The following is a 69,692-nucleotide window of genomic DNA, read 5'->3' on the forward strand; positions in this document are numbered from 1 at the left end:
TATTTTTAACAACCTCGAAAATAAACACTTGTCCAGCTTTGGGATTTGTAAAAAATAAAAAAAATAAAAAAAAATAAAAAAAAATAGAAGAAGATAAAAGGTTGTGGTGTGAAGCTGAGGCAGGAGAGATTTTACCGTTGGCTACTTTGGGGGGTTGGTGCGTTTGAATGGCAGGAAAGGGGAGGGAGGGGAAAGGCTTCAAAAGCTGCTTACCAGCAGGTGGCGGCAGCATAACGTTTGAGCAGCCCCACCCCTTCAGCTTCTGGGTTGTGGACTTTCTGGTAATATTGACAGGTGTTTTATTCTGTAGCTCAAGAGAAATTAAAACTGCCAAGTTGTCAGCAAATACGATGTTATTGATCACTGATGAGTGAAATTCAAAGCTGTTGTCTGGAAGGTTTTTTTTGCTCATATTTAAAACAAAAAAACCCAAAAACAAAACAATGGCCTTGGGTCAGCAATGGCCATATCTGACTTCTTGCTTCATACTACTAATGACAGTACGTTTTTTTTAAACTAATTATTATTGTGTTTTGCTTCTTGACCAAATCGAAACAAAAGCTCCAGCAGACACCTGGATGGACATGATAGTCATCAAGGTCCTTTGTGAGTGCTTATCCTCAGTGGTCAGGTCCCTTTTGTGGTGGGAGTCATTCAGAAGATGAATCACATGATGCATTTTTAATTTCCCTGCCATGGCCCTAGTCCAGGACTCGGTGGGTCACATGGAAATGAGCGCTAGACAGGCCAGCGACATCAGCCGACGAGGGCTGCAGCACTTAAGACATGATGTACGACGGTCATTACCAGAGGCAGGTCAGGAGGGAGTCCAGGTCATTCTTGCCACCAAAGAGAAACAGCAGAGGAGGCAAAAAGTGTCTGGCCAGTTTAGAAAATGTCCCATCTCCTCAGACTTTCCCCAGGAATACACACAGGGCCCCTGATGGGTGAATGCTCCCTCAAGACAGCAAGGGATTATTACCCATCCTCACCTCTGCTCTTTGTTCTTGTACAGTATATGGCTGATGCACATGGCATGCTCTCTCTCTCTCTCTCCCTCTCTGAGTTGCATCACAAATAATGGTTTGACATATGTGCTACTTATCAACACGTCTGCAGACAAGTTGGCAAGTCACACATCTATTTTAGTTTTGAGGTCGGCTGATTAGCAGTGCACATACAGGATTGAGCACATGTGTCACTTGCACTCTTTGTGTTGGCACGGTGAAACTCCAGCACAGTAGAAGCTCGGGCTAATTACCAAATGTCTGACGGCCTTTTCTTTTTCCTCCCTTTGATTGAAACTTTGACTTTTGCCTCCCGAGTGGCGTCATGAAATGCTTCTCCTTTTGTGAACGCGCTTCTGGGTGGCGCGCTGTGCGACCAGGCCGCTATGCGGGAGCCTCGGTGTTGTGTATCTGGTGTCACAATATTTTGGGTGTCAGAAAGAGCAAACAGATTTAGAGCAAAGCAAGGTGTGAATATCGCCGCGTGTATCTCTTCTGAGAGATTTCGTAGCTTCCTTATTATAAGGACAGGGTTATTCAAAATAAACAAAGGTGGCTGACAAGTGGAAAGTTAATTGCATTCAAAGCCGTGCTCAAAACTCGCATCTTTAACGCAAAGAGAGGACAGCATGTCAAGGAGATTAAGGAGAGAAAAAGGGGAGGAAAAAAATGAAAGGAAATAACCAAAATGAAATAATGTGCTGGACCACCTCTTGAGCGAGTACAAGCGTGGCATCTGTGTCAGATGTTGTTAATTAACGTCAGTATGTTCCTCGCTGGCACTTGGCTTTCTGTCCTTCGTGCAGGGCATTTCCTAGAGTAGAAGTGCTTGTGGGGAACAAATGTATGTGTGTGTGTGTTGAGGTTTGGGCAGGGGGGCTGCAGGGTTAGAAACAGCAGTGGTAGGGGGTGTTAATCCCACTCATTATAATTCTAGTCTGTGGCCTGTCTTGGGAAAGGGACTACAGGGGCCTACTGCTGTATCTTATCAATATGTATTCCTCCTTTTTCACCTCTCCGAGTGGCCCCTGACTGCATGGTGGCTAGGTAGTCTTTCACTGTCTATGTGGATTATGTGTAAATATTTCATTGTTTCTTATACCGTCTCGCTCATTCTTGACCAAAACCAAATTTGTGTACACCCCTTGACTCTTCTGTCTGTGAAATTTGTGTTGTTGTTGTGTCTTTACTAGTATATACTGCCAGTCACCTTAAACAGGATTTAGGCAGGATTCCAGTGATAACAAACACAAAATTCTATATAAATTAATAACCAGTCTTACTATATAGTTACCCTGAAATCGTTTTTTTCCCTCTGCCCTTGAAGTCCAAAGAGCAAACCACAATGCCATAATGAATAAAAGCAGCATATGGCACATTACTAACGTGGGAATTGACCTTTCATACTACATACTGTATGCGTGGAGTGAACACCTGCTTTGACTATACGTGATGCTGAATATGTGTAAGGTAGCTAACAGCAGGCAAAGGAAGCTACATTATTATAAAATAGTCGTACTAACAATAAAATAAAGTAGCGTGTTGGGAGGAAAAAAACACAGCACAAGCCAAAACATGCACTGTTTTGAATAATGTAGACTAAATCCACCAAAAGCTTACCTAATGCCACCAAATGTGCATTTCATAAACTGGATAACAAGAATTGCTCATAGTTTCCCTTCCCAGTGTTGTTTTTTTGGTGTTATTTTTGCAACACAATGAACCCTATGTCAAGTTTTTATACATTTTGTTATGTCTTTGGGGAAATCAAAGACTTTAAAGACAGTAAATTATTTTTAATGCTTGCACAAAAATAATAGGCCATTTCCTAAATGATGTGCCATGCTGGTGCCTGGGATCATCAGGATGCCAGTTTTGCCTCCCTGTTGATCGGCTAATTTGAGAAAGAGCGCACCTGGTGTGTCTTATTGCGTGCACAAGTGCCGAGAAATGGCACTCTATCTACTGGGTTTGGTTATTTCCATGCAGAGCAGAGGTACTGACAATGTTAGCATTAACGGCTCATTAAAATGAAGAAGGATGAAGTCATTGCCACAAGAAAAAAAAAAACAAAAAAAACAACAAAGTTGTTGCACCTTGCTAAATGGGAGACCGAAGTGGAAATGAGGTAAAGAGGAAGTGGAGCTTTCAAAATGGCCACCACATCCTGTAATGACCAGTGTTCAGTTTTTATAAGCCCTCCACCGAGTAGGGTCTCAGATTAATGTAGACGGGAGCGTGACAGCAGTGGTCTGAATGGACTGCTGTAGGGAGCCCACTGGGGCTTGTTTCAGACAGCACACGCCTGATGGTAAAAGTGAAATGGCTGCGACATGCAGATGTTAGAAGCATCTAGAACTGTCCCATATCCAAGAAAAGCTCTAAAACCTTTAAGAGGACTACAGTGGGTGATGTTTATAGCTCTGACTATTGAAGTATATATGCTGTTTATCACTTTCACCTGCCTTGCTTGGAGTGCTGGGATGTCTAGCCAGCCACTGCATCCAGGGGAGCGTTTGGAGCTTATCTTTTCAACAGGTTTTCGCGTTGCTGTGGACAGCAAATCAGGGCAGGCTCAGCCAAGGAGTAGAGCACAGTTTGGGGTGGTGCCACACCTCATCACTAATTTCAGGGTTAGCAGAACGCCCAACAGGAGAACGGCATTGCCATGGCAACGGTTAACAGCTAAAAGCACTGTCTACAGTCTGATAGGGGCCCCAAATAATCAGTCATCATGACAAACAGCCGGTTATAGCAGTCTTTTTCAACACGCAAGGTCTCAGCAACAGCTAAATCTGTGATTTAGCTACAGCATAACTAAATGCATTGGCATTTGCTATACGTGCATTTTAAATCCCCATGTGCTCAAGATGGGATTTTGTAGCAAAATTTGCTATTAATCTCAAATTAATAGCACAAGGACAAGAGCTTTATCCATTTGTCTTTAATATTTATGTTTTTATCAGATGCACTCTGTAATAAAAAAAACCCATTACAAACGCTTCCAAACCAAACCAGGCATATTTACTCACTCCACTCCTGAACTTGATGTTGAAATTATATTTTTTTTCTGCCTGTGTACGAGCGATATAAAAAGCGAATGAAAAGCATGAGAGTAGATGGCAAATCGGAGAGAGGGTGTGATAGTCAGTCAGGGGCAACCACAATATACTTTCCATCAGGATCTAGTCAATTTATCAGGAGAGAGATGTTATTAGCTTCCAGATAGCTTCAGCAAAAGCATGTAGGTATTTTCCTCCCCATCAGTCTCCTTTTATATTTTTAGATGTTCTTTATGTGAGTACAATGGCCTCAATATCAAGCATTTTAAATGATGCTTGAAATACCAGTCACTTGACTTTGATGTCACAGGCAATTAAATCCAACCTTACCCCTTTCCACCGTTAATAACAGCAATCTCGCCCGACCTAGTGCCTAATTAATATGTGCTATTTGTCACTTTGCCTTGACACATGTATATCAAAGTGGGGGTGGGGAGAGAGGCCTGGAGGGGTGAAGAGGTGGCTTCATAGGGGAGAGTGGGAGGTGGCGGGCAGTGGTGAAAGAGTGGTATGGTGAGCTTTCATTAGGTGGCAAGGTACCGCTTCTCTCTCCATCTTCTCGCTGCTAAGTGAGAGGCAGGTGTACCGTCATTTGATTTCATAAGAGGGGAAAAAGGATATTTAGTGTGGGAAAGACGCTTCACAAAATGCGGAGAGGGTAAAAAGGCAGGAGGTGAAGAAAATATTTGGCCACAAAGAAGAAGAAATAATGATAAAAATGAGAGAGCTGTGAATGCAGCCATGATTTATTCCTTCGCTTCTGATGGTGATTATTTTGCATGTAATGACACATTTTCACATGGTGGATGCTTAATTTTGGAATGAAAATCTTCATATTGTTTATTTGTACGTAATTTTGTGCCTTTTAGGATATCATCATCCTTCACTGGAGTTTGACTGTGGCAAAGTGGTGCTTATAATTAGGCATGTGTTTGTTTGTGTATGTGCATGCATGTGTATTGTGCATTGTGCATGTGTACATGCCTTGTCATTGCCAGTTTCCACTATGGCTCGGCGGGTGGTAGGGCAGCACTGCAACGCTGCAATGAAATCAATGATCCATGGTTCTTTAGATGTGACCAACAAACTAAGTTGTCATCTAGCTCTAAAACAAAAGGGTTAATGGGGGGAAAGCGGAAAGGAAAAATAAGAAGCCAGCGCACCGACGCCGCTAAGATTACATCGCGAATGTGCAGGGTATCATGCCAGTGCAGTTCTCAGTGGGGTCAGCAGACAAACACCAAAAATTCACAAATACATCCACACTGTACATCTCTCTCTCCTAGCCCCCCACCCCATCCATCCTCCCCTCACTTTCCGCCTGAAACCCTCTGCCAAATGCTGCCAGACTCTCACATCTGTGCCGAAAATGAATTGTATCCCAGAGCCCTCTGAGTCAAGGATTCACTTGTAAAGAATGCAGTTTTATTGGATGAACAGACTAATGTACCATGCAATGTAGTTGCACTAGCATTTTATGCCACATTGAAAGAGTCAATTAATTTGCATAATTTAAACGAGCATGTACAGCCACTTTGAAGGCATGGCTAGGCAACTTGGCTAGTCACGTCAGCCCTTCCATTTCTGATAAATTAATCATTCTTGCCATACAATTAATTACATTTATGACAATTTGAACCTTTGTCCCACCCACCGGCCTGACAATTTTACAACCAGGCTGCAATATCAGAGCATCCTGATGAAACCTCGGTGATTTAGTGAACACCTTAACAGAGAGCCTATGCCTAGGGCTGAATAAAATTAATATTTTGTTTCCCATCTGGTGGAATCAGCAAAATTAATGAGGGAAGGAGGCCCGTAGCTACGCAGAATCCAGGGATCAATCTGCCTCTCTCCGCTGGTTGCTACTCTTTGCTGGAGGTGTGTGTGTGAAGCCGGGGGCGTGGGGGGAGATATGAGAGGCGGGTGAGACGGAAGGAAGATAGCGCGTTGTGCACTTCCACAGTTTGAGCATTCACCCACAATGCACTATGGTGATCACTACTGTAAATGAGTGATTACAGCAGTGCCAGTCACTCCTCCTTTCAGCCCTGACAGACAGCACAGTTCCTTACCCACCACCACCACCCTACTGATTAATTTCCAGTTGTGGCTGCCCGTCTGTCTGTCTTTGCCTTTGACACTTGTTTACAGCCTCTAATTGAATTGCAGTAGGGCAAATGTCTATGAGCTCGCTGGCGTGGAGCGCTGGCAATAAAGTGACTACGTTCTGTGGCAGAGCGAGACTAGTTTAGAGCGAAAAGCTCAGCATCCGGGCTGCGTGTGGTTCTTGTCGCCATGGGAATGGCTGGGAGTCAGAGGGGTTTTTGATGCTGTCACAACAGAAACAAGGAATTTTCAAACTCCCTTGTTTTGGGATATTTTACATCGCCGATTCCTCTACACTTTAGCAGATCATTTTTAAAAATATGATTTCTTTGTTTTTTAATATTTTCTAAATTGAAGATTTATTTCTGTTTTTTTTTAGAAATTCTTAGAATGTGATTTAAAAGGTTAGTTTTGGCCATTGATCTTGTTTTGGGGATTTTTTGCATTAAAATGCTTTTCAGTCTGTCAAAGCAGATGAGGGACATTTAGGAGTCTAAATGCAATGCAGATTTTTATGGACATATGTTTTGTTGGGGTTTTAATACTGCTGCGACAAGTAGGGAGACTTTATGCACAAATTTAATGCTCGGGATTTGTTACAAATAATGTTTTATAATGTTATTTTTTTTGATTCTGTGGGATTTTGATGCTGCCAAAATGGGAAAACTTGGAAATTGAATGAATGAAAAATGTAAATGGCAGTGCACATTTGCAAAATAACACCACACAAACATTTTTTTTTTTTTTTTAGACACTGGACACGATAGATACAAATCTTTTCAAAAGTTTTTTGTCCTCTTGGAAACGCGTCCAGACAACCCATTAAACACTTTCCCCATTTTTCAAATGTTTTCAGTTCATTGCAGCTGTACACATCCACTGTTACACTCATCTGTAAGAAGAAATAATGAAGACAACACATGTTCATTTCATGTATTCATTCATTGTCGCTGGACTACAATGAACATTTTAGTCATCCATTTACCAGAGATGGCAAAGAAAGAGAGACAGAGAAAGCACTTGTATGACAGAATAGGCACTCCCACAGTGTCATCCAATCTGGGCACCCCATTACCTCCTTCTCTTGCCCTGTGTGTGTCTGTGTGTGTTTATGAATATGTGTGTGTGTGAACCGGCCCCCCCTGTCTGCCTTGCTTGCTCCATGCAGCGTTTTGCCGCCTAGAGAAGGTGCTAGTCGTCTCTTTGAAGTATCACTTCAATTACAGGGTTTAACCCCACAGGTCAGCCCTTGATTATTTACACAAAGCTGGTGTAATTCTGCTGGAAAGACTCGCCTTTGCCATGAATACAAAGCCAGGTTTCACTCTAATGGAGTGAATTTCACATCAACACTCGTCCTGTTTTGACCTGCATCTGATAGGGTTAGTATGTGACAGAAGTCATCTTGTAAAAAGTAGACACACATATGCAAAGTGGGGAAATATGACAGGGATGCTTCAAACCAAGCATCTGATAAAGGTGAGATCTAATATCTTCTTGTACCCATTTGAAATAATTCCTGTTGGGCATTAAATATTTTTTTTCCTGTGTTGTTCTGATGGTTACAAGCAACATGAGGTTATCAAAATGTGCCTCAATGATGTTTTTTTTTCCCCTCTGTCTTTTTGTTTTAGCTACACTGAAAGCTTGGTGGCGTGTTTCATCTGCTTGGCTTGTCTGATAAATTGGGGCCATGTAAAAACTGATCTTGCCAAAAATGGCATTGAATAATAGATTGTTTTGTTGATCAGGTTGCTGTTTACTTACCCTTTTAAATCCCTATTCTGTCTCCTCTCAGCTGGTGGCCTTCAATTGACTTCTTGTTATTTTTTCATGAAGTGAAGAGAGCGCAATACCAAGTGCTGCTATCACTCCTTCTTAAATAATATAAACAAGAGAACAACAAAAAAGGTAAAGTCTAAGTCATCTTCCCTGTTAGTTCATTTCAGCCTAGATGGCCCTCGTTCGCTGGAGCATGATGCGTGCAATGAAAATACGAGGGTCCTCTTCTCTCCGTGTCCCTGTGTGCACCACCCCCATAAAAGTTGCAACTGCCAGCTCAGGTGGAAAAATGTTGCAGAGTAAAAGATGTATTCAATAAATAGAGAGGGACAGCATGGGGCCTGGGGAAAGTGTGCATGAGACGGAGGTTTGGAGAGTGGAATAATGGAAGAGAGGGTAGATGGGGCATGAGTGTACATTAAACAGCGGTGCTTGACGCCTGTGAAAGAAAGCATACCGCTGGGAATATAACTCTTAACTAGTATTGTCTCCTTTCAATTTAAAGGAAGAACAAGTGCTGTCATCTATATAATTCTTTCTTTTCAAAGGTGGTTATCAACATTCATTACTATACATTATATCGCTAATTAGAATATCAGCGTTAAAATGTATGTTATGTGCCCCAGGATATTTAAGCACATCAGTACATATAGCTACAGAGTTGCTCAGGCTTTTTTTATGACCACAATAATGCTTTAAGCAAAATGTAAAAGAAGAAAAAGGGGGGAAAAATGTATCAGCACAGAATGAAATGTAGCTCATCAGACACAACAACCTTTTTGGGTATTTTATCTTTAGCGAATATACAGAATATATAAATACACTATGTTTATATGCTGTGTGTGTGTGCGTTTTTGCATATAACTGAGGTCATTAATACACACATAAAACATTTAAGGGCTAGGGACCGGGGGCAGTTTTGTAAAACATTAGAAAAGCTGGTGGAACATCTCAAAAGTAATTTTGTTAATTGGCAACAGGGGTTTAAAATTGGGTATAAAAATTCCAGCGAGTATGAGTATCTTACATGTAAGGGTAGAGGGGGTGGGGGTTCCATCGCAAAGAAAAAGACTTTGTTAACAAATAGTTCAGCTATTTAAGACGTTTCTAAAATGTAAAATCGAAAACAATTTGGGGATCTTATCACCTGTGGAACATGAAGACAAATTCTTGTAGCATTGCTGAAAGCCAATGTGTAATGGCCATGGTCCTAGGACCCTCAGTCAGTACTGCAATAAAAACAGACATGATTCGGTAGTGGAAATCACTGCATGGGCTCAGGAACACTTTATAAAACCATTTTCAGTGAACACAGTTCATAACTGCATCAACGAACTGCAAGTTAAAATTCTACCATGTGCGGAAAGTAACCGTATAAAACAAGACCCAGAAACACAACCACCTTCCGGCCCTGAGCTTATTTTAGACTGGCTATGGCAAATTGGAAATCTGCCCTGTGGTGTGACAAGTCAGAATCTGAAACTCTTCGAAAATGACTGGCATCACATCCTCCTCCCCAACCTCTGCTATCATCTTTTTCATGGTTTGACTTCATGTATTCCTATTTCAGAGCTGGGCTTACCTTAAACATAAGTACAAGTGGTTTTGCTGCTTTGATGGCATCACAATTCACAAGAGCAATGACCACTGCATAAGAAAGGGACAATTTGGCTTGCACTCATGATGCCATGGGTTTCTTGCACATCTGATGTGACCTCCATTAAGGTGTATAGAGGTTTGGGATAAGGTCAGAGTAGTAAGATGGTCTAAAACACCCAGAGAGCAATAAAAATTCAGCACAATGTATGTGATGGTAAACATCTGCCCAAAATACTTTAAATATTTGAAACTCTTTGTTAATCAAATTGTGTATTAATATCACTAAAATGTGTGGCACTGTGCTTTGTGTGCCCAGTCTCCATAGTACAAATGCTAACAGCCATCCCTCCTTTAAGGCCTATATCTCCATACACCATACATGTGTGCATTGCTCCAACTGAGTGATTATATACCAGTGTACTCTAATACAGCTGAAATATTGTACAAAATACTATAGGTGTTCACTTTCTAGATCAGGACAGGAGGACTACACTGGCTTGCAGGGATTGTATACCTTCTTACTTTGAACTTTGCTTGTTTACAACTTCACATCACAAAGGGAGGGGTGCTGCCATCTGCTGGGTCTCAAGACGCAGCTAGTGCAGGCTATGTAACATCTTACATTGCAGTTAGCTGACATTGTACTGGAGGTGGGTAATATAACCTTAAAATTTTATAAAGATATTTCACGAAAATTTGCAACAAATTTTATTCCTGACAATAGAAAAAAAGGTGAACAATAATTTATCGCAAATTGCGGCATGCAGAGAGCAGCATTTGTCAGTGCAAACAAAACAAACAGCTGCCATCACTGATTACAGACTCTCGACCTGTACTATGTTATTTTACATTTTTTAGCCGCCACCTGTGGTTTTCACATGTACTGTATTCATATATTCTCCATTTCTTTTAGTCAGGCGAATGTACATCACAGCGCTCCTTGGCTAGCACATTTGTGCTGCACTGCACGGTGCAAACAATACACAAGAATGGGTGTCAGAGGGCAGTGCAGGGCTTGCTGTTTTTAAGTTGTTGTGAAACTATAAGCTCTATAGTTTAAAATTAAACATTTTAATTTGTTACATTTAAAAAAAATGTTGGATGTTGTACTTGTTGCTACTTTAAAAGCCTTTCTTCACCATCATGCATTGCATATTTTGCAAAGTATTGTGATTATTATGAAATCCTCTGGAGCAGCTAAATCCTCAGCAGAGGCCAACCCTCAGCTCTTACCTTCAGACATGTCTGTCTCACTGTTGTGCAGAGATGGGCACTAACGCGTAATCCGATTACTTTTTTCAAGTAATGAGTAATGTAAGGGATTACTATTGCAAAAAAGAAATTACATTACTCTTACTTTTCTGTAAGCACACTGCGATACTGCGTTACTAAACCATCATGATTTTGTTTGAGAGAATGTCTCATGACAATGATGTAAGCACTTGCGACGTCCGTGGCAGCAACAGACGTGTGTAGATCAACAATGGATAATATGGAGTGCGGGAGAGAGTATGACCATGCAGGGTTTAAAGCGTGAACGTACTGACATTACTTTGAGTTTGATTATGTGAAAAATTTAACTTCAAATCTGAGCAAGCACCTAGCAAGCCGCCACGAGAATGTGAAATTCACAGAGATCCCCCGGATCCCCCCACTGACATGACCGCTGTGGCACCGGGCAAACCTCCACCCACCCCACTCCTGCTAAACAGGTGAAAATAGATTTAAGAGCGACAGGACGTAGTGCTTTGATTATATTTATTTTTTTGCTGTGTCTACTTGCATCTACTTGAAAGAGTGAGTGTAAACACAAAACATTATTTTATTTCATATGCTGGAATATGCAGAAAATAAGTTTAAATGTTAAAGAATTTCTTTAAGTCAAAGACTATTGCATATCATTTAAGTTTTCCTTAATGCAACGTGTATAAAATTAAAACTAATAAAACAATTTTTAAAAAGAGACTTTTTCATTTGATTCAATTTTATATGATGCATAAAAAATAGAATTGGGCTGAAAGGTGTATTGCTTTATTACGTATTCAGGTTGTGTATAATGTTTTTAAAAAGTAACTAAGTAACTAAATAACTACTTATTTTTGAAAATAAGTAATCAGTAAAGTAATGGGATTATTTTTTGGTAGACGTAATCAGTAAATAGTTACTAATTACTTTTTTAAGGTAACTTGACCAACACTGCTGTTGTGTATGCTAAGGAGCATAAACACGTGGTGTTGCTCTATCATTGATGCATTGTGGCGATCTTGGCTCAAGAGTTGGGAGTTCGCCTTGTAATCGGAAGTTTGCCGGTTCGAGCCCCGGCTTGGACAGTCTCAGTCGTTGTGTCCTTGGGCAAGACACTTCACCCGTTGCCTACTGGTGGTGGTCAGAGGGCCCGGTGGCGCCAGTGTCCGGCAGCCTCGCCTCTGTCAGTGCGCCCCAGGGTGGCTGTGGCTACAATGTATCTTACCATCACCAGTGTGGGTGGATGACTGGATGTGTAAAGCGCTTTGGGCTCCTTAGGGTATAGTAAAGCCATTTACCATTCACCTGATGATGTGACACATTTATATGATGTAAAAATTTAAAGAAGGATTACAATATGATATGAGAATGTCCTACTTTTTTTTTTAATTAGCTAATTAACGAGTATTTCTGGCACTAGCTAGAGACGACAACATTTAATTATCTAATTTACTAGGTATTACATTGTGGCTTATTAGGAAAAGACTAGCTGATAAACTGGCCTGCCTGCATACCAGACCTATCAGTGGGTGAAAATATTTGGTGCACCGTGAAACAAAACAGAACCAACAACCCTTGAAAAAAATTAAATGAACATGATTGGACAAGGGTGATGCCAAAGAATGGTTGCTTGAGTTAAGATTTATAAAGCTGTAGGGACATATGAGACAAAGAAGGCTGAAAACCACTGATATAAATACATACAGTGTGCGGCTTTAAGAAGACAATGGCTTCCTTGATGGCACTTGAACCCATAAGAGAGCATCTGCCTGCCTTCATGTTTCACAATGAGGCTCATTACAAAGAATATTTGGGTCTTCATGAAAGATTTTCGTTGATGTCAATCCATCAAGCTGATACATACCTGTCAAAAAAAGAACAGAAATGTGCCATTGTAGTCATGTGTTTGTCACAAGATTCGACGCTGCGCGGCTGGTGATGGAGCTGTGATGGGGCTATGAGTGACAGCCGGTCGCTTGATTGTCAGCTCAGCCCTCCCATGACCTCCAATGAGTCTGTTTGTAAGGCACACATACAGTTACATGGTGTCCTACCAGTGAAGGATTTCACACAAAGCACAAATGATTCAGCTGCTATGCAGAGACGGCAGTGTGACTGCAACTACTAGAAAATGACAATCATTATATTCTTTTATCCAAGTTTCTGATGTACACACTGAGAAACTCAAGCAGTGTCATTGAATTTAATTTTAATGTGGTTTGATTGACTAAAATAGCATAAAGAGCAGTTTTAGAAATGCCTGCTCTTGTGCAAACTATTATCCCCGCAACAATCGCAACAGTAGATGGACACAAATTTTCTCCAACCTCTCTTAATTTGAAAAATATAAACATCTGGCTCTCCGTGCTTTAAAAAAACAAGAAAGAAAAAGCAAACCAGTTGGTATGCTTCAGAGCTGAAACCCCACAATGCCCTGATAGCTTGTCTTTGTGCCACAGAAGCACATTCATTACCTCCTTCTGTCTATTTTAGACAAGGCATCAATTTGAAGATGTGAGGTGTCACGGTGTGGAAAATGTTGCATTTTCCTTGTCAGCCAAGCCTATGTTTCTCTTTCTATGGCCCGGATAAAAGGAGTGGCCTCGGCATGCATCTCTGCCATCTTTCCATTCCCCACGGAGATATTTGAGTGCGAGATGATTCTCCCTCCATGCTGTGTACACACAGAGAAAAGAGAATTGGTGCAGATGCATACTTAGGACGAATAGCAAGTTTTTCCTCACCAATACAACCAGAGCAAAAGTATTCAATTTTCGACATCTGCTTCACTTCAATAATTCAATGCATTTGAATGTTTTATAAGTAAACTATGTAATCTTTAGAAGGAAGGAAGTGGTGTTGTACTGGAAGCTGCCTTCGCTGTTGTCTTTCATAAACAAGGATGGCATAACGTATGCTTTAACCCTTCTTGGCTTGATGATTTAGCTTGACATGCTCTGTGTTCTTTAGATTTGACTGATTTGGGCTTTGATGAAACTGAATCATGACAATTTCTCGCTGCATTATAGCTGTTGTCATTCCAGCCTGAAGACAACAGCCTAATAGGATCAAAAATGAGGCAACAATGAATTCAGCCATACAGCCTTGCTTTATTAACATGCCTTTATCTCTGATATCATCAAAAGGCTATCATCAACTAAAAGTTAACAGCATAAACCCTGAGCTCCTCTATCTCCTGAATGCGACGCACGATCATTTGCTGTTTTTTTTTCTGCCCCCTTGACTGATTATCATTACCTTTTCTTGCAAATACCATGCTCATTACGTTAGTGTACAGCCAAAACATTAGTAGAGGGAGCCTATCTCTCTCCCATGAAGGGAGAGGAGAGGAAGAGCTATGGAGGCAGATTTTCCCCTAGCCTCAGCAGCCAGCCCTGGCGCACTTGGCTATTAACCACAATGAACATGGGCTTTGTTATTAACATCTGTTCATCAGGGATCGGGCCCAGGCCTAATCACCCCTCACACCTTCTGTTTCTGCACAAGAAGAGAGGCAATCAAGGGCATCATTTGGCAGCTGGCTGGAACTACTAATGCTTTTCTCCTGCTCTGCTCTGCCTCCCCCCTCTCTCCTTTCATTGCCTTTTCTCTTTTCACCGCCATCATTTTTTCCTCTCTTTTCTGCCCTTATCCTCAAAAATGTCTCTTTCCCCTCTTATGGGATTATGTTATTTGAGAAGAACACACACATACAGACAGACAGACGAGAAACACATAGAGAAAAAACATGGACACACTCGCACACACATCAACAGACAGAGGCAGAGAGTGAACCTTTGATAGCAGTGAGATGGTAGATTTACTGATGGCCGTAACAGTCCGGCGCCATGGGTGGTTCACATGAACTCAACCTCATCTCAGCCTCTACGGTCCGCTCCTCCCACTGTATCGCGGGCAGATGTTCACAGGTTCATATAAGCCCCTGAAACAACATTCAGACTGGGTGTGAGAGAAAAGACAGTCACAGGAAAAGACAGAAAGCCATGAGAACCAACACTGGCAAGAAAGTAAGAGATAATAGCAAGACTGACAGATTACCAGCGGGAGATACTATATTTCAAAAAGAAAAAAAAATCACTACTACAGATTCGCTCACAGTGCAGAAATAGTTCTTCTGAAGGTTATGTTGGTGCTAAAATATGTGACACTCATATCCATCTAGAGATGTGAGCTATTATTTTGCGGTTTTTCATTCTTTTCATTTTTTTGGAAGTCTCTGGCGCTCGATGCATGTTTGTCTGTGTCAGTTCTGTTGTGACCATATGATATGTGTTTTTCTGCTGCGATTTATGCCAGAAATTTCAGCATTTGTTGTCATCGGATTAATCCCTTTGTCAGCCCTGGCCTCTTGAACACATTGTGTCTCCTTCTGTTACCCACAGGAAGGAAGGACTGGGGCATCTGTGTTTGGGTTGGCTATGTCTAAATCAGCACTCCTTGTCCTATCGTGGTAAAGACATAGACACACACACACATGCACGCACACACGCACACAAACATATACCCCCTTCCCTCTCTCTCTTTTCCAGTCTCTGAATGTCTGTTTCTAGCCGAGAACAACATGTCCTCTTCTGTCTCAGTAGTGGGGCTTCTCGACACAAAGCCCTTTTCATGTGTGGATGCGGGTCTGTGATGGCTGTCACATTTTGGCTAAGTTCTCTGGGGCTGTCAGCTTGATATTATGTTTACCAGGATGCTGCTGTCACTCAGAAAAAGTTGCTATTACTGACAGTGCTATTACTTCCTTGCAGTATTTCTTGACTGTTAAAGGGTTCAGTGTACCCAGTGCACTGAGATGGGTATGATCAATGGCTCATACCCATGAGCCATGGATCATGCACAGTTAGATAGTTAGATACTATCTTTAAATTAGTTTAATTGAGTAAAGCTAAACCAATATATATTGTTAGTTTAAAATCAGGCCAGTATAAACTGTCAAGCTTAACATTCAAACCCCTTTTAAAAGTTCTGTATCATAACTAAATATCCAACTAACTGCTTGTGCACTTGCGGCTTAGCTCTATATCAGTGGGAAGGTCACTGGATCGATCCCTGACTCCTTCAGTCTGCATGCAAAGTGTCCTTGGGCAAGGTACTGAACTCAGAGTTGCCCCTGATTCATCCATTGGACTGTGTGTGTGTGTATGTGTATACATGTTTAGACATCATGTGAGGACAGAAAATTGGCATGCTACTATAGTTGTAGGGACCAACAGTCACAGTCACGGGGACAAAATGCCCGTCCCCCACGAGTTTGAAGGCTTGTTTTAGACTCAAAATGTAGTTTTAGTGTCAGGGTTATGGTTAGGTTCAGGCTGATGGTTAGAATTAGGTATTCATTTTTGATGCTTAGGATTACGGTAAGCGGATGGTTGGAAGACGGAGACTTGTAGTAAGAAAGTTCTTTGAGTGCTCTACTGAGTAGAAAGGAGCTATACAAATAGTGGTCCATTTAATTTGTGAATGATTTTATTGTTTATAAACCCTTTATCACCAATATCTATTCTAACGACAGATTTCAAAGTCATTGCCACAGATTCTAAAGTAGACACATATGCAGGTAGATATGCAGGCTACAGTGATACAAAGCCTGACTGCTCATCACTGCCTTCGATACCTTTTGAAGAACAGGCTCTGGCTGCTGGGCTGGAGTCAGCATGCACTCACTGAAACGCTCTCCTTTGCTAACTTTGTGTTACCGTGCTGTCTGTGCAGATGCTTGCAAAGAGCTGATGCTGTGTTAGCAGGTGTTTCTGTCCTAGACGCAGCTGAAATCAACGGATTACAATGCAAGTGCAGGGAGAAAACGCAAAAAATGTAATGTGATTACAGTAATGCCTTACATTGGAATGAAACAGATTACACCCTCTACACACTGCAGTACAGTAAGCTAGCAGGAAAAATTAAACTCAGAAACATTATTTTAAACCAACTCAACTAAAGTTAACTTAATTAGCTAGCAAGATAAAAGCTGGTATGCTGACTTAGAATAACTAATGAGCAAAATAATCAGATTCATTCAGCATCATTTCACTAACACAGTCATTTTTTAAACGATTTGACAACCAGATGGTATTTTTAAAATGTAAATAGTGAAAGAACTTTTTTATTTTCATTTGGACTGACTTTAACTATTTAAACTCATCTTGTGTCTGTTGCATTGAAAGTCCTACATCTGAAAATGTCAAACCATAAACATTATGAGATTGAAAAGGCGTGGAAACACAACAAACACAAACTTAATTTACTTGTTCCAGCATATGGAGTTACAGTTGCTTCTCCTTCAATGAGAGAGGTCATCATCCAACCATATCCAAAACATAGTGCATCCATATGTCCGTGTGCATGTGGTAGCATGTTAATTCTATAACAGTTTGCCACCGTGTTTAACAGGCCTAATTGACTTCAGATATTTGCACTAGAATCTAAAACAAGTTTTTTACAACATTTAACAAACACGCAAACACGATAACATCTCTTGCACCCCCTGCCATGTGTACCGGTGCTATAGTGTGAGCAGGAATTGTCTAATTAGCCTGTTTGCAGGCTTGGAGCATCACTTTTAATGAGGTATCATTTCCTCAAGGTCATTTCCGTGTTCCCAGGTTGTGTGTACGTCTTTGCGTGCATATGTGAGTGTGTGTTTTTTCTTCCCCTCTGTTTGTTTGCATTCTCTTTTTTAATTGAAAATGTTGACTCAGGTTGTCTCCATCTGTTAAGTGAGGAGCAGCATGACAGCAAATAATTATGACCTTTGCAGCCTGTCTTCTCCCAGAATGCTGTTCTTTCTTCGATAGCACAGCTTATGAGAAAAAAAACAAAACTGTTGTTGCACTTCCTTTATGAATAAATATATTACCTGAGGATACTTACTACTGTGCTGCCATTTAGAGAATTGACTCAGAATGTGTAAAGACTCATTTCTTTTCCTTCCATTGTCATACCACCACATGTTCTTCTGTAATTCTTATTTGCTTCCTCTTTTCAACCTCTTTTTCCATTTCTAGCCACAGGGGTCAACGACAACGCACTCGGTTGACAGTAGTCAACAATAGCTTTTTGGTCATGGCTCACAACGTCCACACTTTGCCTCTAAAGACAAGGGTCGTCAATTTTATTGTTTAAAAGTCATTCTGCCTAACCTCTATGACTCCATTTTCTTTCATTTCTTGACCTAACTACCCGTTCAGTTCTCGTCTCCTTCTCACTCGATGGCTTCAGTGCGTATGTATTCACCACGCAACAGCTCTCTCATTTCCAGTGTTCCCTTCATTTTCGTCTCATTCTTCACGGACACTTCTATTTCTGTAATGGTGCATGGTCAACCATTATGTCTCTATCACACAATTGTCTGTCTGAGACATTTGCCCATATACAGATTGAGCTTTTCACCTTCGTGTCACCTAAGCTTACCTTGTCAGGAGCATTTGTACCTTTCTGAAACCTTGAACCAAGCCAGAGCTTGTAGCGCTAGCACAGCTAGCCAAGCTATGCTGCCACCCACCTAAATACCTGTGATTCAATGGGAGGAAGCGTGCCCACAGTGGAAATGATAATAGTGGAACTGGTCTAGGCCTCTATAACCAGGGGAGTTCTAGTGTCCCTCCTCTGTCAAAGTAAAAACAGTGAGGTGCTAAACACCTTCCATCCCAGCAGTGGCGGGGGGCTCACAATGCCATTAGAAAAAGTGTGGAGAAACACTTGGAGTGTCAATTCCTCAGGCTGGTTACACCGCAAGACTCTGTGTGTCCAGGTATGCTGTAGTCATGCCAGTAGGACAGAGTGATGTGGGGGTGGGGTAGGTGCACTAGGAATTACATATGGCGGCTCAAGAGGGATAGGGGGTACGGGCGGGATGTGAAGGATGTAGTGTGCGACTGTATATGTGGTCTGACGCCTGGAATGCTATTTAACTACTTACTGGCAGGTGTGGTGTCCAAAACATACACACATACACAGTTGTGTGTAATCGCAAAAAGAAAAAGAAAAGTAGACTGGGCCTTGATGGGTTAAATGGCCATGTCCCCCCTGTGTTGAGGGGGAATGTGCTCCTGTGCTGTGAGCGATCACTTCCTCTCTCAGGGGCTCCAGCATGGGGCCAGACTGGTGGCTGTTAGCTGGAGATGGATGACTTCTCATCCTGCCTCTTCCGACAAGTAGAGCGCACAGGCAGAAAAACAACACAGGAAACATGAACATGCAGCCAGGAGTAGCATTTTTATATATACAGTAGACAATGCACAGTGCTGCATGACTTTTGTAGAGGTGGGGGAAACTGTTTAATGGAAAAACAGTATTGCACTGGTTTGCCAAGACTAAGATACAGAATTACCTAAGATAACATATTAGTTTACCTAGATAAATTTAGCTAATAGCCAAATTATTGTGATCCTGAATTTTCAGCTGTGACGGATTTAACAGAAGCTCCTAAAACAACAACTAGACAAAATACACAGTAAAAACACGTATAAGCACATACTGTACATATATTGCACGCTCCATATTCTATTGGAATTTTCTTTAGTAGAATAAAATTGAGAAAACTAGCAAACCATGCTGAAAGTATACTCATTATACCATCTCTTTTACAGATGGAGGTATTAAAGACATGGCTATGAATCTATAAACAGGAGAGCTTCCACCCTCAGAACTTTCATTTCATAGGGGGAGGTTTCAAAATGGACCAGAATGAATGTGAAGGTTTAGTCCAAACATCTTGTAACTCATAAAAAAGGCTTTAAAAAAAGACAGAAAATATTGTGTATTTTTTTTATGTATTTATTTATGTGCTGTCTGTAAGAAGGGGATCATAGATCTTATGTCTGAACAAAATTTCTTTTGCCTCACATCATAAAATGTACTGGTCTATAACAGCGACTTTAAAAGACTGAAAACCCATTTTCCTCGGTTCATGTGTAACCACATGAGCTATCGCACTTACACTTGTAGTCTACATGGTCCAAGAATGGAGGTCACCCTCAAAGCCCAGTACAAAGAGTGGACTGATCCTGTGGTGTTGACTTTAACATAATGTCCTGACTCCCCTCCACAGTGTTCAAATAGTCCTGAACAATGTATCTGAAGTGAAGTTCTCTCAGCAGGTGGAGGTTCAAACGGATCCCAAACCAGAGGCACCTCGGGAGGGATCGTATGGCTGGTGCCGTTAGGCCTGGCCAAAGTTTGACCCGCACTAAAAAACATGCCTGTTCCAGACCATTTCTGCTAACCCCCTACTAAAACAACACCAGGGAAAGTGTGCGCCAGTATAGGTACAGCTTTGGGTGTAAATGATGTGTGTGTGTGTGTATCCATGGTGAAAAGGGGCAGGTGTATATGCAGCTGAAAATACTGACCCAAACATGGGTAAACACACAAATGACAACCTCATGGGTTTTCTTCTTTGAACTCATGTGACATGCGGCTGAATGTGTCAGCCCATGAACATATGATGCATATGTGTGAAGCATTCTTCATGAGGTCAAATGTGAGTATATTTATACAGCACTGCATCAAAGTTCAATACTCCAGTCATCTTTTACGTTGAAGTTCATCATTAAGGGGTTTTATTATAAACACGAAGCAGAGGTGGGACCAAGTCATTGTTTTGCAAGTCTCAAGTAAGTCTCAAGTCTTTATCCTCAAGTCTCAAGTCAAGTCTCAAGTAATGTCAGGCAAGTCAGAGTCGAGTCTCAAGTCACTGGTGTAAAAGTCCGAGTCAAGTCACAAGTCTGAAACTTTGAATTTCAAGTCCTTTCGAGTCTTTAAAAAAAAACAAACGAAAAAATAATGTTGCAGTTATATGCTAAATGTAAATATTAGACCATGTAATTTTAAAATCTGTGTTTTTCTCAACACATGACAAAATAGTGAACTTAGAAAATATACACAAATTGTGAAATTGCACCTCTTTAAAATGCAGCTCAATTAAACTTAGCTCCAAGAATAATTTTCACCGACAGTTCTGAGATACGCTGCATGTTATTCTTGGATGCGGTTGTAGGACCAGCTTTAAAATCGCATGACAAAAATATCATACACATTAAAAAAAACTGTATCACCAACGTAGCCTGGAAAACATTTGCTAGTTAGATGAAGTCAGCTATCTCATCGTAGCATATTTATATGCATATTTATAATCATACGGTTCTTGGAGTGAGTGCACACACTCATGAAGTTTAGTAACTTCCGGTCACTGCAACAAGCCCAGGTACAGTTTACCGACGGATGGGTGCAGGACCTTGAAATGCACCGTGTAGAACGAAAGACCATCGTACGTATCATAAGTTTACCAGTCTCACAAATCGTCTTCATAAATACACATTCGTTAACCGTTTATTAATATAACCTTTGAGCTCAACGGTAATTAATTAGTAGTGGAAATAATTTCTGGTAGCATCACAGAAATGTAGCAGTGACAATAATATTGTATGCTGTAATCGTACTGGGCAATTAGTGATACAAAAAACCTGTTTTATCCTGTGAATAAAAGTATGTGTTTTTGTCAGTGTACCATAATAACAGAAGCGAAACGCAATATTGTGTCAGGATAATTTACTATTTATGCACAATAAATAAAGGAGCATAGCGCGACAATTTCTGTTCAGCGCCAGACTTGCTTGTAACCTATATCACCAATTATGTTAAGAAAAATGACGCATTAACTACAACAGCAGACTGACCTTTGTGTAAATGCTTGGAGCAGACTAACCTGTGAGCTGGAGTGTTCTAGGACGTAATATTTGATCTTTGAATGGCTGCAATCCAGTCGCCTCTTTGTTACTTCGGAAACATGGCTCGAACAATTTCTCTTCCACGACGTAATCCGATAACAACCGATCTCTTTACCCGTCGGCTTCCCGTGGCTGTCATGTGACCGGCTATTGCAGTTAATAATACAACAGCTTCTTGACATTTTTGTGTTTCTTTTTATCGCTGTGTGACTGATTTTAATTGAAAGCCTGCGTGCGCTAGTACCGCTTGCCACGAGTTCCCAGAATCCTTTGCGGTTCTACCCGTGAATGAGGTCACATTTTCAATCTCTATATAATATGCATGTTAAATTTTATATTTGGGGTGAAATATCAAGTCTTTTCAAGTAAACCGGTTCAAGTCCAATTCAAGTCCCAAGTCATTGGTGTAAAAGTCCAAGTCAAGTCACAAGTCTTAGAACATTTTTTCAAGTCAAGTCTAAAGTCATAAAATTAATGACTCGAGTCTGACTCGAGTCCAAGTCATGTGACTCGAGTCCACACCTCTGACACGAAGTTTAAACTTTATTGAGGAAGTTAAACTTCTTGGTTATTTTTCTTTTTCCCAGATGTTCCTAAAGCTAAGAAGGTGCAAGCTTTCTTTTTGGTTAATTAAGGATCCAATTTCTATTCTCACACATCTGTACTTTATTTTTACTTTTAGCTATAATACAAAAAAAAAGTAAAACACTGACAATAGGGATGAGTCAACATCTTAACAGGCGTTGATGGCCACCAACTGATAGGCCCCGCCCTTTGGTCAGTGAGTGATGGGCCAAACTTGACCTTCTCTCTGAACGGCAAGGGGTATGGGGCTGGAGATTGAAAACATCCTCTCAGAATGATGGCTGTTTCAGGGCCTGCAGACATGGGAAACATGTCCTGCCAGTCACACGCACTCTGTGGTGTAAAAAAAGAGCCAAGAGTGGAATGCCAGATATGTCACCCATGCGCCAGACCGACTTTGCAGGCCAAGCTGAGCCAGCGGGATGCCACTGGTCACTAACTTCACCAGACAGACATGGGATGTGTTTACAAATAGAAAAAAGATAAGTATGTCTGTTGCATATTGCACTGCCACGCACTGTAGCTGCAATGAGACTGTGGATTTTTCTCTCATGGATTTCCATCCAATAGTCAGGAGAAAATCTGTTCTATTGACAGAAATGTCTGGTAACTGACAAAAAGACAGAGAAAACATGCATACTATTTAGCCACATGAATTCCGGTCTGCATATTCTATAAGAAACTATGAGAGAAGATATGCAAATGTATCTTATAGCATGTGATTGCTGAATTGTCTCTAAAAAAATGCCTTTTTAGCTTGGGAAAGCTAAATATTACCAAATATCTCTGTGCTCACAAAGGAGGCAAATACGTCTGGTAAATGTATATGCAGACACAAAGTCAAAATTTTAAAAAGTAAAAGAAAAAGTAGTTATTAAACTGTTCCGGATGCATGAATTTCTATTGAGGATCCAGTAGTATGCACTATTCTGTGATTTTAGAAGGTGCATTAAAAAAGGAAAGGGAGAAAGAAAGAGAAAGACAACAGCAAGTGCCTCTGATTGTAAGTGACAAAGAGACCTTTTTGGGGATATGGGGGTGGGTTTATGTGGGCTGGATGTTTGATTTGCCGTTGATTTGTAGAGCCCCCAATTTAAATCAGCAACACAAACTCTAAAAGGCATCTAGAGGTGATTTGCTCCTTCCCCCCCCTCTTTTGGAACCATGAGGCTGGGGCATGAAGTGTCACAAGTGACATTTTTCTTTTGGAGTTATGACTTTATATTTAGGTGTGATAATTTATATCACATTTGAAAAGTGTGCTATGTGGTAAAGTAGTCGATCCACTGCTGATTACAAGCAGTTGTGCGAACAACATCTCAAAAAGTCCTTCCATCTTCTCCTTTCAGTTTTCAAATATGCATCTCAATCGATAAAATAGTGACTGTGCTTAGTAGTGACCTAACAATTAAAGTAACATGTAAAGGTGTGTTACCCAGGATGCCAGTGAGTTATCTCGCCATAAAAACAGGCGGCGCATCGTCAACACAAGAGAATACAAGATGCTTCATACGACTTGGAGACTTGGGTTGACGTTGCCACGTATAAAAGTTGAAGCGAACATCTCTTGATAGTAATGCTTGAGATATGACATGAGAAAATGATGCGCACCCAGGTGGTCAAATGCTCTTTTTGTCTCTCAGCAGAAAACAAGTGCTGCTTTTGTTGCTGTCCATCACTTTGAAGGAGGACCCATGGTGGGTGTTTACGGTTCCTCGCTTCCTCTTGGTACCACATGCTTCCATGCTCCCCTCACCAAACAAGCAGGAGCTTTTGTTGTAGGAGGGGAAGTGGAAACTTGTAAGAGCTTATAATATATGGTGTGAATATATGGGGGGTGAGTAATAAACCATACATCTATTCAACTTAAACTACTCGGTGGCCATATTCCCTCACAGTCTCCACACTTCTCACGAGGACCCCATATCAGCACCCGTTTAAACTACACAATAAAAAAAAAATCACTTCATTGTATGCCAAGTTATATTATATATATACAGTTGTAATCCTATTGGGCACACAGGCTAGAACATATTGTTACCAGTCATTAGGCCCAGATTAATACTTGAATACATATACATAAAACCCAACAGAATGATATTACTCTGACTTGCCATCCATAAATTGTGGAGATATAGTGTCGCCAGATAGAAGGCATATGGCCATGGTAGGACACTGCTCCTTGTAATTGAGCAGCAGAGCAAGCAGTCCATAAAGATGCCAAGACATAGTTAAATATTTATGTAGATGAATGGAGTAATAAATAAATGGTTAAATGAATAATGGCTTGAGTAACGTGATCGCAATAGATAAGTCATGTTTTATTCAGGACCTCTAACCCGTTTAGAGAGAAAAGAAGATGTTATTTTAATGAGTCGTTTGTTTAAATTGCCTCTGAGTGAGGGTGGTATTTCAACAAAGTGAGATGTTCAGTGTTAAGTTTAAATAATCTTAATAAAATGCAGGTATGCTGGGTTATTCTACAAAAGGTGCCTACAGAGATCTGAGGCAGTATTTCATTGTTTTAAATCAAATGCAGTTTCCAAAGTCAATGCAAAATGATTGTGCTGTTAAATCTAAGTTAATCAGTGCTGGAATAATACTTTCGCTCTCATCTGGGTAACAAAACCATATCTTCCCTTTACACACAGATAAAAGTCGGACTGTGCTTTTCTCCTATTGGGGATATTGTATGTCTGTGGACTCCCCACTGAGCTTGACCAGATTGCTGTTCAGGCATGCCCTCTACAGGCAGAATCTGGAACTGAGACCACTATCTTCTGATGTCATCTTTTTAAAAATGAGTATGAACAGACATACTGATATTTAAAAGGAAATATTGGGATATTTTACAACCAAATAAACAACTTTATTCCTGCAATGTAAAAAATATCATTTGTTTTTGCTGAAAATTCACCTTCAGTCAGATAACTGAAAGTGGACAGTGCCGTTGTTTTATCACATCCAGAACCATTGAGATAGTTTCTTGAGTGGACACAAGGGAAAAACTGTCAACAACACTGACACAGATTCCCACTGTGAAGTCAGGACCACATAAGATGTAAAGCTGTCCACAGCATGCCATCAGGATTTCCCTCTTTGTCCTTCAGATTGTTTTTTTTCTCTCTTCTCCCTCTGGATGAAAAACGATCCCATTATACTATTTAATAGCCACAAATGTAGTCGTTCATAACCTACCACTCTTGTTCATTTTCATCCTAAACAGATCCACATTAGTCCAGAGTCACAATAATATTTATGTATGTTTTACGGTATGGTTTTCCATCGTATGTTTATTGATTAATTTATTTCTTTTTGTAGTTATGAGACAGAGACAAATTCAGTAAATGTAATGATTTGTGAATAAAACCTCTGTTACAGAATAATGTCCCAACAATTAAATTAGCTGTTTCGCATGTGGCTTGTGGCCATCTCAAATCTCCCTGGCACCCTTGCGTTCTTTTGACGGCCCACATTTTGAGTCGCCTCTTTGAAACCTGCTACTGTAAATAAAATATTTACACAGAAACCATTAGCAATTAGTTAGTTCAGTGTTACTTAAAAAAAATCCAGGAAACACACAGAAATTAGGCAAAAGAAAGATGAAGAAAGAGCATAAAACCAGCGTGATTTCATGATCTGTCTGCAGAAACTGCGTGATGTTTTGGTTTGTGAAAATAATTTTCAAGGGACATTGTTTTGTGTTCGTGTGGTGTGCGTTCATAAGTGTGTGTATTTGACTGCATATAACCGAGCGTGTGTATTTGTCTAGTCTTTGAAGGCACTGCCTTCCCCTGTGTGTCTTTATTGTGGTGCAGCTGAGGCCCTGCCTGTAGCTCTGTCCAGCAAAGAGAATCAGACACCAGCTGCATTCAACGTCACAAACCTCCACTGGCCTTTGATGTCTGCTCTGCTGCCCAGCCCCTGACCACAGAAACACAGTGCATCCACCAACCATCTTGAGCAAAAAAGACAGAAACACCTCAGTCCTATTTACATGTTTTTATTATCTAACGGGAGAGGAGAAGTTGTTTGATATCCGTGGACAAAAAACAAGCTGTTCGGGTCTGGGCACTCTGGGGTGTCGGACTGATTGACTGCATGGGCAAAGTTCCCAGGGTCTGTCTTTGTGTCCGACTGCTTTTCAAACAGCCTCGGGCATGAGAGAGTTTTGCCTTGGGCAGAAAAATGATAAATTAGAATTACATTTTACCAAATCAGAGTGTCTAGTTTTGGACTATGAAGGTGCAAGAATGAAATGAGATAGGCTTTTATCATGTGGAATCAAAGTACAATCACGTTGACGTGAATGCAGTTGTCCTATGAATATGCAAAAGAAGAAACGGGGCTTCCCGCTGCTGTGTTGATGCAATTGATAGAGCACTATTTGGTTTGTAGTTTACATTTTTGCATATTAGCATTGAGATGCACAACCTAAGACACTAAACAGAGGTATGCTTGATGAGGTGCATTTTGCCTACTGAATGAAATCTGCATGAATAAGAGCAATTATGTGTTTGTACATGTTTTAATTAGTATAAATGCTATCATCTGATTTGCATCTATTAGAATCTATTGTGAAATGCACCTTAGCAAAGAACACATTAGATTCAAAGTTTTAAAGACTGAATTAAAAGTCAGATCAGTATCCTCACACTGCTGTCACTGCAGTATATTTTCTAATTCAAGTGCTCAAACTGGAGCATGCCACCCTCTCCCTTGCCTCTTGCTTCTGTAGTCAGCTACTCAGAGTATATACTCTTCTTTAACACAGTAAGGTGAATACAGAGTTGTCCAGCCTGTGGCTGTGATACTGCCTGTGACAAGTAGAGTCTACGGGGCAAACGGGAACGAGACAATAAATAAAAGGGAAAAATAGGGTAGGGGAGGTGGGGGGAATCAAAGATAACAATGCATTTTTCCTACTGTCTTTCGTGGTTTTACGGCAGAAGCTTTAGACGCAACGTTTGTATCATTGCCTCTCAAAAAATTTCTAAGCAGTGGCATTTCCCTGAAAGGCTAGACAGATGACACGGCACCCGATGTACCCCCGGATAGTGCCTTGTTTCACGATCGTTGTTAGCCTTAAAGCCCCTGCGCAAGCATCTCACAAATACCTAATGGTCTTTATCATAAATATCAGTGCTGCAAAGGTTATAGTTAGATAGATATGTCCCTGCGCTCCATTTAGTTGCATAGTAGACACTTTTGACTGATGCTGCTTTCAAGTAGCTAGAAGCACATTGATAGAGGAGGCTTAGAGCTAAATAACAAGTAGGTTACACTCGGGGTAATCTTAATGCAGGTGAAATATCTGCTCTTGTGTAAAGGTTATCTCAATATAACTTCTACATTGTTTTCTCAAATCTCAGCAACATCCTCTGTTAAACTAATGGAGGACCTTGCCATTTTGGAATAGCGTGACTTCGAGGCAGAACAGTGAACTCAGAAAACAGTCTGCATCAACGTAGAACCTTTACAGAGAATCTGCAGCTTTCTCCTCTGTACTGGGAGCACTGGAGACAGACTATAAAGGCTATTATAGCTTTGACTAATAGTTTACTTGACTGAATTATAATCACATGATAATATCTATTGACCATCATTGATTTGCTATTAGAGGGCTAGTTTAACCTTGATTTATGGTAGCAGACCTGTCGAGTTCAAGGCCATAAAGGGATCATTGACAAGCAACAATAGCCCTTGGTAACATGCCCCTAAGGTCCCCTTCAGCAGCAGATCGATACCTGACCTCTATAACCATTACTTACCAGCAATAGCTTTTCAGCTTTTACTAAAAATGATGTACAGTATCTGTCTGGAGGGAAAGGGGATACATTGTTCTTAACCTTGTGCTAATAGGCTTTTCCTGTGACTGATGTATCAAGGCAAAACAGAAACAAAAATGAAAACCTGCAAAGAACACTATCATATGTCCCCCCCCCCCACACCCATTATAATCAACGCTGGGTATTGCTGACTGTTTAACCTCTATGCATGTGTTATATTATGAATTTATAATCCACACTGCAAACAACAGAATTTATTTTTCTCAGAGGAAGTAGGAGGTGTTGCAAATTGTTGTGCTGAATTGGTGTAAACCTTCTAAACATGTTTTAAATTTCATACTGACATAAAGTAGGATATTTGTTTTTTTAAGTATTACTTTGGGGAAAGAGATAAGGAGATATGTCTAGATATGTCTGAATTCAGGATGTGTTGTTGGAAAATAATGTTTCTAAACCTTTATGGAGTATTTAAGAAATGATTCGGTTGATTCAAGAAAAGCATCAGTTAGTTGATTCTGCTGGTTATCTGTATTGTGTAATATTAAACGTATTCTTCTGCGTCACAGGGGCACAGTAAAACACAACTGAGCAACGCTGCACAAAAACTCTTGATTCCTCTTCACAAAAAAGTGAAAATCACTGCAATGTTGTTTCTGGACAGCGAGAGTGGAAAGAGTCAGGTGAGTGCTACTTATCCGTGGGACCTTTCTGAACCAACTTCAGGATCTGCAGGGTAGTTTTCAGAAGATCTTTTTTACAATGAAGTGTTTCACCCAATCAAATTTTCAGTTCACTAATGTGATGGTATTTTCTTAAGACGAAAGTACATACAAATATATTAAAATCAGGCTTTCTAAACACGTGTGATAGAGTAGGATCAATCAGTTGATGGTCTTAGTCTATATTTAGAACGATACAGACTATTACATGATTTTAGATTGTCCTATAATAACAGCTAAGATTTGTTTACAGTGAGTTTACATTCTTGCCATAATATTCAAGTCAGTAGCGTGCACTTGGTAATAAAAGCAACGGTGGCTCCCCATTAAGAAGGACCTTGGGGGACAGAGTATCTCTCACAGAGTGACCTTTATTATGAACAGAGCCAATGGGTCGTTGGATGTGACACATATGTATTAGGCTGATTAGGAGCACAGCCTTGACTGGGGTCTGCAGGTGTCCAGCAGCACGACACCAGCAGCCTTTCTCTGTCCGAATTAAGAGGAAATAGTGAAGGCATGTGACCTTTTTAGATAGGAAAGAACTTCACTTTACAAGCTATCCCATATGAAGAAAAGCAAATCTATTGTGTAGTGTTTCTTCGTGACAAAGAGCGAAATGTCTGTTTTTCATTATTACACAAAAAAAAAGCCAATGATGCTGCTCATATTGCACTTTATGGTTGATTTGATAAAGGATTTTCTTTTCTACAATATCAATCTTCCAACTTTCCTTAGAGGTTATAGTGCACGATTACATGTCTGTATGCAGCATGTGTCTGTCGGTCAACAGAATCCACTCAGACAGGTGATGTGGGTGAGTAATCCATTATAAGGATACAGAATCCCTTCCTCAGCAGTGCACAGTTTGAGTGCACTCAGCAAGACCTTGATGGGCCCCAGAGCCAGGGCCTGTCAAGCCAGGAGGCAGAGTGATGGAGAGCCCCCACCATGGTGCAGTGGACCCTGGCTTTCACCCACGCACTGCCACTGAGGCTGCACACTCAGGGGCCTACGGTCACTGCAACACAATCCAGATGTAATCTACTGTGTGTGCAGGTATGCACGCGTTGGGCGTACGTGCACATGTTCTTCTCACTAAGAGTATGTGAGAGTGCCAGCAAAGGGTCAATGCAGATTGAGATATTTCCTGCCAGTCTCCTGTCTGTCTGTCTCAAGGGCTTGGGATATTTCCATTATTGAAGGAAAATTCACTCAAATCCCTCAACCTTGTCAGCCAATGACATGCACTCCCAGAGGACATTGGGCTTTAACTCTGAGGGACATTAATGAAAAGGCTACCAGCTCCCTGAGGAAACACCGCACCACAGCACATAGTGCTGCACCAGATAATGGCCAAGAGAGACACTAAAAAGGAGAAGTGTTACTTATATGGAAACTTATAAAAAAAATATTTGTCTTTTTTCTTTAGTTAGTTTTGATCCAGTATATATATAAAAAAAACAAAAAAAAAACAAACCAAAGACGATTTTGTTCACTAGATTTCATGAAAACTACTTTTGACAATGTGTTGGACAGACAGCTGTGAAGACTTTGTTTATGCAGACGGAATCCAGACAGAAAACCAATGCCCCTCCTGTGGTGATCATGGTTATTGTCAAACCATTAATGATTAAACATAGAAGTTTGTTGTAGTTATGTCTTTCTTTCTTTGTGTGTTTCCCTGGCTTTATACACTTACAATTCTGTGCAAGTATGCCTGTGTACATAACTGACATACCTAATATATTTCCTGAATGTTTGGTTATATAGTAAATGACTTTAAATTTGTAATACAGCAACACCATGGTGAGCATAACACAGTTTTTATTATAAATCAAATCTTACAAGAGTTATTAAAGCAAAAGGCCTCAACTTCACTAATTGGTGCAATGATTTAAAAAAAAAAAAAACGCACGTGTGATTTCTTCTCAACCAACTGCAGTGAATAAAGACATTCCATGTTGTTATGAAACTGAATCAATAATGTAGAGCACTGCTGTGTCTTTATTGCCTATCTGGGGAGCTACCGATTCATTAAAAAAAAAGAAAAAAAATACAATATGGGATTTGCTTGCCCAGGGGTTTAGGTTATTGCAATTAGAAAAAAAAACATGCCATCAAAGTCTTCTGTAAATATGTCTGTTAATTTATTGATGCATGCATCTGCAGTAATGACTCATTAAAAAGTGAAAGTATAAAGTTATTGAGAAACGATTCTTAGTTGCTGACACACTGCAAATCGCAGAACTGTCTACATAAAAATATGATAAGAGGTAAAGAAATAACTGCACAGTTGTGTGTGACCGATTATGTGACATACTGGCATAACTTCAAAAAATAGAAAAACATAAACAAATTTTCACCCCAGCACCATGTCATGATATATATTTGTCTGTGTTTTTTGATATGGACTCGAGGGTGTGTGTGTGTGCGCATGTGTGTGTCTCTGTGTGTGAATCCCGCCAGCCTGAAAATCAGTTTGGGCTGTGAAATCCCTGTCAGTGCCCAGGGCTTATGCATTCTGATCTGCTTGGGAAAGCTGCTACACTAATATGTGGCATTAAGCTGGAACGGTCACATTGTCTCACTGTAAACGTTCTATTCATTTTTCATACCTCTTTGTGCAGCAGTCTAGTGTGTGAATACCTGCATGTCTATTGGATTGAAATATAGCAATAAAAAATAAGTTGTGAAAAGAGCCAAAGACATGCTTCTTTTACTAAAATATTGTAAAATAGCTTGGATTAAATCATTGATACCCCTCAGAAGGGGCAATAAATATGGATTGTAGTGACATTTCAAGCAGACTATTGTCTTCAATTAGTACCGCAGGAGGCTTCTATCAAATATATTAGTCATTATCTTATTTAAATGAATAAAAGTACCCATGGTGCTTTGGCATCACTGTGTGCACCACACTGAATGTGGGAGAGTGAAAGAATACGATTGTCTGAGGAGATAAGTAAGAAAATAATTACAAATTATGTTCAAGGTTAAGACTACAAGACCATCTCGAAGGAGCTTGGTGTTCCTGTGACCACAGCTGGTAATATTATTAGATAGGAACGTCTGAATGGTGGGAAAAGAACCAAGAAAACTTCAAAATAGATACAAGCTGACAAATTGACAGTATCCAGTTGCACCATTTGTTGCTTTCCGAATGAAAGTCAGCTCCTTGGAAGACCCAACTTTTGAAAAAGGAAATAAAAGAGGAAGAACTGGGATTTGCTAACATGAATGCTGATAAGAACCAATGCTTATGGGATGATATTTTGGATGAAGTTAATTAGAGCTTTTGGAGAAGTCACATAAGCTCTGTGCTCACAAAACAAAAAAACAAAACAAAAAAAAGAAGCTTTCAAAGAAACACCATGCCCACTGTGAAGCACGGAGGTGGCTTGGTATCATGGCGCTGCTTGCTGCATCTGGCACAGGCTGCTTTGACTCTGTTTGAGGTCCAATGAAATCAAAAGCTAATTAAGGCATTCTGGAGCAAACCATAGTACCCTGACTACACTGGCATTGTCAGGGAGCTCCATCTCAGTCACAGGTCACAGCCACTTCAGGAGCATAATGATCTGAATCATGCATAAACAGTGGAGAAGAAACAAAACATCAGCTCTTTCTGATCTTAATCCAATTGAATACTAATGGAAAGAACTAAAACTTGTTTTCCTTCGACTAAGCTTGTCAAAGGAAAACAAAACTATAAATTCAAAGGTGGTTGTAGAGATTTCCTCAAGGGCGCCTATAATTAAATATCAGGATTATTGTAATATAGTTTTTATACATTGCATTTTCCTTTATGTTTTTAAAATCTTAATAGCAATGCCATTTCAGTTAAATATGGAAGAGAAAATGATAAATGCCAGTTAATTGTGTCAGTTTCAAGTCACATGAGGAAAAAAAACGTGCTCTATAATTTTTTAAGCAGAAGGGAACCAAAGATTTAGCCACATCTTGGTGGTGAATATAAATCATGGTCAAAAATGATTTATATTCATATTGTAAGTTAATATAGAGGCACATAACGAAACCTTAATACACAATGGTGCTTATTAGTTGTTAGGTTTACAATCTCTACTCTATCACGTAAGTAGATGTTCTAGTAATTAGTATCTTAAAAGATTAAAGTAGCTTGAGCGCTGATCTACTTCTTAACTGAAGTTGTTTGAAGGGCTACTTTCCTTGATTTTACTTCACAAGCTGTGTTTTATTTGTCATAAAGTGCTTTGTGATTTTTTACGTCTTTGAAAAACTCTATATAAATAAACTTTACTTACTTTACTTAGTGACTTCCATACTTAAATTTCCCTTGAACTGTTTTCTGTCTGATCACAGGCATTACCAAAATATTGGATTGTGCCTTTAAACCTTTAAGGCTTTATACCCACATATCCACATATTGTAGATTTTGAATGTTTCACTATCAAATATTTGTACAGCTGTATACTGATGGTTGCATAAGTTAACCGGCTACCATCAAAATATCATTAACAGTAATTGAAACTCTCTGTGGATCTCTGCCCTCTAGGTGTTAGGACCGTCAGAGTTGGTTATGCAAAGGAGGACACGATGACAGTCGATGATATGTGTGTTTTTGTGTGTGTATATGTATACGCGAGTGTGTGTGAAAGGTGATTGTTGGTGGTAGCTCGGACAGTTCGCGGCCCAGCGGGGACATTGGCACTCCGGCTGGGTAGGTAATGATATCAGATGCCACGCTCGACAACAACAGGTGCCTTGGCACTGCCACCTTCTAACTCCACGCTGTGTCAATGACATCAACACCAACTCACTGGTTAATTATAGATCACCAATCCCCTGCTCTTCACTGTTCAGCAGTGACAGGAGCATGAGGTTATGGGGAGATGTTCTGTTGAAGCAGGATGACAGGCTTTGCAAAGAACATGACACAACAAGTCGTTTCTTTCTACCATGGGCTGTTTAAAATTAATCTCGCAATGTGCTGCATACACATAAAAATGCACAACTAATGTGGTTGTTTTGACTGATTTTTAAGAGGCTGCAAATGTTATTAACTGATGTCATAGCCTGCTCAGCATTCATGGTTATCCATTAACTGTCACTGGTGACACAAACCCAACTGGGTTGCGAACATGCTACTTTTTTCTTATTAATAACAGGCAATATCATAGGTATTATGAGTACATCTAAAATATACCTAGATCCTAAAGGGTATGTTTCAAGAAACAACTAAATATAAATTATTTTTTTCATTCACTACTTTCTCATCTTTTTTCATGAAGGGCATATGCTTTTTGTTGTCTTGTACCTCATATGCTCAGAAGCCCTTGTGACTAATTCAGTAGAAGTGCTCAGCTCCAGGGTGGAGATTGGGAGCAGATTTAGGTGGAGCATTTGGATGACCATATGGAACTCTTTGTGGCGCCAAGAGACCATGCAGCTTGGAAACCTGATCACCATCTCCCTGGTGACAGCTGGAGCCTTTACACCATCAGAACATTTGTAGACTTCTAATTTGTCATAACCACCTCCTGTGGCAAAGAAATATGCTGCAAAAATTAGGTAAGCAAAGTTTGGAATTTCTGGGACGGAGCAAGATTTCGGGAACAGCGCCAAGGAAGAAACCGGGGAGAGGGTTAAGAGATTTGGGGGGGGTTGCAGCATGTACAGGAGACGTATCTTATGCTTACATAATCCCGCCGTGTTATTAACTGAGTCACTAGAGGTCTTGCTTTAAATTATGAAGATGTTTTCACTGCAGTGCATGCACAGGTTGCTCTCAGTGTCTGCTGTAGGTATGAAAGTAGGTATGAAATGGGGTTTCCTTGTTCCTGCCCAGTCATAATTTCCAGTCACAAGTACACATATGAGTGTGCTTCTGTGTTTGTGCTCGCAGGTCATGCACATGTACCTCATGTATATAGTGGCTGTCAGTCAAGCACAAACTCCCTCTCCCTGAAGTCCCTAAAGAGGGAGAGCTGCTGGTTATTGTAGCTTGTCAGTAAACATATCCCATTAATATTTCATGGAGCTGTACGTGTGTGTGTGTGTGTGTGTGTGTGTGTGTGTGTGTGTGTGTGTGTGTGTGTGTGCGTTGGTAAACATGTATTAGCTGGACATTTCGTCTGAATACACACCACACTAGAAGGACATTTTGAATTAACAGGACAGAGGCGGTGTCCTGCTAATTTTGACTGAAATCTAACAACGTAGAGTGGTTTCTATTGGTCCACTAACCCTAAAAAAACAAAAAAATCAAGATGTCGGTTTAATACATATAAACTTGATTTTGTGTTAAATCTGTGTATCACCAAGAGTGTCCCTGGTGGTAGCGTGTGTAATAGCAGGACCTCATGAATATTCACACATGTGTGAATAATAATGAGGCTTGTGTGTAGTTGTCCCGCCAATTCTTACACAGTCCTTCCAATTCACATGTGGGTTAGATAACTGGTAAATGTTCCAAAATGACCACACCAAATGAACCACTGTATGTTGAACTTAATTGTAATAAAAGCCTGCTTTACCTTGTTGGAAAGAAGACATATGAAGCTTTGCTTTTATATGAAACACTAAGGTTTTGTGTAATTATTCACAGTTATACTAAGTAAATACAGTTACGTACTTACAAAGTGGTATGAAAAAGTATTTGACTGATAAGTTATTTATTTTTTGGTTTGTTCTCTCATTTATCTGTTATCAGATTAGATGAAGAGAACCTGAGTGAATACAAATATAGGTTGTTTTCTATTATCTTATTTTTCAAGGGGAAATGCTTTCCTGGCCCTGTGTAAAGAGGATATTGCAATTCTAAAACAAATGTAAAAAAGAGTGACCTTTATTGGGTACACCTCGAACTGCTCGTTAACTACTCACTAATTGGGCAATCACATAGTGGCAACTCAATGCATTTAGGTGTCATGGTCCTGGGTCTCTCGACCCAGCATTTTGAGTTTGTGGTTATTTTTTATTCACTGTTTTAGGTCCTCTTGCCTTCACGTTTATCTGTGTTCCCTGGGTCTTGTGTTCACCCTTTCCCTTCACTGTGTGTTTTGTATTTATTGCTGTCTGTGTTTTGGTTTTTTGCTGCTCCATGCTTTGTTGTTCTGCTTTCTTAGTGTACAGTTTTGATTATTATTTTCCCATGTTTCGGTTATCATGGTTTGGTGTTCTGTCTCTGTGGCTGTATCCCAATTCAGGGTCTGCAGCCTTAAAATACGCAGCCTTAGCAGTCCACAAGGGCCGCGTACTCAAAGACCGCTAAGGTCGGAAGTGAGAGGCTTGTGAAATGGGACGGTCTAGGCTCCGTCGCACTGCTCAGGTTGCCTAGCAACCATGATACTCACCGCTGGAAACGTTTCTGTTGGATTGTGTGTCCACAGGTGTTTGTACTTTGCGTCACAATAAAATGACGGTAAAAGGCTCCGCCCACTTCCTATCCATGTCTCACCATGCAACGACTTTGTGAATGGACTGGAGAAGTGTAGTGGCAGAGTCCTCCATCAGAAATAAGATATGTGTGTTGACTTTTTATTCTCCCTCAAAAATATTATGCCATGACGTGGCCCAGAGCAGCTCTGCTAACAGGTTATGGGCCCAGCACGCTTCCGCTGCGCAAGTTACCGGCAGGTGTTAAAAGTTTGGCACGATTGAGTGAGTAAGCGTTTTTGTGCATCATGAGCAGACGCACGGCAGAGTCGGGCAGTCGATATTCCCGTTTGCAATTTGATGGAGATGAAAGGAAATATGAGATATGGGAAACGAAGTTCCTTGGTCATCTCAGACTACAAGGTTTGAAAGATGTCATCTTAAAGGCTGAGGGTGATGAAGAAGCCGATGGTGAAGATGATGACAAAAATGCAGAAGCATATGCAGAGTTGATACAATTTCTGGATGACAAAAGTTTATCGTTAGTTATGAGAGATGCAGTTGATGACGGACGGAAGGCCCTAAAAATTTTGAGAGGTCATTATGCAGGAGTGGGCAAGCCAAGGATCATAAGTCTGTACACCGAACTCACTTCTCTCACAAATGAAAAGAATGAAAGTGTGACGGACTATATTATCCGAGCAGAAGCAATTATCACAGCGTTAAAAAATGCGGGTGAGTCACTAACTGATGGACTTCTGATCGCAATGATAATGAAAGGTCTACCAGAGACGTTTAAACCCCTGATTGTGCACGTTACACAGAGTGAAGCAAAAATCACATTTTCAGATTTTAAAGTAAAACTCAGAAGTTATGAAGAAACCGAGCGAATGCGTGTGGCTATAACTAATGACAACGTAATGAGGACAAAAGTGCAATCAGACCAGGATTCTACTTCATGGCGAGCAGATGACCGAAGATCAAAGAATAATGAGATTGTGTGTTTTAAATTTTCGACTAAAGGGACACACTGCAAGAACGTGCCGATCTAGAGTATGGTGCAGTTTTTGCCGGAGTAGTACACACAAAGATGCGACCTGTAGAAGGAAGCTAAGACGGGATGAAGCGAGAGGGGTCGTGGAGAAGGACTACGCGTTCAAGACGGGCTCCAAACCCCAGAGGGTCCCGGACGGCGGCCAAGAGATGCTGAATAACCAGCTATTGGTGGATACGGGAGCGACGTCACATATCTTCACGAAGATCGAGAGTTTTAAGACTTTTGATGACACATTTCAACCCGAGGCTCATTGTGTAGAGTTGGCTGACGGAAGGCGGAGCAGAGGAGCTGCAAAGCGGCGAGGAGATGCTGAGATAAGTATGATCGACAGTAAAGGACGCAGCCACAAGGTAACATTGAAACAAGCACTCTACATTCCATCGTTCCCACAGGACATTTTGTCAGTAAAAGCAGCTACTAGTAACGGAGCCACTGTGGTTTTCAAACACGGGGACAGTTTTCTTAAACATGTTGATGGAACAAAATTCCCTATATATGAACACGAGAGACTGTTCTTTATAAACACTGTGCAAGAGTTTGAAGATAAATGTAATGGATGTTTTGATATGCAAACGTGGCATGAAATCCTAGGACACTGTAATTATGAGGATGTTCAAAATCTGCAAAATGTCGTTGATGGAATGGAAATTAAGGGTAAAATCAACAAAAATATGCAATGTGAAGCCTGTATACAAGGGAAGTTTATTCAAACTAGGAACCGAGAACCGGATGAAAAGGCCAGGGCAGCATTAGAGTTGGTACATACGGATTTGGCTGGTCCGATTACACCAAACTCTAAAGAAGGGTTTAAGTTTGTTTTGTCGTTTGTTGATGATTATTCAGGTGCAACATTTGTATATAATCTGAAACACAAAAGTGATACAACTCAAGCAACTGAAAGATTTATTGCAGATGTGGCGTCATATGGGAAAATCAAGTGCATTCGTTCTGATAATGGAACTGAATTTACAAGCAGTCAGTTCAGAGATTTATTAAGTAGACACGGCATTAGGCAGGAAACTTCGGCGCCATATTCGCCTCATCAAAACCGAACAGCAGAGAGGAACTGGCGTACACTTTTTGACATGGCGAGATGCATGTTAGTTGAGAGCGAATTGCCAAAGTCTTTATGGCCATATGCAGTACAAACCGCGGGAGTGATTAGGAACCGATGTTTTAACAAACGCACAGGTCAGACAGCGTATAAGATGTTAACTGGAAAAAGACCTGATCTTTCTAGAATGAAAAAATTCGGATCATTGTGCTATGCTTATAAACAAAATAGGGGAAAGCTGGATCCAAGATGCGACAAAGGTGTTTTCTTGGGATATGACAAAAATAGTCCAGCATATTTGATCTATTTCCCAAAAACCGGGAAGGTTGAAAAGCACAGATTGATAAAAATACTAAATCCCGCGACAATGGATCAACAAACACAGAGTGATCAGATGTATGAAGATGAGGTTTATGAATCCAGAAAAGATGGTGAACCCAAACAGACGAAGGATGAGGACATTCCAGATGGTAGTGAAAGCAGTCAAACTGAGTCCGAGGTTAAAACTGAGGATAAAGTAGATGCTGGAGCTACACGTTATCCATCCAGAATCAGAAAGAGACCTGATTATTTGAGTGATTATATCACGGATGTGAAAGAGTGTGAAAATGAACAGATGCAAACTAGTGTTGATTATTGCTACAGATTGTTGTGTGAAATACCCACATCATTTAGTGAAGCTATTGTGTCAAGTGAGTCAAAAGAATGGGAAAAAGCGATGAATGAAGAAATTCAATCCCTTAAGGAGAATGACACATTTACTTTAACCACTTTACCAGAGGGTAAGAAAGCAGTGGGGGGTAAATGGGTTTATGCCGTTAAAAAGAACTCAGACGGATCAGACAGATATAAAGCTCGATTTGTGGCTAAAGGTTTTAGTCAAACAAAAGGAGTTGATTATGAGGAGACTTTTTCACCGACTGCTAATTTATCAAGTGTGAGAGTTTTGATGCAGAAAGTGGTTCAGGATGATATGTTGGTTCACCAGATGGATGTAAAAACCGCCTATCTACACGCACCAATAAATGAAGAAATATATATACAACAACCAGAAGGTTTTGAGACAGAATCAAGTGAGACTAATAAACTGGTGTATAGACTAAAGAAATCACTTTATGGGCTGAAGCAATCGGGTCGTAACTGGAACCAAACCTTACATGACTATTTAAGCAGTTGTGGATTTAGACAAAATATTGCTGATCATTGTGTGTATTCAAAAGAAACTGAAAGTGAAAAAGTAATCATCATAGTGTGGGTGGATGATTTACTCATTGCAGCTAACAATGAAAATGTGCTTTCAGGCGTGAAAGAAATGCTCTCTTCTAAATTCCAAATGAAAGATCTGGGGAAACTTAACCATTTTCTAGGAATAGATTTTCTTCAAGAAAAAGAATGTGTCAAAATGTCATAGAAAATATATATTGAGAACATTTTAAAAAGATTTAACATGCAAAACTGTAAGCCAAGGTTAACACCCTGTGAACAGAAATGGACTCATTCTGATAAATTCGAGACATTACCAGATGTGAGGAGATATCGTGAAGCGGTAGGATGTCTTATTTATCTGAGCTATTGTACGCGACCTGATTTAAGCTATGTTGTCAGCAAACTGTCACAACACTTCAATGCGCCAACTGTTGATGATTGGACAGCAGTGAAACATGTTCTGAGGTATCTAAAAGGTAGTCAAGGAAAAGAAAAGGTTTGAAAATGTTGCAGGGATCAAAGGAACAGCACTAGGCTGGTTTAAATCTTACTTGTCCAACAGACTCAAGGTTTGTTTACGTAAATGATAAATCCTCTTCAACCTCTATGGTTACTTGTGGCGTACACCACAGGGTTCTGTACTTGGACTGATCCTTTTTACTATATATATGTTCCCTATTGGTAAAATCATTAGACAGCATGGGATAAATTTCCATAGCTATGCACACCTAAATCCTGATGAACCTAATCAGTTATAAAGATTACGGGCATGCTTGGAAGACATAAAAACCTGGATGTCTTCAAACTTCCTCCTTTTGAATTCCGACAAGACAGAAGTTGTCTTTGGACCAGAAGCTCAGAAAAACAAATTACTTGGTCAGTCCCTTCATCTGGATGGCATTAAATTAGCCTCCAGTAATAAAGCAAAGAACCTCTGTGTTATTTTTTGACAAAGACATGTCATTTAGATCTGACATGAAAGAGGTTTCTAGGGTCTCCTCCTTCCACCTCCGTAATATTGCTAAAATTAGAAACATCCCATCCAGGAGTGATGCTGAAAAACTAGTTGATGCCTTTGTTACTTCAAGGCTGCATTACTATAACTCTTAACTATCAGGAAGTCCACATAATGCAACTAAAAGTCTTCAGCTGATCCAAAATGCTGCAGCCAGGGTTCTGATGAATATCAAAAGAACAGATGACATCTCCTCCCGTGTTTTAAATGCACTTTAGAACAGCACGCAGCAACACTACATATGAGCGAGCGGAGGGAGGCATGGGGTCTTCACAGAGCCCCACTCTCTGCCAGCCGTCAGGGCGGGGGGGCCTGAAGGTGGAATTGGCCATCTGATCGAGGCCTGGGTTGCAGCGGCCCCTGCCACTGCGGAGCCGGGGACGGTCTGCTTGATTTCCACCTCAGGGAGGAGGGCAACATCTGGGTCTGGGTATGAGTTCCCCCTCCGGGGCAAGAATACCTGGACCTGGGATGTAGAGAATGTTTGGGGAGTGTGATTGTGTGTACAGTGTCCATTTATGTCTGTGTCCACGTTGGGTGAGGGCCGAGTGTGTATGAGGGTGGGAAGGTATGTTTGTGTCTGCCGTACACATCACCACAAACAACACCACAAGCAGAGCACAAGTTTTAAGCCAGCGTGGTGTGATTATAGATGCCGTGCAGGTGGGTCCATCTCACATGCAGCGGCATCGCAGAACACGCCCCGCCACATACCCTCTTCCCCCGACTAAGACCGAGGAGCCACCTCCCCCCCCCCCCCCCCCCCCTCCATGAGCAAGCGAGGGAATAGGCCTGGAGCATCAGCGCCCCAGCCCAGCCACGGGGAAGTGACTACCTGGGCGTTCGCCTGTAGATCTAGCGGCGCTGGTGACGAGGTGGTTCCAGGGACCGCCCACGCTTCCAGCGGCACCCCCATCCCGCTAGCGCACCAGCCTGTGGCTCACCTGAGCCGGTCGTTCCCTCGCGCTGTCCAACAATTACAATAATTATACGGTTGCTGTAACAGATTGTAGATACAATGCAGGTGAGTCCATCTCACCTGCAGCAGCATCCCAGACCAGCCACAATAATAAAGATTTTTCTATTTCATTATAAACTTTGTCCTAATTATGTCATGAGTTTTTACTATTTAAAAAGAAAAAGAAAGCATCACAAAAACACTTAAGGTCATGAAAATTAATTGTATTGCTGCAATACTTAAATATCTGTGGTCTAATCTATTTTTATTCACCAATCTCATTGTAGCAATAATATGCCTTTTTGGTCCAAGTTAATTATTTGAATTTTAAAACTCTTTTAGCCAAATAACTTTGAAGTTGTTACTAAAACTCATCATCCCCATTTACTACTTTTGTTTCATTCTTTAAAAATTTAGAAGCATAAATATCAGTCTTTTGGAAAAATTACATTTTATACAGTATTATTAAGTCTACATATTCCAAGTGAGTTATGTCAGAATGCACTAGAGCAATTTAACTCTATTACATCATAGCATTCTATTTGCAAGAATCCCAGTGTTAATCCACTGTTCTTGGCCAATGATATCCACTCCTCAGCACTATGGGGGCGCTAATGTACATCTACGCTGGTTGCCAACCACCATGAACATTTAAAGAGCAGAAGAAGAAGAAGAGGACACTAAAGAGTTCAGGTGCACGACATGAGGATTTAATGAGACAGCTTTTATCTTACTGCTTTCGTGGAAGATCAGGTGAGAACCATACAAATTCCCTTACACATGATGTTTATATAAATATATTCATCCAATAAAGCAAAGTAATATAGGTTATTATATTACGTTCGGATACACCAAAGCATCTAATTTTTGACAGTTTAGCTAGCCAGCATGCTAGTAGCAAAAGTTTGACATTCTGTTGCTGTTGGTTTGATTAATTTTGGTTTTAGCATCACAAAACTTGTGGTTTTAAAACTAGTGAGATCTGTTTTCAGAAAATATTTTACAAATGAAACAAAAACTGTAGGACAAATATGCTTATTGTTCAACCATACTAAATCATTATTTTAATTTATAACTTTAAGAAATATAAAAGGTTAAGGAAATGTGGATATGAAAATTAACTCATTAAGATTTGCAGTAACCTTAGACCAAATAAAATATACGAAACAGAACTTCCACAGGTAGGGCATGCAGCCTCTGACACACAGTGATACAAGATAGGAGGAACTTTTGGGAAACACAGATATTTGGAACCTTTAGGGGAGCTCTCCCCAACATAAATAGATTTTTCGATCTGTTTATTTCTATGTCTACATACATTTTGTAGTATAATGTGTTATTTCTAAAGTCATTAATACCTGATCTTTGCAGGGGATGGCGGCAACAAGGCCACGGAGAGCTAAAATAAATCCCATACAAGATGCTAGGTATTACTGCTCCTTAGGTGAAGACAAGGCAGGATTTGATGTGAGGTATATTGATTCATTTAAAGGTGAGTTGATTCCAAAGAATGCAGTCAGCTTCTCAAAATAGAAATTTTTATGTTTTTTGTAGTTTTTTTGTAGCATACCATGCATGAGAAAATTAATAATCACGAATATAATTATACTTGTTTTATTATTATTATTATTATTATATTTCTATTTTTACCTTGTCTTTCCCCAAGGAATTATGAACATGTTACATGTTCCAAAATAAATAATACAATATAATCAAATAAAAAACATATTTAAAAACAAGAAGGATTTTAATTAAATGGTTTATAGTTTATTGCCCAATTTGTTTTTGATGTGTGTCTTTAGGTCGCGGTGTGTTCAGCTGTCGGTCATTTCAAAAGGGAGATTTTCTTTTTGAGTACAGAGGACAAATCATAACTAAAGAGGAACAAGAAAACCGAATGAAACTTTACCATGATGCACTCAAGGTTTTCATATTTGATTTCAAGTTCAATGGAAAACAGTTATGGTATGTAACTGCTTTGATAAAGGATAAAATACATGAGGTTTACAAATTATAATATTCAAATAATATTTTGAATTGAATATTAAAATGTTATTCAGACGTTCTACAACCTAATATACTTAATGACTTTCTTTACAGAGTGTAATTGTTATTGTATACTTTTTGTTTTAGTGTTGATGCTACCAGAGAGGACGGCTCACTTGGCAGACTTGTAAATGACGATAATGTGAATCCAAACAGTAAAATGACAGTTACCAGAGTGGATGGAAGGCCCCATCTCTGTTTGTTTGCAATCAAAGATATTGGTCCAGGAGAAGAAATCACCTATAACTATGGTGATTCCAACTGGCCATGGAGAAGCAAGGTATAATGTAAATAGTACAGTATAAGTATAAATAGTATTAAATGAATAAAGGCTATACTGAAAAGTATGCATACACACACGGGTCCTGTGTAATACTCAACTGGACAGGTCCAGACATTAGGAGGACTGTATTCATCTTGGCTAGACCCAAAGACTGCCATTCATTATTCATGCTTCTTCCTTAGAAATCCAACATGGTGGCACCTCAGGCTGTGGATGAGATTGCAGCCAGTTCCTCTCCTAACGACGCAACAAAGGTAAATTGGAGTTTCAGTGTCAGATTGTTTTAGTTGTAGACTGAGGTGCTAGTTATTAGGCAGTATTGAGGTATGTGGGTCCTTGGTTATCTTGACCAAGTAAGATGCACGCATTAGGAGGACTGAGATTTGAAACAGGAAGTATAAACAACTGAGTTCTACCTACAAGTGCGCCCACACACACGGGTCCTGTGTATTACTCAACTGGACAGGTCCAGACATTAGGAGGACTGAGTTTAGAAATGAATTCAGATCAATGAGAGTTACTCTGGCAATTGTGCATACACACACGGGTCCTGTGTATTACTCAACTGGACAGGTCCAGACATTAGGAGGACTGTATTCATCTTGGCTAGACCCAAAGACTGCCATTCATTATTCACGCTTCTTCCTTAGAAATCCAACATGGTGCCATCTCAGGCTGTGGATGAGAATGCAGCCAGTTCCTCTCCTAACGACGCAACAAAGGTAAATTGGAGTTTCAGTGTCAGATTGTTTTAGTTGTAGACTGAGGTGCTAGTTATTAGGCAGTATTGAGGTATGTGGGTCCTTGGTTATCTTGACCAAGTAAGATGCACGCATTAGGAGGACTGAGATTTGAAACAGGAAGTATAAACAACTGAGTTCTACCTACAAGTGCGCCCACACACACGGGTCCTGTGTATTACTCAACTGGACAGGTCCAGACATTAGGAGGACTGTATTCATCTTGGCTAGACCCAAAGACTGCCATTCATTATTCACGCTTCTTCCTTAGAAATCCAACATGGTGCCATCTCAGGCTGTGGATGAGAATGCAGCCAGTTCCTCTCCTAACGACGCAACAAAGGTAAATTGGAGTTTCAGTGTCAGATTGTTTTAGTTGTAGACTGAGGTGCTAGTTATTAGGCAGTATTGAGGTATGTGGGTCCTTGGTTATCTTGACCAAGTAAGATGCACGCATTAGGAGGACTGAGATTTGAAACAGGAAGTATAAACAACTGAGTTCTACCTACAAGTGCGCCCACACACACGGGTCCTGTGTATTACTCAACTGGACAGGTCCAGACATTAGGAGGACTGAGTTTAGAAATGAATTCAGATCAATGAGAGTTACTCTGGCAATTGTGCATACACACACGGGTCCTGTGTATTACTCAACTGGACAGGTCCAGACATTAGGAGGACTGTATTCATCTTGGCTAGACCCAAAGACTGCCATTCATTATTCACGCTTCTTCCTTAGAAATCCAACATGGTGCCATCTCAGGCTGTGGATGAGAATGCAGCCAGTTCCTCTCCTAACGACGCAACAAAGGTAAATTGGAGTTTCAGTGTCAGATTGTTTTAGTTGTAGACTGAGGTGCTAGTTATTAGGCAGTATTGAGGTATGTGGGTCCTTGGTTATCTTGACCAAGTAAGATGCACGCATTAGGAGGACTGAGATTTGAAACAGGAAGTATAAACAACTGAGTTCTACCTACAAGTGCGCCCACACACACGGGTCCTGTGTATTACTCAACTGGACAGGTCCAGACATTAGGAGGACTGAGTTTAGAAATGAATTCAGATCAATGAGAGTTACTCTGGCAATTGTGCATACACACACGGGTCCTGTGTATTACTCAACTGGACAGGTCCAGACATTAGGAGGACTGTATTCATCTTGGCTAGACCCAAAGACTGCCATTCATTATTCACGCTTCTTCCTTAGAAATCCAACATGGTGCCATCTCAGGCTGTGGATGAGAATGCAGCCAGTTCCTCTCCTAACGACGCAACAAAGGTAAATTGGAGTTTCAGTGTCAGATTGTTTTAGTTGTAGACTGAGGTGCTAGTTATTAGGCAGTATTGAGGTATGTGGGTCCTTAGTTATCTTGACCAAGTAAGATGCACGCATTAGGAGGACTGAGATTTGAAACAGGAAGTATAAACAACTGAGTTCTACCTACAAGTGCGCCCACACACACGGGTCCTGTGTATTACTCAACTGGACAGGTCCAGACATTAGGAGGACTGAGTTTAGAAATGAATTCAGATCAATGAGAGTTACTCTGGCAATTGTGCATACACACACGGGTCCTGTGTATTACTCAACTGGACAGGTCCAGACATTAGGAGGACTGTATTCATCTTGGCTAGACCCAAAGACTGCCATTCATTATTCACGCTTCTTCCTTAGAAATCCAACATGGTGCCATCTCAGGCTGTGGATGAGAATGCAGCCAGTTCCTCTCCTAACGACGCAACAAAGGTAAATTGGAGTTTCAGTGTCAGATTGTTTTAGTTGTAGACTGAGGTGCTAGTTATTAGGCAGTATTGAGGTATGTGGGTCCTTGGTTATCTTGACCAAGTAAGATGCACGCATTAGGAGGACTGAGATTTGAAACAGGAAGTATAAACAACTGAGTTCTACCTACAAGTGCGCCCACACACACGGGTCCTGTGTATTACTCAACTGGACAGGTCCAGACATTAGGAGGACTGTATTCATCTTGGCTAGACCCAAAGACTGCCATTCATTATTCACGCTTCTTCCTTAGAAATCCAACATGGTGCCATCTCAGGCTGTGGATGAGAATGCAGCCAGTTCCTCTCCTAACGACGCAACAAAGGTAAATTGGAGTTTCAGTGTCAGATTGTTTTAGTTGTAGACTGAGGTGCTAGTTATTAGGCAGTATTGAGGTATGTGGGTCCTTGGTTATCTTGACCAAGTAAGATGCACGCATTAGGAGGACTGAGATTTGAAACAGGAAGTATAAACAACTGAGTTCTACCTACAAGTGCGCCCACACACACGGGTCCTGTGTATTACTCAACTGGACAGGTCCAGACATTAGGAGGACTGAGTTTAGAAATGAATTCAGATCAATGAGAGTTACTCTGGCAATTGTGCATACACACACGGGTCCTGTGTATTACTCAACTGGACAGGTCCAGACATTAGGAGGACTGTATTCATCTTGGCTAGACCCAAAGACTGCCATTCATTATTCACGCTTCTTCCTTAGAAATCCAACATGGTGCCATCTCAGGCTGTGGATGAGAATGCAGCCAGTTCCTCTCCTAACGACGCAACAAAGGTAAATTGGAGTTTCAGTGTCAGATTGTTTTAGTTGTAGACTGAGGTGCTAGTTATTAGGCAGTATTGAGGTATGTGGGTCCTTGGTTATCTTGACCAAGTAAGATGCACGCATTAGGAGGACTGAGATTTGAAACAGGAAGTATAAACAACTGAGTTCTACCTACAAGTGCGCCCACACACACGGGTCCTGTGTATTACTCAACTGGACAGGTCCAGACATTAGGAGGACTGAGTTTAGAAATGAATTCAGATCAATGAGAGTTACTCTGGCAATTGTGCATACACACACGGGTCCTGTGTATTACTCAACTGGACAGGTCCAGACATTAGGAGGACTGTATTCATCTTGGCTAGACCCAAAGACTGCCATTCATTATTCACGCTTCTTCCTTAGAAATCCAACATGGTGGCATCTCAGGCTGTGGATGAGAATGCAGCCAGTTCCTCTCCTAACGACGCAACAAAGGTAAATTGGAGTTTCAGTGTCAGATTGTTTTAGTTGTAGACTGAGGTGCTAGTTATTAGGCAGTATTGAGGTATGTGGGTCCTTGGTTATCTTGACCAAGTAAGATGCACGCATTAGGAGGACTGAGATTTGAAACAAGAAGTATGAAACCCCAACCCTAAATCTGGTTTGCATAAAGACGTAGTTCTCGGCTTGGTTGAAATGAACTCTGATGTAGTTAGATCGCATATTTGAATTTCAGCTGATCAAGGAGCAAGAATGAAGCTTACTATAGGAAGGAGCATGTAAATACAACCGAAACAATCGCTAAACTCTTTCCTGTTAATGCTAAGCACATTTATGTAACATTGTTGTGTAAAGGCCATCCGTTATGTCTTGATGGATTCATGACTTCATGATTTAATTATACTTTTTTACACTCCCAGTCAAAACTTTGGACACATCTTCTCATTTCAGAAAGAACAAATTGTAAGTCTAATCTTTTTTGGGTGTTGTGGGTCCACAATGAATTTTCTTTTCATTGTGGTTTTGTAATATATACCATAATATAAAACCTAGAAGAACAAATTGTTTTGAAAATTGATCTATATACAGCAGGTATTTTTCCCTTTAAATTTTGCATTGCAAAAGTTACAAAAATTGATTTAATAGTTTTAGTAACACTTGAACCTGTTTTTTTTTTTTTTCTTCCGTCCTTAACTCCTTTTTAAAGAGGAACCAAAACAACTATTTGGTTGTGATATTTTACATCACAAAAGTATGAATTTTGTTTTTGATTACACTGTTTTTTTTTTTTTTGTTTTTTTTTACCAAACAGGACTGCGATCATGATCTAGTCCCTGACGAAATGTCAAGTTTAGAAAAATGTTTTGCATGTGGAGGACCTTTTTCGCCTCTGAAATGGAGTGGTGTGAGATGTGAAGGTAATTATTTAATTATGGAAGGTTGGGTACATTAGAATATCTTAAATATGATCCATAAGGAACACTATAAAAACTAATCCATAAGTAAATATGATATATGTTCATAATGAACCTTTTACATCTGCACTTTTTACATATTTACTTACCATGTCATTATTAAAGCTGCTATACCCAATTTGCAAAAACAAGTTAGCTTAACATATTTTTTTTTTCATGTTCATAACAACATTTTAACAAAGCATAGCTATAAATGTTGTTTGGAGATTAAAGAAAAAAAAATGAAGTGGTTCTGTTGCATTTGTCTAAAACCATCAGCCAATAACATGGCTCAGTCCAGAAAAACGATAGAACAGTCTTTCCTGACTCCTTAAATTCTACATTAACATGGCTCCACCACACTATGCACTGGCCTGTTTAGCAGCAAAGCACACCAGGGGGTGTGGCCTATGGATAATATCCAATGGGAGGGGGGAGCCTTCTTGACTGTGTTTATGCTTCCATCTAGCCTGTTTTTTTTAAATTGGGGAAAGCGGCTTTAACTACCTTTCTTTTATTAACTTAATTTTTCTCTGTCTAGTTTGTTACCAGTCCTGGCACAAAAGATGTTATGTTAGCCACAAGGTGAACCTCACTGAACCTCTTCCAGAGGTAAGTGTTTTTGCAGAATTCTTCTCAGTAAAATATGTAAGGTAAACAAAGTCTTACTTTGTGTTTTTGATTGTTATTAGGTCTTTAGTGAAGATAGTTCAAGTGAGGGGGCTTCATCAGAAGAGGAATATGTGCCAGATTCTATAGCTGACTCAGACAGCTCATGGGACAACAAATCAGAGCCTTTAAATATAAGTTGCAAACAAGTACAGAACTCTGAGATCTCCAGCAGTCAATCTGCTTGCAAAACGAAAAGACCTCGCCTAGAAAGTTTTTTAGAGAGAGTAGGACAAAGAATTTCAGAAGATGCCGAATCAATATCTGAAGATGGAATTGGCACAAGACAGCTCGACGTATCAGGGGTTATTGCCACAGCAGAAAAGTCTGATGCTGAAGGCATTGTTGATGACTCTAATACTACGGCTGAAGATTCCTTAAAAACATCCTCCTCACTAAGAAACAAAACATACTGCTACATTTGTGGAAAACTACAGACAAAGTTTACACGTCATTTAAAAACTCATGAGAAATCACATGCAGATGTTGCTCGAGTTTTAAGTCTTCCCAAGAAGTCCAAAGACCGTTTGAAAAAGCTTTCTAAGCTGCGAAACAAAGGAAACCACAGACATAACTCGGAGGTCATCGCAAGTGGGATTGGATCATTAAAAACCAGACGCACATCAAAAAAACCCTACAAAGGAAAAGACTATATTCACTGCATTTATTGCGAGGCATTATATCTTAAAAGAGATCTTTGGAGACATGTTCGTAAATGTTCTTCAAAACCAGTGGAGGCCAATTCAGAGGGGGGACGAAAAAAGGTCTTGTCCCTGGCCTGTATGAGTGAGTCAGCTCTGTGTCAGCAAGTTTCCCCCGGTGTTTGGAAGATATTAGCTGTCATGAAAGATGATGAAATAACTTCTACTGTGCGAAGTGACTTCTCTATTCTTCAGCTTGCTCAATCATTCTTTAACAAACATGGGAAAGATCCCACCAAATTTGACTACATTCGCCAGACACTCCGAGAATGTGGAAGACTTCTGCTCACACTTCGGAAAGAATGCTCAATACACACTTTTGAGGATGCTGTAAGACCTGCAAATTTCAATGTGGTTATCAAAGCTGTTAAGAAGGTGTGTGGGTATGATGAAGAAAAGAACTGCTACTCGACTCCAAGCCTTGCTTTAAAGTTGGGACACTCACTGCAGAAAGTCTGTGATATTATACATTGCAGAGCACTGATGGCAGAAGACAGTGCACTGATAAAGTCAACCCAGAGTTTCAAAACCCTTTATGCTACAAAGTGGTCAGAACTCATCTCCCATACTGCATTAACCACACTAAACGAGCGGCACTTCAACAAGCCTTCCACACTTCCTTTCACAGAAGATGTTCAGCGTCTTCATAGACATCTGGAGAAGACTACAGAACAAGCAGTGAAGGACTTGGAAGAGCATAGTTCACCAAAATCATACAGTGAACTTTGTAAAGCTACCATGGCAAATGTAATACTATTTAACAGGAGAAGAGGGGGAGAAATTTCAAAGATGACACTGAATGGCTTCCAGGAGAGAGACACTAGTACCCTGCACAAGGATGTTGCAATTGGACTGACAAAATTTGAACTTTACCTTTGTCAACACTTCAGTCGTGTAGAATTGAGGGGTAAACGAGGACGCAAGGTTGCAGTGCTACTTTCACCAGACATGGTGAATGCCATAACACGGCTGACAGAGAAAAGACAAGACTGTGGTGTTCTGGCAGAAAACATATTCCTGTTTGCCAGACCTCATTGTCTGACTCCCTACAGAGGACAGGACTGTTTGAGGATTTATGCGACTGAATGTGGGGCTGAAAACCCTGAACACCTACGTTCAACGCAGTTGCGCAAACATGTCGCAACTTTGTCTCAGATCTTAAACCTCAAGAATCACGAGTTAGACCAAGTTGCCAACTTCCTAGGTCATGATATTCGTGTTCATCGCGAATATTATAGACTTCCAGAGGCTACTACCCAGCTTGCCAAAATATCCAAACTACTGATTGCCATGGAGAAAGGGTCTCTCAAAAGCCTTCAAGGCAAAACACTTGAAGAGATTGAAATCGAAGGTAAAGTGGTGTTAAGGTTAAGAATTATACACGTTTCCTGCACTATAACCTTATAATTCATTAAGACAATCTTTTATTTTGTTAGATAACCTACAGTTGACAGATTCAAGTGAAGAAAGTGAGGTCGGAGCGGAGCGTGAGGAGGTCGGAGCGGAGCGTGAGGAGGTCGGAGCGGAGCGTGAGGAGGTCGGAGCGGAGCGTGAGGAGGTCGGAGCGGAGCGTGAGGAGGTCGGAGCGGAGCGTGAGGAGGTCGGAGCGGAGCGTGAGGAGGTCGGAGCGGAGCGTGAGGAGGTCGGAGCGGAGCGTGAGGAGGTCGGAGCGGAGCGTGAGGAGGTCGGAGCGGAGCGTGAGGAGGTCGGAGCGGAGCGTGAGGTCAATGAAGGAAATCTTGTATATCCACAGATTGGTAAGTACAATGTGATTAGTCTCAACTTTGTTCAATTTATGAAATCACATGACTAATAGACTTTATTACAGATTCTATAGATACTAGAATGATGAAGAAAGTTGTCAAGGAACCTCCAGGTATGTGTTTGTCATCATTTATTGAAGCTTTTACCTTTGTAACTACTTCCTAGACACTTTTGCTATCTTTGCTATCTTTATGTAAAAAAAAAAAGATAATTCATTACTATCATTTTTCCAGTGATTGTTACCTTTGTCCAAATGGTAATTTAAAGAAAGTCAAGGATCTTTCTAAAGACCAGCTCAACAGAATAGAAAGGTCAGTTTTGGAGGATGGTCAGGTAGGAAATGCTAGTTTGAACAGGTGATTTTGAGCTGTGATTTAAAGTTCTAGAGAGAATCTAATGAGCAGAGGAAGTTCCAGAGGGTGCAATTAGCAGTGGCAAAGGATTGTACCCTCAGATTTATGATTTTGATGATGGGGGTAAGGAGGTTAGTGTTAGCAGTGTTGTGGGAGAGTGACAGTAAAGACAATCCCTCAGGGTGGCGGGGGCGAGGTTGTTGAAGGCTTAAAAGTTGATTAGGAGTTTGCACTCAATACTATAGTCAGTGTGCAGCCAGTAATGTTCTTTTTAGGATGTGGTGATATAGTCTCTAGAGTGAGTGCAGTAGAGTAAGGGGGCAGCAGAGTTCTTAATAGATTGCAGTTCTTGGAGGTGAGTTTGGGGAAAGCAAAGATGCTGGGATTCTTTTTGAGGGTGGAGAGAATGGATAGGATTAGGAAGAACAATATCATTGGGACTGCACATGTTGGAAAAAATGTCTACATTGTTCTACATTGGCCAGGTTGAGGTTGTGTTGGGCATGTGCAAACAAGGGACAGTGAGGAAGGTTTGTTGAAGGATGTTAGAAAGGAAGCTGCCCTGCAGGAGACAGAAGGAGATGAGATTAATCAAGAGAGATGAAAATAGTTGGTGTGTGGAGGGCTGATCTACTACTCTTTATTTACCTGGTTTGCGCTTCTGAAGTATTCCCTCTACGCTCTCATCCTCTTTCTACAGTAAATCAGTGGTGAGTGGAAAGTTGACCAGTCACCGGAGTAGTGATGGGTCGTTCGCGAACGAAATGGCTCTTAGAGCTGGTTCTTTGAAGTGAACGATGCGAGCTGGCTCCTTATTGGGAGCCGTGGATTATTTTTTTTTACTTTCTCTTGCCCTCTCTCTCACTTTTTTCGCTGCACATCAGCCTTGTGTTTGCGCTGAGTAGAGACGGGAGGGGCGCAAACAGAGCCTTGCGTTTGCACCCCTCCCGCCTCTGAGCAGAGGGAGGAGCTAGGGGCGGTAGTTACACTCGCAACAGCAGTAGCACACGAAAAGAGCAGCAGGGAGAGAGAGAGAGAAAGAGAGCCGGGAGCAACAACAAGAGACAATGTCGTCACATTAGAAAGGTGGAGTAAAGAAAATGAGTGACACCAAGAAAAGAAGCAAAATCTAGAACCATTTAAATTTTACTGACAATACATAGGCAGAGTGTAGAGTCTGCAAGAAAAGGATATCATATAGAGCCGGTGCACGGGCACCTGAAAACTGTCCACTCATCAGTGCGATGGGAAGATAAAACACAGTGAATTAAGTGTGATATAAGTGAAGCTGCCAGTGTGTCTACCCACTGAGCTGAGCACTGGGCACTTGGTATTTTTAAATTTAAAGTTTAAATTTTAAAAGTTAAATTGTAAATGGTAGGTTTTTGTATTTTATAATTTATTTTTTAAATTTTATGTGGAGTGAATAAATAAAAGCAGATTTATATAATGAACATATATACATAGAAAACACGTTTTTAAACATTAGTAATTCATTTTGTGCATAATTTTATATTGTTGTTAATAATAAATGAATGAAAGCAACAAAATAACCTGAAGAGCCGGTTCGGGAGCCGAAAGAGCCGGCTCTTTTTAGTGAGCCGAGCCGAGAGAGCCGGATCTCTAAAAAGAGCCGGAAATCCCATCACTACACCGGAGTCTTGTTTGGAGAAAAATTCAGCCTTGTATCTTTTAATATCAGCTGTAATAGCTCTAGCCATATTCCACATTCACATGTGTCACCTTAAACTAAAAGTCATAGTTGCGACTCTGGATTTATCTTAGAAACCATATTCAAGATTTCAAGGTCCATTAGTTGCTTGACCACATTCAGGAGCATTTGACATTACATTATAAGAGATTTAATACAACAAATATATGCTTACTGTTTTGTTTTGTTTTTCAGCACAAAGTAAAAATGGAGCGGGTAAGGTCATTGAACCCAACAGAATACTAAACAAGGAGATGAAGCCAAGCAGTAAGAAGAAAACAAATAAACAATCTGGTAAATGGTGACATGCATACAAAAGTCACTTAAGCACAAATGTAAACTTCATGCATTTTTGAACCCAGTTATCCACACCACCCAAGCCAGTATGGTGACTATGCTCATCTTTCTGCCAGGGACCGTACCATAATTCTACAACTTGGTTAGACAATTATATTAACCTACTTGGTAAGGTAAAACATAAATCACATTCAATGTGGAACAATACCTTGTATTAAGTAATGGGATAAATGTTTAAATTACTTTCCCTATGCCTGTTTTAATCTGTAATACATTTAAATACTTATCATTTTCAAAACAGCAATGCACCAAAACAATTAATAAACAAAGCAATGAGAACATATTATGATTTGGGTTTTTAATTTTGAGGATTCCTCAACCATTGGGCTTCTACATTATCTCCATACTCTGAACATCATCTTATTCCCATAGGCAGAATCTGGATAATATTGGAAAATTTGGGCTGGTTTGGCTAATTGTGGGCTGTAACCTGAACGTCTTGAAGAAAATTATGTTCACTGAAAAAACCTGAAGGCCCACCTCATGGTCAGGCAGGGTCCACCCTTGTTTTTAAATAAACATTTGAGTCAGACAGTTATATATGAAATGTTTGAGTATATGTTATACATTTCAAATTATTACAATATCATGCTATACATGTTTTTTGTTGTATAACGGTGTGTGGAATAAAATGCTCTCCATCCATAGTGATTTGCCATAGCTATTTATTGGAATTCTGACTTAATGTGGGCTACCTTTCAGAATTTTACATTTAAATAAATGTATTCATCCATTGTAATAAGTATTTAAACAGTCAGCATTACAGGATTTATACCAAAGAAACACTGTTACAACAAATTCACCTTAAAGGGGACATATTATGCAAAACCCACTTTTTTTTTGTTGCTTTTGTATGTATATTTGGTTATGAATTGCCTCCCGACTCCTTAAGTGTAGGTTTTCAACAACTAAAAAAGGAGCTCTTTTAGGTCCCAGGTAGTGTATTTTGCACAATCCAGCATAATCACAGCCTCAGCACCTGTCCTCGTGGACAATGCAAAGGCCGTCTTTGGGCTGTGTAGACTAAACACTAACTGTTCTTAGCAGGGCTGTAAAACTAGTGTGTGCAGAACTCAATTCTTCGGCTTATTTGAAGGAAGCCGATTATCGCCATTATATTTTTGCATCCTACAACCATGTCAACTCACACAATTGAGCATAATACGTCCCCTTTAATTTAAAAATTGTTTAAAAAGTAGTTTGTTTACATTTATTTTTTTCTGCTTCTAGCTTCTCTGGAAAATGCAAGGAGGGTCAAAAAGCATCCTTGGTCTCCCACGGAGGTTGCTGCGATAATGAAGTATTTTGGCGAACATATCAAAAAAGGAAAACTGGCCACTATTATCGAATGCCAGCAATGCAAAACTGCAGAAGATCCTGCTCTGGCTGGTCGTTCTATTCAAAACATCAGAGATTTTGTGAGGAATCGGGGCGTGTCGTTGAAGAAAAAAGAAAATCCTATGTAGAGGAGTCTACATAACTCCAAAGTACTTCTTGGAGGAGTTACAAAAGATATTTTGTATGTTTTGGTTTCTCATTTATTTATTTTAGAATTTTACTATTAGAAGATTGGTAAATTCATTTTGTTGACACTGTTTTAGTGCATCTGATCTAAGAGGACATATAATTTTATATTGCCAGTTATTTTCATTTCTGTTAACAAAACAATCCTGTTTTTGTAAAATGCACTCAATTTGTTCCTTTTATTCACCTGTTGCCCTTTTAATACACACAAAATACATGTTTGTGTATGTGTATGGCCTTTGTCCTGTTAATAAAGTTAGCCCTGACAATTACTGTTCATGTCAGGGGGAGGAGCCAAGTTACCTAATTAGTGTTGTCCTCTTATTACACCATGTTGTCAGGTTCTTATATTTTGAGTTCTGGTGTGTTTTTCACAATTTTGAAGTGAGATTTGTGTTGTACAACTCAAATGGGATTTTTAAAGATGCACTTCATCTATCTAGCACAAGCGGAAAGGGGGGTCCGTTTAGTGTTGCAAAAATCTTGTTTGAAAAAATTGTCCTTCCAATTCACCTTTACCAGTATGTGTGTGTGTGTGTGTGTGTGTGTGTGTGTGTGTGTGTGTTATTCTTTTTTCAGCTTTCTCTCAGTGTACCTTGTTGTTTCTCCCCATTTGTCTGAATGAACCGTGTACCTTATGCTCATCAACCAGAAAATCCTCCCCCTCCGTCCATTCTCCATCTCCAGTGTGTAAAGTGTTTTCTGCCTGAAGGCACAATTCTCTTGTCATTGTTGTACACTCAGGGCCTTGTTGTAGTGTGATGTAATTGTTTTGCTCCGAGACCCTACACATTGCAAACTGAAAACAAAGAATAGTTTCATGATCTGTGCTGCTTTGAACCTTTTAAACTCACAGTTTGAGCGCTTGAACCATTATTGTTTAGCTAACAAATTAATGACTCTTTAACAAAGCCTCACACTAACAGAACAGTAATTGCCTGCATACAACTCCCATATCTGCGGTCAAATTGGTGTTGTGGGCCTGTAACGCCGGCATGAAACCGAGACTCAAACTCTAATTGCACTTAGAAGAGCTCTGGGAAAGGCTTGTAGGCTAGCATTTTCTAGTGGGAAATAGCCTGAGTGTTTTTTTCATTGCACAGTAGTAATGCTCTCTAATGCTGATGGTTGACTCTCGGCAGGCAGTCTCACAATTCTCAGGTGGGTCTTTCTAAAGCACTAGCTGAATTAAGTGGATATGGCTGCGAGATTTTTAAAGTGCGTCACAGCGTACAGACTGCTGGTCTACCGTGACATTAGTTGGTTGTTAAGTGTTCTTTAGCGGATTACAGCAGGCTTTGGCATGTTTCTGACAAAGCAAAATGGGGCTATCAAATCCATTTGGCCTGATTGTGGACAGAGAGGTGATAGAGTCTGTTTCTGTTAATTTGGTTCAAGCTGGCACCTCTGGGAGAACAGCAGACAGAGGACTGTCCAAGAGAGCATTAGGGATGGTTTTAAAAACAATAGATGGGAATCCAGGCATTAGAAAACATAAAATGGAATATATGTTGTTGGGTTTGATGCACAATTAAAGGAACTGCTGCACACATAAAGCCCTAAGGCTTGCTACTGTATATCTGAATGGTACAGTTTGTCAAGAAGAGAAAGCTGTATGTGTGACAGTGACCACTGCAAAAGGCAAGCTGTTTCAAAGCTTGAAATAAAACATTCTTGTTTATGGTTAAATTTGCTCCATGTGATGAAACACCTCAGACACCAGCTGGGTAATTCTTTATTTATCCTGAATGAATACAGTTAAGCAGTTGTCTTAGTGAGTAAATTCCTGCAAAAATAATAAAAAATAAATACATAAATAGTTCAGTGTTAGCAGCCAGGTACAAAAGTCGGGGTGAGCATGAAAGAATAAAGGGTAAGAAAAGGAATGGCTTTAGAAATGCTCGCCTTCAGCAGAAAGCTATCTGGACTGTAAGTTAGATGTAGTTTGGAGAGTGAGAGAGAAATACAGAGAGAGCGAGGGTGAGAGGGAGCTAGAGAGAGGGGGCTATGGATTTTAATCCGTCAGTCGATAAAGGTCAGTGCTCGAAAGGGCTTTATTCCTCAGCTCCACATCAAAGTGTAAATCCGCTGATTGCAGGCCCTGAATGGGGAGACAACAAGGCTCCATTTGTGGTCCGTTTCTATGGCTCAGTGTGTGTAAGACCCCGCGTGCGCAGACCCATAATACGGGGGGTTTCTATCAGGGGCCCCCTAGATCAATGGGCTGCATGACCTTTGTATTGTGCTGCCAGTTTGGCCCGTGATGTCATGCCATCTATCCGGTGCTCCACTTAAAGGGGTGAAAGAAAAGCAAGGCAAAGTCCCACACCTTCCTCCCACTGAGCCACAGAAAAGACAGCATGAAAGGCATCATCTGCAAATGTATCCACCTGAAACAGGATTTATTCCCTTCAAAACACACCTTTACAGATTAGGGTGCTTTCTGAGAAGGTGCGTAGGCGTTCAGAATGACATGTCTGCTGGTTAAATTCTGACTGTTACAATGACAGTTGTAGGTTATTGCTCAGTCACTGTTTGAATGCATGTTTGCGCATGCTAACAAAAGTCTTGTTGGCTGATTCAGATAGCCCCGTCTCTTCTGGAGTGGTGTTCAGCATTGATCTATGGTAACTGAAATTAAACATGGTGCAGCAGAGATTCTGGGCCAAGAGAAAAGAGAAGCCCTCTCATTGTTCCCAAGTGAAAGGTCCTCTTTATAGTGAGGAGAGACGATGGCAGCTGGTAGGTTCTTCCCTCTATAGAAGATAGAGCACTTCCACAGAGTTGTGGAGTGCATTTGAATGGAAATCTAAAGAGGTAGGCGTGAACCATTTGTTTTGCTATGTTTGTGTTTGCTGTCAACATGTCTGTCTGTGTTGTGGGGCGGCCCCTTTTTACTGAACACAGTGGCTAACCCTCCACCCCTGCCCCAACTCCAAGGCACACACAAACATGACCTAGACATAATCACAGGGGAGGAAGAGTTACCCCAAAGGAGAGTGCCGGAGCCATCTTTGAGGGGCAGCTTTGTCATAGTGACAGATGTTGTAATTGCCAACTGATAGATCACTTGTCAAGGACGTCATTAGGACTTTGGTGGTTGGGGCCTTTGGAAGAAGAGAAGTGGTTAAAGGAAGAACTGGGAGGAGGCGGAGCTAGCACAGACGGGAATGGATGCAGACCAGGTCACATATATTAGCCTTTTGACTGGAGCCATGGAGATTAATAATGTGATTGGCCACGCATTAGAGGAGACACCATTGAGAATAAAAGACTCTCCACTCCTGCCTTCTTGCTACGGCATGAAAAGTTTAAAGGATGGGGCGTATAAACAAAACAAACCCTCTATGGTTCAAACTATAAAGCACTATATGGCCCACTAGCATTGTGCTGAAACGGACAGTCTTTGGGTGATAAATGGCATGCACATGTACATCCTCCCACACATCCTGAACTTTTCAGAATTCTGTGATGAGATCCAAAAAATACGCCGTTTTAAAAAATCTTACCTATATCTCTCTAAATCCGAACAGTGATGCCTTAATGTAAAAGATAGCTGGGGTCCTCCATAAGAGCGTGATGAGGCTTCTGAGGGGCCCAAACCAGAGAGAAGGCTCTATTCTCTGGTGGCACATTCAAGGTCATTTAAGCAAGTGTCCCCGCGTTCTACAAAGTGTCACTCTACACCAAAGTAAATTGTCAGTTTGTTTATACTTGCCAGTTGATTGTGTAAGGCACCCCTCAATGCACACACACACACACACACACACACACCCACACATACACACACAAATGCATACACCAAAGGCTCCCCAGAGGTCAATTAGGACAGACAAGGGGCTTTCAAACAAAGGGTGCTAGTGGCCCAGAGCAGCCAAGGGAACCACATAATTAACAGTTATAAAGTACTTTACTCTGTTAATTTAATTAGTTAATCCTTTTATCAGTGATGCTTTGTTGAAGAGAGTCATTACAGGGCTCCTCTTCCAGTGTAAGGGCTGAATGGGTGGTAATAGAGCTACACAACTGATCTGATCTCCAATGGCCACAAAGACACTCAGGGGGCTGAGAATGGAGGTCTCTGGACTTCCATCAAGAAAATGTGGTCATATGTTATTTCTCCTCATTAATCTTGGCAAGGTGGTGGGTTGTTATATCAAACGTGTGTCTGTGACGGTTCGATTATTTTACTTCTGGTTGTAGAAAGAGTCAACGAGAAAAGAGACAGATCAAATACATTTGAACGCACAGGTTTGTCATCTCTGATTGAATGTGGATGTTTGAAGTCAAATGATTGTTTTCAAATAAATAAATAAATAATAAATAATGTAAAAAAAATTGCTTCTTCTTCTTCTCCCCCAAAACCCATATCTACCTTTGCACTCTGGAAATTATTTAAATGAGCTGATCTTGCCATTACATTTATTTTGCAGCACCAATTGAAGAGGTAACAATAACGGGCGTGTAATTGTACATGATGTAGTTGCATGCAGTGTCACTTCTTTGCATGTGCAGCATCTTTGAACATCAAATCATGTTTGAAAATGTTTTAATAATCAGTTCCGCTGCCCCCTGTTGGGCAGTGAACCTGGCTTCCCAGATTTGGACGGAGCTAGAAAGGCGCCCTCTGGCCCTTGCCTTCCTGTACTCACACAAGCATTTAACTTGGACTTAAACATGGAAATGCTACTGTTTAACTTCATATAACATCTTTAAATGTGTGGTGAAAAAAAAAATCATCAACTGGCTCTGTGTGTGCCGTTACGCCCATTCCACATTAAAGTGGAACACAGGGTCCTGCTGATTGCTACAAGCCCAGCATAACACCATTACAAATGCATGTGCTGGGCTGAGAATAGATTTCATAGCTACTGTATGCAAATACTCTAACACAATTAGCAACACCATCATGTACATTATATTAATAAAACACAGGCAGTAAGTGTGTGCTGAAATGAACAGCTAGTTCTTTCTGATGTACATAATTCATCTAATTCTATTCAAACAATGCGTTTCTTCAGTATCTTTATCAAGAGTGCCTATAATTACTTTTCAATCTTTTAATTGTGGTAGGCCAGTGCCAAGAAAATTGGTATGGAAGTCACAATCAAACAAAAGTCTTAATCTGACCAGATGGCTAATTCTATACTTGTGGGTGGGTTTGACAGAAAAAAAACCCATATCTCTGATTGCAATCATTCTCAAACATCAGAGCTTCATTAGGGAGACTAGAGGAATTGTGATGATGCAGATGTGAAACACCTGTTAGTAACCATGTTAACGTCAGCCCGGACCATGGGCATCTTACAGACATATCAAGATGTAGTCTGGAGACATGTCATTCTTACACTGTAACAGAACACTGTGGAGAATTAGCCCCTGGTTAATTAACTGCACCTGCTGGAGCATCCCCCAATGCCCGGCAGCCCTCTAGCCTCTGCTTAACAAAATTGATGAACCCCTCCCCTCCTCACACACACACAGACACAAAAATCCTCTGGCTTCCTTCCTTTAGCTAGCTTCCTGTTTTATCAGTGTCGTTGTGTAGTTTAAACAATGCCCAAAGAGATAAAGAAAAACAAAAGTACTAACAAGGTAAAGTTCTGAATTTTTTAAAAAGGTAGCATCAGTCTTTAAAGCCTGAATATTTCATATTCACTTTGTGAGGAAACAAAAAAAAGAAAAAAAGAAAACTCTTCAGTCTGTCACACACATGCAAGTACAACTCCCACTCAATGATGAAATCATAAGAAAAGAGCACGTACTTTAACTGTCAAAGCTGCTATGACCGAAAAGTTGTACTTGTACTAAAGTGAAATTTTGAGGTATTTGTAATTTGTGTAACTGCCTTCATTTTGTGAGTAATATTTTCACTTTGCTGTACTTGGAAATATTGGATTTTTTTAAATTCTGTACATTTATTTGACAGCTGATGTTATGATTTATTTACATGATTAAAGTCTGTAAATTATGGCAACTTAACCACAAATGAGGTTATGTAGCTGCACTTTACATTTGACACAATATACAAAAAGATGAGCAAGAAGTGAGGAGGAGTAAGGTTGGCAAAGGGTTCACAAATCCCCAACAAAAGCACACTGGCAAATCGTTTAGCAAGCAGATAATTTCTTAGCATAAAATTGCAAATTTTGGTGATTCTTTACCATCATCTTCATCATCTGGAACACGGTATCACTGAAAGATTCAGAGAATGAAAAAGGTTTCGTCAAAAGACAATTACAAACAAACAAACAAAACACAGATCCAAATATGCAGTCCTTTTTCTCAGCCCTCTCTCCTTTCCAGTAAGATGGACAGAGGTAAAGCTGAAAACTGATGGCAATGGATCAGAGTTGTGATAGCACACAGTTCAAAAGCCAGCATCGATGATACTACACAGAACATTAGTGCATATAGTATGAGCATGTTACAGATCGCTGATGAATACTAACCATTATATAAGGGATGAGGTGTCTAAAGGAAGGCCTTGCTTATTTCATCAAGACTGGGCTAAACTACATTGAGTATATATTACCTACATGCTAAAGGAATTTGGGTGTTTCATAAAAACTGACACCTAATAACATTGGTCAAGCTGTTAATATGTCAAAAGAAGGCCCAACTAGTTGAGGTCCTAAAATCCAACCAAGAAAGAATGGGGAAACGTTTTACTTTAAAAACTGCAACTACTGGTCTCCTCAGCTTAAAAATAATTTTTAAAATGTGGAAGTAAATATACCTCTATCCCAGCTTTACTGAAATGTGGTTCTGGTATCAAATTCCAAATCAGCACATACTGTTCTTTTGAATTTTCAATGCTTCCTTAACTCTACTAAACATGTGCTTCCCATTATGTGTAAATTGTTACATTCTGTTTTATTCATTTTGAAAAGTTTTGTACTTTTACTTGAGACTTTGAATACACGACTATTATTGTGATATTTAATCTTGCATTTCATCTTTTACCTAAAATCAGCGATGATATTTCTTCCTTATCTGGATCTTAATGTGTATTAAACCTATTTTTCAATATATGAACTGTATTAGACAAAGTCAAACTAGAGACCGCATAACTGTATGCTCTATTAGTAAGTTTACAAACTCCCCCAACTGTTAAAAAAATGGCTCCTTTATAATTTCTGGCAGTCTTTGTGGGGATTTGTGCCCAAATGAAAATGCATTCGAAATGAGCAGCCCTCTGTGGCCCCCACAGTGTGCAAAGATGGCATACAGCAATAATCTTAAAAAAATGTAATTAAACACAGATAAGATTAATACAATCAGGGAGAGATGATTGAAAGATGCTGTTGTTGTGTAGGAGGGTGGTCAGGCCCCCGGGCCCCTGGGCCCCAAAACGAGGCAGCTAGCTGTGGGGAAGGGGGCCCTTCGCATTGGGATTAGCTTACCCAGGTGGGGGAGCTTCGTGGTTGGAGCATTTAAATTAGCGGTGAGATGACAACCCCCATTAGGAGGGATTAAAGGCCTGCTGGCAGGCAGAAATGCACTGGCACTGGCAGGGGCATCCGTCACACAAAACCCAAGGCGATGTGGCACAAGTCAGTCACTCAACAGCCACTGTCATTCTTCTCATTACAATCGCACAAAACAGTGTAAATTCATTTCATAAAATTTGCTTGTCCAGGAATTGCTTTTTACCGTAACTTTAACAAAAAAAAAAAAAAGTACAGGTGGCTCCCTGAAACATTTTATCACAAAGGTGACATCAGTGCAAAGTTTTGTTCTTACAATGCAGCAGCTTTGTTCTTGAACCTTTTGCTTCTGTTCTGAAAACACATTTTATGTTACAGTTTTTATTCCTTTAATGATTATAGCTGCGCTTTTTATAATTCCATTTGAAATGTAAAAAGTATAGTAACCTGAGTATGCGGTCTCTCTTTAAATTTAATTCAAAAGGACAGCGTCCAGGTTCAGGGCTGCATGCAAAGAAGCCCAATCACCATGGAGGTCCCCGCAGAGACTCTGTCTGTCAGTGGGATTGTGGTAACGTCAAAAAGCTGCAAGAGGAATTACTGGCTTACTGCCACCTGACAAGGGCACTTTTTTGTTCCTGATGCATTCCTAAGTTCTCAAGACAGAGGAAAACAAAAAAAAACAAAAAACAAAAAAAAACAGCAATCCGATTAAAACAATCTCCTTGCGTGTTGATTAGCATGCATTTACATGAGAATAGCTCTCTGTGATCAAACAGTAGTAGGTGAGTGCAGCACCCTATGTGGTGTTATGGCCCCTCAGAAGGAAGTCCACAATGCACGCCACGAGCACAGAATCTTCCCTGCCTAGACTGTATTCAGCCTGTTTGGCCTGCGCTGCTCATCGTAAATGTGTCATCTCTCCCACGGCAGCTTACAAACAAGAACTTTTAAAGTCCACCACCTGCTGAACTAAGAACTGGGATCAGTATAGGATGAGAGGATTGTATCTCCATGCAAACTAACTGATGACAAGTTCCAGATAGACACAATAACAGCTGAGGGTAGAAACAGGAACATCATGCAGAGTAGCAGCATAATTTAGCAATATACAGGCTTTTGTGTGATGAACACACAAATATTAATGCTATACTCTTACCTTAATAGTGAGGTAAGGCTACGAAACAAACATTGACAAGCACTGCAAGGGTGGCGGTAACAGTTGTGATGGTGTAGGGGGAAAAAGGGAGATGATAAAAAAAGAACTGTAGACAGACAACATCAGATGTCACCGTTTGGTATTTCTAGGAAGCTCCAGAGAGAAAGGGTAGCCTGGAGCCATTGCAGTATATGAGACAAATGAAGTGAGTGTGTGCAAGCTCCTGTGCCAACCTGGGCCTTCTTTCTTCCTCCCTTACTGTAGGCTGAGCTCTCCAGCGGCAACAGGAAATCAAACAATTAGCAGGAGGGAAATGAAAGGTCCTTTTTTGCCCTGTGGCACTTGTAAACATGGAATGAGTGTTTGGAAAATGATGCCATCATCATGCAAACTTCTGTGTCCTGCTGTATCTCTCATGCCGTCAAACAATACAACCTGATAAAGGCAAAAAAAAAAAAAAACTGTTCTGAGATAAGGGAAACATATTAGGAGTTAATAAAATGATTATTATTTATAAATATTTAAAGTAAAGTTGAACTTTAAAAATTTAATTCCCAGATCTGTAAAGGCATTTCACAATTTGTATATTAGCACACATAAATAATGTTGAAATTACGTAAAACATGTTGAATATGCAGTTGTATATGCACAATACCCATTTAGCACAATTTGACAATAAAATGTGAAAGATGAAAAGAGAAAGAACTTGTGCTACTAATTAAAAAAAAGATACAAATATAAAAAAAAAATGTATTTCTTGATGCCACACACCCCAGAATTGTAAAATAATAGTATATATAAATATGAAACAGGTTTTTCACGTGTCTTCTAATGTACACACATATTTATTTACCTTATAAATAAAAACATTGATCAAACATAATAAATGGATATGACCCTAAAAGAGAAAGGAGTTTGTGACTTAACCTAAAGTGTTTATTGTACTTTCACTCAGCCAACTGGGTATTACGGCTACACTTAGAGCTACATGAAGTAGCTTTAAAGAGTAAAGCAACGACATGACTCGCCCCATATTGCAACAGAGTTCAGTGTGCTCTCTAAGTGGAATTCTTAACTATGGGACCCCTTCACAGCAAGGAGTTTCTGTTTACATAAAAGAACCAACCAAGGTCTGGGACATTGCACTCGGGACTGGGGCATCCCAGTCCTCTGTCGAGGTGGAATGGAGAAAACATGGATGTTAATGTAAAAGGAGAAAACAAGGAACATGTGTTTTTCTTTCAGAGATGAAAGTTTCCAAGCTGGCTTGTTTTAAGTTAACCAAATGTTGGATGATGAGTAGGATGCTTTCTTGTTTTGTTTTTTTCTTTTAATTTAGCTAGATAAAGGAACATCTATATAACATTTATTTTCACATTTTTTTCTTACTCCAAAATGCATTTTTTCTTCGAAATAATCTTCTGTACTTTTTTTTTTTTTTGCGAAATGTTGCAAGTAACATTTGTAAAAAAAACAAAACAAACAAAAACAAAAAAGACAAAAACAAAAAGCAAATGTGTAAAATGTGTAAAAGAAACGAAGAAGAGACATAAGATATGAGTGCAATATTATGGATAACCAGGGATATTTATATTAAAGTAAGTTAGGAAGAACAATAGTAAACAAACAGATTTTTTAATATTTAGGAGTATCATCATTAAATGCTTTACTAGAGAACAAAAATATGTCAATACTGCAAAAATACACAGCCAAGGTTCATGGGATCGATATCTCTTATTCTAAATATAGCATATCTGAGAAACATTTCTTTGTTATTGTTGTTATTAATTTGGACGTCATGCTTTGTACTGCAATTTTCTGTGATATGCCATATCACAAGGTGGTAATGGTTTTAAGTAACTTACACTTTTGCTTAAGTTTAAGAAATCTATCATTTATTTGTCTTGATGCATAATAGTTATGTTATAATCTGAAAAGCACATTTAGACCTCAACATGTCCATGGTACTACTGCAAAAAAATACAAATGAGGAAATTTAAATTAAACATAAATTAGTGAAGCTAATGGCTCCATATCCTTACACTTTTGACCTGAGAAAAAGGATTAAAGGGTATATGTCCAAAAATTACCGAAATACAGCCAAGCCCCCCCCCCCCCCCCCCCCCCCAAAGGTCCCTTAAAAGATGGCATTGAAAAGCACTGACTAATGCTGTATGAACAGTGCTGACCTTAGATGTCCTCCTGGAAAAATGATTCAGAGTTTTTATTCAAAGTATAGAGCCTATAGCTTTAAGTTTAGGGAGGATTAACTGTAAAATCCTCCCTAACATAAACAACATCTAATCAGATAACATAAAATATAATCACATTTGTGGCAGGTCTGTAAATGTGTATTTTGTTTTGCACTCACTTGTAAGGGATATAGAGTAAACCAAATAATTTGCAGTTTTAATCCGTGTAGTTCTATAACAGGTGACTACAAATAATGGGATGCACAATGATTATATTAATATGACTGTTAAGATGCGATCACTGCTAAATGTAAAAACTGAATGTCATATTTTGTTTATTACCATGTAGCACTGACTGCAACCGTTTCCTTTCTTTGCAGCATTACTACCCCCTTCTCCGCACACTTGTTTCTGTCTATCTCTTTATATGAAACTGAGCATGCATACTGCACACATTCCATAGAGCCACTGGAGTCCAATGTTGGCCTGACCTGTCCACATTTTCCCCAGCCTGTCTCTGTGCTCCCAACATCCCTCTAAGTAGTGCTTTACACTAGGGCACCCTCTGGGGCTACTGGGGCCACTTTGATAGAGATGGATGCGCTGGTGCTCTACTGCCCTCCAATGGCAGCTGCTACACACACGTACACATACATACACAAACACACACATACAGACTCCGCACCGCTCTGCTCCACTCTGTTTGGCAGTGTTGGGCACTTAGCACTCAGTACTGAGAGGATGGACTGGAGACCAGGGGACTGACCAAAGTGAGGCCAAAGGAGAAGGCCCTCCACATAGGAAAACTAGTTCAAGCAGATGATGCCATGCAGGAGAAGCATGTAATGGAAGGCTGTGAACAGGTGTAAAGAAGCGTGCTTGTATGATGGATGCTAAGACCTGCCACTGCTTCCTCCAGCATTCACAACTGGTGATTGTTATGGTTTAGAAAGCAATACAGTATGCCTTTTGCTTCTACTTTCCACTTATCTTTCTGTAAAGGCAGCTACACAAACACACAAATGTATTGCACACATTCATGCATACACACTGTTACAGTCAAAAATACAGAAAAAAAACCACAGTATACGTATAGTTCATAGAGATAAATGTACACAGTGTGCTGAGGCCCAGATGGCTTAGTCACAATGGCGGTGCAGGGCAGCCTTTGATGGGTGTGAGTGATTGATTTCAGGCTTGACTGGCTCTGATAGAGTCACCTCAGGAGGCGCCTGGCAACCACAGGCCCACGCCAGAGCCTTTCGGCAAGAAACAAGATGGAGCTGAAATTCGCTGGATGCCCAGCAGCTTCATTCCCGTCCCCATAGAAGTCCAATACATTCTGGGTACTTACAACCAGTGGAATTGGATAGATTTTGGAACTGTCTTCAGCTTTCAATGGAAAAGCAGTTTACAGTAGAGTAATTGGTCATTCAATATGTCACAGCATGTTACTTTCAACACAAAATATTTTTAAGTAATTCTTATTCGGATTTTTAAACTCTTTTTCTGCTTCAGCCTATGAAAAAAAGTACATGCAACTGTGAAGTCCTGATTGACTATCAAATCCAGAGATGACATAAAATTTGTGGTAGCTATAAAGCCCTCACAAAAAATAAATCTAGTTTATTTTATATCCATATGGCTTTTCCTTTGTTACTTTATGCTCTGTTGAAACGCTGTAATTTGCCCTGCATGAAGATATTGAGCGATAGCTGTAATGGAATATGACTGTCATCTTGGGGTGACATTTTCAGCACTGCCACTGTGCTGCGACTGACTCCGCTGAGCTCACTGGGCAGGAGGGCACCGTGTTCACGAAGACATATTTGCCCCGGAGTCATCTCAGTTACCTGCTACAGTATGACATGATTCGACAATCAATTAACCGTCCCCTTACTAAACAAGACCTCTTGATTAGAGTCAGTTCATGACACCAACAGCAAAAGATTTTCTTCCGCTGTCTGCTGTAAGGATGAAATAGGAGTATCTGACTTAGAAAATAACAAATCCACAATTGCAGATGCCATTAGTGTTGTGCTGGGATATAAACTGCTAAGCCAAAATAGGGTTTTATTCTTATTTCCGGTGCTTTAATTTCCTTTAAATGTACAAGCATTTACACATACACACATATAAATAAACATAACACCTGAATGTGATTATTCCATCCTTTATCTACACTGTACTACACCCTAAATATTTAGTGAAAAATGTAGAGGTTTCAAAAAAGGTGTCTGGAAAGAATAAACGGGACAAAACACAAAAACAGCCCACATACAAGAAAAATCTCATTTGCAATTATGTTTGTATTTCTAATCACAACCTAATTGCTTTAACTAAATAAATCACACTCTGATTCACCATGGCAATGCTATGGTAATAATTACTACTGTGATGACACCAGCATCAGGCAGGTAGACTTTGCCTCATTTGAATAATTAACATCTTAAAACGCTATGCCTTTTTCTCCTTTTGCCTCTTTCCCCCCCATTCATCCTCCATCCCTGCCCCTAATTGTGAGTTTATTAAAGAAGGGGATTGATGAGGCCTATGCATAATTTACCAATTAATTTTACACATTTGTAAAATTGCATCTTCAAACAACACGTCACATTTGTTTAGGATTAAAGTTTAATGCGTCTTGTTGCTTATGACTAAAAAATTAATTTGTATAAATATGTCCCCCAGCTATTCTGCAAGAATATAAATCATTGGTTGGTTTATAGAGAAAACATTCTGCAGCTTTACCCAAATTCACATATTTATGAGGAGTGCGTTAGAAATGTCTGTAGACATAAATGGAATCTCGATGCCTTTTCTGAAATAGAGGTCAATAAGAAAAAACACCCCAAGGTTTTTAACTAAATTTCTGAAAATCACTGGAAACCTCTTGAGTTTTAGGCTTACTTACGATAGAAATAATGCTTTTCAAATATGTACCATAAATAATACAGTCAAAAAATATGTCGAAGAATCCATTTCAAAAGACAACATTAATATCCAAATATTGTTTTAGCTGAGACACACTGTCTAAATCCAGATATGTAAGAAAACAGAAAGGGGGTATCGTTGCCAGTCATGCAGCCCTAGCTCCAAACACATATATCTAACTGGAGACAGAGGGGCGGGCAGAGAGGTGAGAGAAAAGGCAGCTCTGCCCACCTGGGGAGTTTGGCATGTGCCCTCCCTGGGCCTCCTGCAGACCTGGGGTCAAAGTAAATAAAGGGGAGATGTGGACCGCCTCCAACAACCCCCTTACCAACCGCTTTTCCGCCTTTCATCCCACACCCCAGTAACAGGAATCATTCTCTTTATCCAGTGACCACGCCCTTCTGAAGCCATCCATACCTCCACTGCCACACATACCATTTCAAACATTCTCAAACTTCAAGTCCAGACATCAGGCCACAGTCCAATCTCAGTTTGTGACAGTCTAGTGCTGAAACATGGCAGAATGGCC

At 40.2% G+C, this 69,692-nt stretch overlaps 1 protein-coding gene and 1 pseudogene across 1 annotated transcript; both read left to right on the forward strand.

The window, feature by feature from the left end:
• The first annotated feature begins 41,097 nt into the window (after window positions 1-41,097).
• Window positions 41,098-48,529, forward strand: LOC146662290 (uncharacterized; annotated as a pseudogene).
• A 393-nt stretch (window positions 48,530-48,922) lies between these two features.
• Window positions 48,923-55,810, forward strand: LOC146662291 (uncharacterized). Its single transcript, XM_085418828.1, has 6 exons — window positions 48,923-48,981; window positions 49,062-51,090; window positions 51,176-51,496; window positions 51,568-51,615; window positions 53,763-53,861; window positions 55,155-55,810. The coding sequence occupies exons 2-6, from the start codon at window positions 49,821-49,823 to the stop codon at window positions 55,388-55,390; spliced, it is 1,974 nt and encodes a 657-aa protein (XP_085274954.1). The 5' UTR covers window positions 48,923-48,981; window positions 49,062-49,820; the 3' UTR covers window positions 55,391-55,810.
• The last annotated feature ends 13,882 nt before the right edge of the window (window positions 55,811-69,692 follow it).

Source organism: Rhamphochromis longiceps, linkage group LG9 (assembly GCF_057381845.1).
Source record: "Rhamphochromis longiceps isolate RC_006_pf linkage group LG9, R_longiceps_female_GT1.1, whole genome shotgun sequence".
In the NCBI taxonomy this organism is placed as follows: domain Eukaryota; kingdom Metazoa; phylum Chordata; class Actinopteri; order Cichliformes; family Cichlidae; genus Rhamphochromis; species Rhamphochromis longiceps.

Bases quoted from the DNA above. Each gene is read 5' to 3' on its own strand.
- LOC146662291 (XM_085418828.1), top strand. From the start codon at position 49,821: ATGAGTGAGTCAGCTCTGTGTCAGCAAGTTTCCCCCGGTGTTTGGAAG. The intron at 51,497-51,567 runs GTAAGTACAATG...ACTTTATTACAG, and splicing joins TCTTGTATATCCACAGATTG to ATTCTATAGATACTAGAATG. The intron at 53,862-55,154 runs GTAAATGGTGAC...TTCTGCTTCTAG, and splicing joins GAAAACAAATAAACAATCTG to CTTCTCTGGAAAATGCAAGG.